Raw genomic sequence first — 67995 nt, 5'->3', positions numbered from 1 at the left:
AAAACAGATAGCAATAGGTCATCTGAGTTTACTCAGGTGACCTAAAAATTAAGAAAACTAGAGGAAATTCGAATTAGCAAATATCCATTTTATTTAGATTATCCATGTCAATTTGGTACTGTCATCTTATAGGCCCTATTTGGTAGCATCTTTTATGCAAAAAGAAAAACATTCAATCTTTTGAAATACAAGTAGGAATCGCATGATTGGAAACAGTAATTTTTTATTCTTAATGTCAAGGAAAAATGTAATGATCTTGACCTGACCTTGCCTCTAACATTAAACGGTCAAATTTAATCTCACTGATATCATCACTTAACGATATTGTCCTCTTGATTCTGTGAAAATTTCATTAATTTTTAAATACAAGAAATGCGAGAAGAATCCTACCTTAAGAGCAGACGCTGCGCTACGCGGGCGAATCCTAGTGGAAGTATGTCCTTAAATCAATTTTGAAGCAGAAATACTTTTTCCTGTCGCTGATAATGTACGGTTTAAATACATGTGTCAAAATGGGGGGGGGGGGCAGGGACCACAAAATTCACAATTTTTGTTCCCCTTCACCCATAGATGCTATATGCCAAATTTGGTTGAAATTGGTTCAGTGGTTTCAAAGAAGTTAAAAATGTTCAAATGTTAACGCACGACGGACGACGACGGACAAAAACAGATAGCAATAGGTCACCTGAGTTTACTCAGGTGACCTAAAAATTAAGAAAACTAGAGGAAATTCGAATTAGCAAATATCCATTTTATTTAGATTATCCATGTCAATTTGGTACTGTCATCTTATAGGCCTTACTTGGTAGCATCTTTTATGCAAAAAGAAAAACATTCAATCTTTTGAAATACAAGAAGGAATCGCATGATTGGAAACAGTAATTTTTTATTCTTAATGTCAAGGAAAAAGGTAATGATCTTGACCTGACCTTGCCTCTAACATTAAACGGTCAAATTTAATCTCACTGATATCATCACTTAACGATATTGTCCTCTTGATTCTGTGAAAATTTCATTAATTTCATTAAATACAAGAAATGCGAGAAGAATCCTACCGTAAGAGCAGACGCTGCGCTACGCGGGCGAATCCTAGTGGAAGTATGTCCTTAAATCAATTTTGAAGCAGAAATACTTTTTCCTGTCGCTGATAATGTACGGTTTAAATACATGTGTCAAAATGACCTCCGTTAGACCATCAAGATAGGCTGTGAAGTTTAGGCGGTCAGTCTAGTAATTTTAATAATTTGCATTCCTTCTGTAGATGTTGAAAGAACGTGATAGCCACCTTGATACATACTCCATCCTGAAACAGCTAATTAATATAATCACACTGTCACAGCAGTTACATCAAGTGAATTTGGTTTAAAGGGCAAAATATACTGGCTAAAAATATGTCCCTCAAATTCAGCACCAATCTGTAAGATATCAAAGTCCTTATTTATAAAATACCTGCATTGAACAAGATGTATGTGTTTGTGAAACACTATGTGCCCGGTGGCAACAAAATTTTTAAAAAGCTATTTTTATATGTGTCACAGTCAAGGTCACAAGGCCATTGACCTTGGTGTCATTTGAAAGTACTCGATTGGTAAAGTATGGATACCAAATATGAAGTCTCTATCTCTCGTGGTTCAAAAGTTATGGCAAAGGTACGAAAAAACTATTTTTAGCATACAGGTAAGTCAAGGTCACAAGGTCATTGAGCTTGGTGTCAATTAGTGAAGTATGCATACCAAATACGAAGTCTCTATCATTCATTTGTCAAAAGTTATGGCAAAGGTTAAAGTTTGCAAACAAACAAACAAACAGACAGACAGACAGGAGGACAAAACAATATACGCCCCGGATCTATCAATACGGGCGCATAACAAACAAGCGGCCAAGGGGCTACAGCGCTCACCTGAGCACATCGGCTAGGAAAAAGCACATATCAGAGCAGAACTAAAAGTTTACTGAAGGGGGTGGGGGCTTGAATCTTAACCCCCAAGGGGATCATGATTTGAACCAACTAGAATCTACATTATCTGAGGATGATTCCATATAAATATTACTAATCATGGCTTTGAAGTACTTGAAAATAAGATTTTAAAAGGTTTCCCTATGTATTCCTATGTAAAACTTTGATCAGCCATATTGGCCCCACCCTACCCCCAGGGGTCATGATTTGAACAAAATTGAATCTACACTAACTGAAGATGATTCCACTTGAGTTTCATCTTTCCTGTCTCAATGGTTCTTGAGGAGAAGATTTTTGAAGATTTTTCATATATATTCCTAAGTAAAACTTTGATCGGCCATTGTGGCTCCACCCTACCTTGGGGATCATGATGTGAACAAACTTTAATCTACACCACCTGAGGATGATTCCACATGAGTTTCACCTTTCCTGCTCCTATAGATCTTGAGAAGAAGATTTTTGAAGATTTCTCCTATATAAATTCGTATCTAAAACTTTGATCGGCTATTTTGGCCCCACCCTACCCTCGAGGGTCATGATTTGAACAAACTTGAATCTACACTACCTGAGGATGATTCCACATGAGTTTCATCTTTCCTGGCCCCGTGGTTCTGGAGAAGAAGATTTTTAAAGATTTTTCCTATATTTTACTATGTATAACTTTAATTAGCCATTTTGGCCCCACCCTACCCCAGGGGTCATGATTTGAACAAACTTGAATTTACACTTTCTGAGGATGATTCCACATGAGTTTCATCCTTCCTGGCCCAGTGGTTCTTGAGAAGAATATTTTTTAAAAAATGGCATTAATTTTTCTCTAATTCATAATTATCTCCCCTTGGAAAAGGGCGTGGACCTTCATCTGAACAAACTTGAATCCCCTTTACCCAAGAATACTTTGTAGCAAGTTTGGTTGAAATTGGCCCAGTGGTTCTTGAGAAGATGATGAAAATGTGAAAAGTTTACGACGACAACAACGAAGACGACAGACGACGGACAAATTTCGATCAGAAAAGCTCACTTGAGCCTTCGGCTCAGGTGAGCTAAAAAGTAGTTAAACTGTAAATACTGTTTAAAATGTATCTTATTTCAACTAAATATTTTTAGGTCACCTGAGTCACTCATGTGACCTATTGCCATCCGTGTTTGTCCGTCGGCGTCCGTCGTTCGTCGTGTGTTAACATTTGAACATTTTCAGCTTCTTCTCTGAAACCGCTGAACCAATTTCAACCAAATTTTGAATACAGCATCTGTATGTGAAGGGAAACAAAAATTATGAATTTCATGGTCCCTGCCCCCCTGGGGCCTGAGGGGTGGGGCCAAAACCACTAAAATTAATGCAATCTTTAAAAATCTTCTTCTTTACTCCTGGACATCAAGCAGTCAAACTGTTAGCATGATTGTAATCAGCAATGAGTCCTCTACCAAAATTGTGAAATTCATGACCCCGGGGTCAGGGGTTCTAGTGCTAGGGCAGGGCTAAATAAGTAGGTAGTGAAAATGCATTATTTCTTTGAAAATCTTCTTCTCTGCTCCTGGGTATTAAATAAACCAACTAAGTACATAGTTATGATGAGCAAGAGTGCCTCTACCAAAATTGTGAATTTTATGGCCCCAGGGTCAGGGGTTCTGGTGTTAGGGCGGGGGCTCTATTGATTATATAGTGAAAATACATGAATTCTTTGAAAATCTTCTTCTCTGCTCCTGGGTATTAAATAAACTAAGTACATAGTTATGATGAGCAGGAGTGCCTCTACCAAAATTGTGAATTTTATGGCCCCAGGGTCAGGGGTTCTTGTTTTAGGGCGGGGCTCTATTGATTATATAGTGAAAATACATGAATTCTTTGAAAATCTTCTTCTCTGCTCCTGGTTAATATGCTAATGATCTAATTACATATTTAAGGTCAGGATATATTTTATTTTCAGTTTTACAAACCCTTCGCTCAAGGTTTTGAATTTTCAGAAAAAAATGAAAAAAAAATTCTTTCTGATGTCAAATTTGAGTCGGGGTCGAGATTTCAAATTTACGAACTCGCACGGTTTTACGATGAAACGGCTGGTAAATAAAGCTAGATCTGAGAAGATAGCTTGGTTTAGTGTAAAATTCATCGATAAGAGTGCCATTCAAAACGTTTCACCCGTTCAAAGGACAAATTAAATGCTGACGACTTTGTTGCACAATGACATGCTGGTGAGATAATTATGTATTCGTTTCAAAAGTATCTGTCTGTAAATTATTTTCCTCCCCCAGGCCCAGGTTTTAAACTGCCCGTGGTAGCTATTGCATATTGCCAGCGACATTGTTTAGGTTTCTGTTATAGCTTACAGTCTAAGCATCATTCTTCAGAAAAGGGTTTCTTATGCATCAGATGTAATGAATAAAACTATGGGAGAAGTTAAGTCCATCTGAGGAAGAAATAAACAATAACCTGAAGAAATAAAAAAGATTCAACTATTAAAAGGCAAGAATATACAAATATATACAGGCATATAGTATCATTTGTAATAGCCAGAAAAATTATTTCACACTTAATTGAAAAAATGTTCACCCTACTCCCCAATACTCTTTGTCTGTTTCATGATAGGAACTATAATTTAGGCATCAAGTAAATTTTAGAACAATGTCTACACATTCATCTAACACATATTAAAAAAATGAAGATATATTGAAAGACTTAATATATTTTGATCAACATCACAAAATTCATATAACTGGCCCAAACTGGCAGATGATGAAATAAGCAATTAAATGTTCTACTTTCCTATTTGTAAGCATTATGTGTCCAGTGGTAAGGAGCCTATTAGGATAGCATAAAAAAAGAATGTACAAATGTTAATAATTGATTTATCAAAGTTTTTTTTAATTCCTTCTCCTTCGGGACATTTTTATTCTCATGTTCATAACTAAACCTAAACATAAAAAAAATGCTGGTCTTATAATGAAGAAAGGGGCCTCTTTCAAAATAGATAATTTCAGGGCTGCTGGGTCAGGGGTACCAGGGGGGGGGGGGGGGGTACTTTGACTAAAAATAAATTAATGCTTTAAAATCTGCCCTTTGATAAGCAATGGTGCCTCTTTCAAAATTTGTGAATTTCATGGCTTTTGGATTAAAACACGAACCAAATACAATCGCTGGAAAGTTGTTACATGATACTCAGGTGACCTTTAAGGCCCGTGGGCCTCTTGTTGTATTTTTGTTCAGTATCTTAAGTAAGTTAATCAATATCAGAAAATCATTTTCTAGTTCACTGACCCTTATATACCCACCAAGTCCAGTTGTTCTAGATCAAATGAAACATAAGAATTATCCCCAATTGTCAATCTTTGGCAGATTGGTTTAGTACGTGGGTGTTGAATATCAATGATGTCATGATTTTTGTTTTCAAATCTGCTGCAGAATTCTATGTTTTACCCCTTGTAGTACGCAGGTTTCTTACTTAATACTCCGCTCCGTCGTTTAAGTTACGTTAAACTTTATATTTCAATGATTTTATATCCCCGCTCCGAAGCTTAAATATTGTTATTGTTTGATATTTGATTTCATTTTTTTCATTTCTGAGTGGACTTTAGAAGAGATGCATTTTCCATGTACCAGTCAATAAATCGAATTATTTTCAGAATATCAATATTACCTTTTTCTCCTAACGATGTAGGTACGAAGAATAAATCTCTAAATGACAAACCTCACCTCGGATCAAGACGAAATTTCATGATATTGTAGTCATAACCTTAAGAACGTTCGATCCCGAGATTTTGAGCATATTTTGGTCAGGTCCTTTATCTATAAAATTCTGCATCATTTTTAAGTTCTAACATTAAATCTGAATTCTACAGTGCAAATTGAACTATATTCAATGAAAAAAACCGCGATTAAATTCTCTTCAAGTAGAATTAAGCTAGGGACTATATTTATTGGCGGAAGGTTTTTTAGTCGAAAATGATCAGTTTTTTTTCCATTTTGAACTATAACAGTACTGTTAATTTTGGATTCATATTTTCCCATCCTGGTTGCACACAAAGCTGTTTTTTGCAGTGAAATGTGTTATACTGGTTCTGAAATATCTATTATTTTTTTTGTTATGAATTCTATCAACAAAGTATGACAAATATAGTATATATATTCTGAAAATCCGGGGGGAAATTGAGCCAATTTTAACGTAACATTTACACTTTTTTAGTAATATCTGAAAAATTACATCATATACCCCAACTTTTGATATTCTTTTCTAAATATTCAAGATAAATTTGACCTATTTGCTTAAAATCAGAAAAATTTTAAGACTTTAAAATAATTTTCTTGCTTATAAAATTAGTGCAGAAAGGTCAAATAATTGATTATGCGAAGGAATTTGAAACTTTTTCTTAATCACAATTTTTGAGTGTCTTTTTTTAAAAACAAACTTAGAGTTCATTTTGTTTCATGCTTTAATTGTATAAAAATATTGAAGGGAAAACGTCAAAAATGTAATTTTTAATTAAGACAAAAAGTTCAGTGCAGAAAGGTCATAGTAAATGTATTGTAGCACCAAAAGAAGCGTATTGACCCCCATTTATTGATTTGAATTTTAATTAAGCTATGTATGCAGAAACTAAAAATACACTTGGCAAAAAAAGTTTAAGACTTTAAATATCAGGATCGAACGTCATTAAAGAAACTTTCTGGAAAGTTTGATTGTGATTGCTCCATGTACCTAGGAATTATGGATTTTACCGGCAAGAATTTCAAATTCGACAGAGGTCAAAATTTCTGCATTAAAAAGAGAGAAACATAATAGACCTAATTTTCTTCACATTTCATTGATGGCATTTTATCCCCCGATAATATTTGATATTTTATTGTCATGTATTCATTTCTCATAATATATGTAGAATTGATTTTAATTTTATTTGAAATAGTATATCATGGAAAAAATTTATCAATTTTCACTCGATAAACAGTATAATAGCTGTTTAAATAAGACAAACAATTACGTAAATAAAATGAATATCGCTTTCTAAATAATGGAACTCGCGAGTCGCGACCTTCTTTTTTTCGTTTCCTTCTTTTTTTTTACTTGCTGCAAGATTAGAAAGTGAAAGTAGGGTTTACGGAGGGGCAGACATTGTTGTTATATAAGGTTGTATAGAGCGGAAAATAGTTTAAGACGGGATTGGTGTATAATAAATATGTTGCATTAATATTTTGACAACCGCTTGGTTGAGGCGTTGGACACTTTGAATGAGTTGAAATAAATAAAATAAATATATTTAATGTGATTGGAATATACATAAAATGTAGAGCGAGCCTCTTTGGCATATTGCAAAGCCGTGGGTGGATCATAAGTGGTGTATCTAGGTGGAAGTTCCGAACACGCAGCATACATCAGTTGCAAAGAAGCATCTGTTGGCTCAAAATAACTGCGATCCTCAGAAAATAAAAACATTTGCGCTAAAGCTGTTTTATTTATATTTTTTCTTCATACGGTTGAATTAATATAGGTAAAATTCAAATAAATTTTACATGCAGAATAGAAGACAAAATACCTGGCAACAAAATGACAAAACCTGTCTAAGGAATTGAAAGCATTTGATAATATGTAGGAGAAATTCTAGATAAAAGGAGTTTTGTTTCTCCCTATAGATATAAATGTAAAGTATTTTTAGCGCTTAGAATTTGTTATCCTTGCCGATATAGTTCATACTTTCCTGATACACGGAGCAATGAATTTCAAATTTTCAAGAAAGTTTCTTTTTGGGTCTTGACTACAGTATATCAAACTTTTGTGTCGATCCGAGGTCTACTATGTAATTTAGAGAAATATTCTACAGTGGGGTCTTTATTGCTTTGAAAGAGAAGAAAAGTGGAAAGGGGTTGGGTTTCAGATCTGTCAAGAAGTATAAACTTGGAAATTATTTTGCTATAGCATATGTTTCGAGGACATGTCGCACGGCATCTGCAGACATTTCAAGGTTCGGCATGGAACGTTATGATCTCAAAGAGACACAAAACGAACACAATATCGATGACGTCATAAAAGTGAGATATCATACCTTCTCAGTTGTCAAGAAACACTGTAGTGAAGATAAAGACAGCAAACATTTGGTAAGAATTTCCATAACTTTTATTCTAAGAAATTTATCATTATTCTGTAAAATGAAATAGAGAACCTGTTTCTTGTCTTCCAAATAATAGAAATCGACATGTTTCATACAATCGTCTGATTAATTTTGACTTGACAATAAATATATACAAAGATTAAGAAAAGGGGGGTTGTTTAAATGATATTGCAAAATAAACATTTCCCCCCTTTTTTCTGCAATGTGAGATTTTATTTTTTTTCTTATTTTAGAAAGCATAGAGGATAAGTTGCAAATACTGAAATTCGACAAGCCTTGGTATGTTATGGTGAAGGACCATGAGATGTGTCAGGTAATTTCAACATGCACGTATATCATTCATTCTAACACAAGAACAGTGCTTACAAACTTTGAAAGCTTTTTGTCGTTTAATGACGAGTAAGTGAAATAGATCACAAATGTTCAATTCAAACTTGGTACAAAGCATCCTTGGCTAAAACGGAGTTTAAATTTTTAAATGCAGAGCCAAGTCTCTTTCCAAGGGGAGATAATCAAGGAAAGAAAAAGGTGGGGTCATTTAACAATCTTCTTAAGAACCACTCGACCAGGAAAGCTTAAATCTATGTGAAAGCCTCACGGGGAAGTGAAAATTTACATTGTTAAAATCATGACCCCTTGGGCAGGCATGAAAGAATCATAATCGATTGTAATCATTGCTGTTTTTCAAGTAATCGACAGTAATCTGTAATCGAAGAATACACTGGGTAATTAAAAATTTTATAAGTGCGCTTTAGCGCATGCAATGAAATTAAAATTTTATGAATAAAATTGAAGTAAGGTATAATGATGTATTCTCCCTGGCTTCCGGTAATCCCAACCTATTTAAAGAAAGAGATCTCGCGAGATCTTCCTTCTGACTTTTGGCTGAGTTGAAAAAAGATAATTTTTTTTTTTTTTTTAATAGGAAATACAATGTAACATTCATAAAACTTTAATTTCATTGCAGTAAATTGATAAATGCACAAATAAAATAAGATTTTTTTTTTTTAATTTTGTTATCAAGGTAGTGAAGGTACAAAGTACTAAGTTGTTCACGGACTCAGGACTCTAGCTACTTCTTGCCGCCAAAGGTTGGAGCTCTACAAAACATATAAAATAAATATATGTTGAATCTCAAATGTAATTCATAAACTGAAATAAACATCAAATGTATAATAATACATACATGTACACATGTACCCTTAAAACAAGACTAAAACATTCAGGTAAGTGTATAAGCCCCTAGGGTGTGGAGGGTGGGGGGGCTTATACCTTACTTCAGTTTTATTCATAAAATTTTAATTTCATTGCATGCGCTAAAGCGCACTTATAGAATTTTTAATTTTATTTCATAAAACTGAAGTAAGGTATAATGATGTATGTTTAAAGCCAAATGTTTTAGTTTTGGTTTGATATTATTTACTTCAATCTTAACACAGAATCTGAGAATCCTGAATCATTTTGGACAGGTTTATTGTAGAAAGTGTAGAAAGTACTTGCTGATTTCCAGTTTGCTTTCTCCATGATTTGTTTGACAGATAACCCAAACTTGTTTGCTTTAGATGTACTAGCTCCTCTAGTAGAATGAGCTTTAAAAATATCTGTATTAATCCCTGAATCTTCTAACACTGTTTTGAGCCATCTAGCAATTGTGCAAGACTTAACAGACTTGTGTGGTTTCAAAAAACTAAGAAAAAATTTACTTTCTCCTTTTCTAATAGGTTCTGTGCTCTCTAAATATTGCAAAATATGTTTTCTGACATCAAGTAGTTCACTTTCAAACTGACTGAATACCAACTTCATAGGCTCTTGACCTACCCTTCTTGTTTTAGTCAGCTGCACAACTTTAAACTCTATTTCCTTTGGGTAAATTTGCATATGATTCAAATCTAAATGGTACAATTCTGATGACCTGCAAGCTGTTGACAAAGCCATGAGACTGACAACTTTCAATGTTAACAATTTTAAGCCTAAATTTTCACAAGGCCCTAATGAAATTAGATATTTTAATACAATATCAACATCCCATGTTTGAGTGCATCTGGGCATAGGCGGTCTGCAATTAAACACCCCCGACATAACCTGCTTGATGAGGTTGCTTTGGCCTACTTTAATACCATTGATTTCTGGGTGGAAAGCTGAAATTGCTGATCTATAACTGTTTACAGACCTGTACTCATAACCTTTTTGGAACAATTCTGACAAGAAATTAGCTATATGTTCCAAAGAGGAGAGAAAGGGATTAATATGTCTGCTGTTACACCAGCTAGCCCAGTGTTTCCAGCAGCTGTTGTAAGCTGATTGAGTTCCCTTTCTCCAAGATGCTGCGAGTAATTCAGAAGTGTTTGTTGATAAACCTTGCACCTCTTTATATCGCCTGAAATTTTCCAGGCCACTAATTTCAGTGTTCCTTTGACTATCAGAGGGTGTGGTTTCCCCCCTGGTGACAGAAGAAGGTCTCTCTGTGGTGGTAGAAGAATTGGGTTTACAATTGACATGTTCAATAACATTGGGTAATAAGGTTGTGTCTGCCATGATGGTGTCACAATGACCAACTCTCCCTTCTCTTTCTGGACTTTGGCTATGCATCTCTGTATCAGACAAAATGGTGGAAATGCATAAGCTTTCATCTCTCCCCATTTCGCTAGGAATGCATCTGTTCCCATAGCAAATGGGTCGGGTTTCCAGCTCATGTATTTCTCCAACTGTGCATTTAGCCTGTCCGCAAACAAATCCATTTCTAGAGGACCCCATTGTAAATTTATCTGTGTAAATATCTTTGGGTTCAGTCTCCAGCTGTTTGTGCTCATTGGCGACACATTCCTGCTTTCCCAATCTGCTTTCTGATTGAGAACTCCAGGAAGGTGTTCCGCTGTTAGAGTTATTTTCTTTTCTAGGCAATACTCCCATAGATCTTTTGCTATCTTTGTTAAAATGGGCGATTTTGTCTCCCCCATCTTGTTCACATAAGTAACCGCAGTTACATTGTCCATCCTCAGATGAATGTGTACATTTACCTTGTTCTTTGTCATTGATCTTACAGCAATATTTGCAGCTTTTAGTTCTAAGGCATTTATGTGGAGTTTTTTCTCTATCGGGCTCCATGGACCCCCCCCCCATTTTTTCTTGTGAAAATGGGCAATTGAACCCCCATCCCATTGTGGATGCATCTGTCTCTATCACAAGATCTGGTTCTTTGGTTATTATTTGTTTCCCATTCCAAACCTCTAACTGTTGGATCCACCAAGAAATTTCTGTTTTGCATTCCTGAGATAGTGTGATTTTGTTCTTGTAACTGTTTTCCTTGACAAGACATTTCGTTTTGTACATTTGTAATTCTCTGACATAAAGTGAGGCTGGAATTACTGCCTCTACTGTTGCATTCAATGATCCAACTAAACTTGCCAATTCTTGGATTGTAATGTGGTTGGATCCTAATACGTTTTGGCATTTCATTTTTATGTTCTGAATTTTGTCCTGAGGTAAATAAACACTCATTTCTACTGAATCCACTTTTAGACCCAAAAACTCTATCATTTGTTTGGGTTCTAGCACTGATTTCTTCCAGTTTATCAACCACCCCAGGTTGTGTAATAACCAGATAAGGGAATCTCTGTCCTTCATCAACCCTTCTTTGGTTTGATTCAGCAGTAGAATGTCGTCCAGGTAGATTACCAGTCGAATCCCCATTCTGCGCAGAAATGCTATGATAGGTTTCATAACTTTTGTGAACAGACGGGGACCGGCTGCCAATCCGAAAGGAAGACTCGTGTACTGAAGGAGTTGTCCTCCCCAACTGAATCTCAGGTATTTTCTGTGAGCTTGGTGTATTGGAATGCAAAAGTATGCATCCTTCAGATCTATTTTGCACATGAAGTCGTTTTTTATCATCATGTTTTTCACTACCTGGAAACCTTCCATTTTGAAATGTTCGTAAGTCACAAATTCGTTTAGTCGTTTTAGATTGAAAATGGGACGTGACCCCCCCCCCCCCCCCATCTTTTTTGGGGCGTACAAACAAAGTGCTTATGAACTGAGCTTGAACTATGTTCTTGGGGTCTACAATCTCCACTGCTCTTTTTTGTAACATCTCTTGAATTTCTGCATCTAGAATTTGAAATTCTTTCTCTGAATAATTTATTTTTTGGGACAGATGTTTGACTGGGTGTTTTTAAGAAATCTATTTTGTACCCTTCTAATTCTGTCAAGACTGAAGTGTCTTTTGTAATCTTTTTCCCAATTTGAAACAAAATGCTTTAGTCTGCCCCCCAGTGGGATTTGATTTTGTACAATCTCTCTTAATTTTAATTTTCTACACCTGGGTGGAGATTGTGATGATCCCTCAGAACTTTTGACATTTGTTCTACTACTATCGGTATGTTTACATGTGACGTCATTGACAAACTTAACATACCTCTGTTTCTTTGTAATGGCGCCTCTGCCGGTGCCTCTTGAGTAGCTCGACCCTCTGGACTTTCTCTGATCACCAGAGGGTCCCTGCCGAAAGGGCTGGTCAACACTCTGTCTTGGTTTCTTGTTGACAGGTCTGGCGATGTCCCTCGACATCTCTCGTGCACGCTTTCTGTCTTTCGACTTCCTGTACAGGGTCGTGTAAAAGTCGTTCCCAAACAAGACCGACTCGTCTTGAAATTTTGTCTCGTTTTCACGCAACATGCTCTTTGCTTTCTTGGTACTTTTGAGAATTTTGGCGAGGAAATTCAGTCTTCGTTCATAAAGACACGCAACATTCACTTGACCAATCATGAGTATAGTTTTTTCCAACAAGTTCACCACTTCCACGATTTCCATACTAGACGTAGTGCCCTCATGAGCTTTGTCCATTTCGTCCCAAATTCTAGATAAGGGTCACATGCACTGAGAAACTCGTATCTGTACAAATTTCAGTGAAGAATCGTGCATTTTCAAGAACTTCATAGACTTGTGATCCGCCACTAAGTCCTCGAGATAATCGTCGACATCCGGCGGATTCAAAAATTGGTTGCCTGGTATAGGCGCGTCCTCTAAAATGCGGGAGCGAATTTTCTCCTCAGATAAATGAAGTTTGAAATACTTCTTGGCATACTTTGCTTTACTTTTATCAAGCATGTATTCCGTCTCATCACTGAGCGGATCAAAACGCTTAGCGTCTAGTTCATCACCAGAATCGGCCTGCGGTTCGTCACGGCTATGCGACTGTGTCAATGGCGACTTGTAAGTGAAATCGTCAATTTCGCCCTCCTCTTCTGATGAACTATCATCTTCATAAGGATCGGACGAATCACTGTCGTCTTCACTGTCGATGCTATAACTTCCCCACTTTTTGGGGTCGCCGTCTTGGCCATACAAGAGTTTTTTATCTGCATGATTTGCAGAATTGCCATCTTGGCCCACATCTGCCCCATCTGGGCTACAAACAGGACTATTCATGTCCAAATCAAAAGGCTGCACCAAAGTAAGTAAAAATACTAAGGTTAAACGCAAAATCCACAAGGATTAAAGTAGATAGGTAAAAGATAAAAAATTTCCCAAACGTCTTCATAACGATCTTTGTCTATAGCTCCCTTTTTCAGTCTTTTCTTAAGGATGCCAGAACTTCCCCACTTTTTGGGGTCGCCATCTTGGCCATACAAGAGTTTTTTATCTGCATGATTTGCAGAATTGCCATCTTGGCCCACATCTGCCCCATCTGGGCTACAAACAGGACTATCCATGTCCAAATCAAAAGGCTGCACCAAAGTAAGTAAAAATACTAAGGTTAAACGCAAAATCCACAAGGATTAAAGTAGATAAAAGATAAAAAATTTCGTCTGCTATATCAACGAAGCCAAACGGAAGAAGGAAGATCTCGCGAGATCTCTTTCTTTAAATAGGCTGGGATTACCGGAAGCCAGGGAGAATACATCATTATACCTTACTTCAGTTTTATGAAATAAAATTCGATTACATGTAATCGTAATTTCATCGATTACAGCTAAAATTCACAATGTAATGGTGATTACTTTTTTGAGAACTTTATACATATATAGATACACGTTATAAATTGGGAGAATCAGTTTCAGTTTGTCACAAAACATATCTAATCAAACAATAAATTGTGTTTATATCTGAACTTTTACAAGTTTTTTTTCTTAAGTTTAATCATTTAGGCGCTCTATAACATTTTCAGTAATCGTGTCAATGCCTGTAGCTCCCCGTTGGGCAAGTTGAGGCGTCTCCATATGAGTGAAATGTTCCCAAGAAGGAAGTTTAACAACACACAAATACAAACTGACAACTAGAGATGTCTGTGAAACAGTTATGTCCCGTCCCCCAAATAATTGGAATTTTAAGGGCATCACTCATAACTGTCAAAAATTGCTCAATCGTATCCAAAACAAAACTTGACCTAAATATTCTTATGAAAAATCTATATACAAAATTCAGATATAACAGGCATGCACAAGATAAGATGTTTTCTCATTCTGCCCCATGATTTTATAGGTCAACTTTGTTCCAAGCTTTTAATGGAATACAATGTAATAGCAGAATATCACAAATGATTCATAAAGTATTCTATAATTGTAAACTGTAAACCATAAAAATTTCATTTGGAGCATGTTTTATATGCCTTCATATATCGTTATTTAGAACGACAGAAATCGCCATTTAAAACGACAGAAAACGCCATTTATAGAATCACATGACGTACAAAAAAATCTATAACAAATATGAACAAGTGGTCCTTCGTAGTCATCTGTGTGTTTTTGAGAAGGGCAGATATCAGAGAAACTAATGCTAATCAAAGTACTCAGAAGTACAGAGAGCCGGGCTCATTGACAGAGTAGAATGGATTTCTTATATGAATCACGTTTATATTCTGATGAAAAAATTATTTTAAAACTATCAATATAAATGATAAGACACTGACAGTGAGTTTTTCAATCCTAATACCACAGTCCGATTTTGTCAGAATCAGAATTAATCTGGTACCGCAGCTGAATGTAAACAAACAGGCCAGTCTGGTTCCCTCTCCTTCTTTACCTCGTATGTGTAGAGAACTACGGTAACACTGATTATCAAAAATCCTTACGCTAATGAACTATGTTCTTTGACTTATGAAGTTTTCAAAGTCATTACTACAAATGTTTATTTTATATAGATAAAACTTCGTTTTATTTTTGTTGCTTTATTTAGCGTTTGTATTATCTCAAAAGCGGTTGAGAGTAAGAACTATATTTTTGAACGTAACTTTAAAATGGCGACTATTGGGATAACATCCTGCCTTGAACAGGATCACATAAGCCGGCAATTGCTCTTTGAGCAATAAGCCCGGCTAAAAACCAACCCTGATTTACCCGCGCTTTTGTCAAATGGCAAGCAATCGCAGTAGGACCACCAGCTAAATCAACATATTTCTCGGCAGGTAGATATTGATACTTGTAGTGTATGTACCCCCCTCCCCCTTTTAATTTTCATGTATTGTATTAGGTTATATGACATTATTTATCCACAATAATAGTGTTTATTCATTCTGAGTCAATGACTATAATATTTTACTGTAATTGTGTGAGCTTGCGAAACTCAAGCCCAACAAATGTCAGTTTTTTCGAAAGGAAGTTTCCTTCTTAGGACATGTCATCAACAAAGATGGAGTGAAAAAAAAACCCAAATAATATTTAAAAAATCCTAAATTGGCCAGTTCAAAGAACACCGACTGAGGTGCGACAAGTCATTGCTATGGCGTCCTATTATAGAAAATTTATTCAAGATTTTGCAAGTATTGTCAGACCCCTAGTAAACTTAACAAAGAAGGGCAGTACCTTTCTGTGGACTGATGAATGTCAAGAGGCTTTTCAATGTATTCAAGATCTTCTAACTGGGCTAGAAATTATGAGTTTCCCAACAATGGATGGAGAGTTTATACTTGATACAGATGCAAGTAACGTCAGTATTTGTGCTGTGTTGAGTCAGATACAAGACAGACAAGAAAAAGTTACAGCCTATGCCAATAGGACCCTAAACAAAAACTGAAACTAATTATTGCGTCACAGGTAAAGAATTACTTGCATTACGATATTTTGTCGTATACTTTAGACAATATCCTTTAGGGAGAAAATTTAAAAGCTCATCAAGCTTTGGTTTGGTTATATAAAATTAAAGAACCCAAGGGTAGAATTGTAAGATAGATTGAAATACTCTGTTGTGATTTTTCCATTGAATACCGATGTGGCTATAAACATGGCAATGCTGATGCGCTTTCCAGATGTCCTGACCCACGAAACTGCCAGTGCGTGAAAGATGCTGGTTCAACAATGAAGTGTGGCCTTTGTAAAAAGTGCATAAAAAGAGACGAAGAAACTCCAGAACGTAAGAGATAGCCAGATACAAAAGACAAAATTATGAATACTGTTCCGAGTAATCACTCGTAATCAAACAAAGTCAGAAGTCACGTCTTGGCAAGATGTTTGTCTTCCAGTTAATATGGCAGAATTACAAAAAGAGGATCCAGACTTGAAACTGATAATGACTCTAAAGAACTGGGCCAAAGACCAGATGCAATCTTTCTAAAAATGCTAGCCCTGCTTTGTAGATACTATTGCAAAATTTGGGACTCTATTCAGCTGAAAGATGGTATTTTGTATAAGAAAATTGTCTCTAACAATGGAGATTTACGGTACTTACAGTTAATATTACCTCATACCTTACAAGACCAGGTACTTCAACAGATGCACAATTCCACTATCTCGAGACATCTAGGACAAAGGAAAACCACTGCAAAAATAAGATTATTTCACTGGTACGATATGCAAACAGATATAAATTTATGGATACAGAAATGTCATGAATGTCTAATGAACAAGATTACAACCAAGCCGCCAAGAGGACCCTTAGGAGATATGAGTGTTGGCGCACCGATGGATGGACTATCAATAGATATGCTTAGTCCCTTACCCAGATACCCAGTACGCCACGAGGAAATAAATATATATTAGTTGTAACAGACTACTTTAGTAAATGAGTGGAAATACCTCCAGTTCACGTCCAGACAGCTCAGACTTGTGTAAATAAAATACTCCATGAAGTAATTGCTCGATTCGGTTGCCCGCAATCTATCCACAGTGATTAAGGCCGTAATTTTGAAAGCAACCTGGTTTGGTTTTATTGTCCCCCGCTTGAAAAGTGGGAGATATTAATTTGGATCTGTCCGTCCGTCTTTCTGTAACGCTTTCGTTTCCACACGATATCTCGAGAATCCTTTGAGCTTTTGCAATGAAATTTTGCATAGTAACTCCCTATGGACTAAAGAAGAACCCTATTGGTTTTGAGGTCAAAAGGTCAAAGGTCAAGGTAATAAATTCGCAAATTCTGTCTTTTATAACACTTTCGTTTCCGTGCGATATCTCAAGAACTCTTTGATCTTTTGCAATGAAATTTTACATAACAACTCCCTGTGGCCGAAGGAAAACCCCTATTGATTTTGAGGTCAAAAGGTCAAAGTTCAAGGTCGTAAATTTATTCTCTCTGTATGAAAAACTATCATTTCCGGGCGATATTTCAATAAGATTTTGAGCTTTTGCAATGTAATTTTATACTTAAACTCCCTAGTACCTCTCTCACCCCTCTCAAAGTGTCCCGCCCCGTTTGTTTTATTAGTATTTATTGTATTACGTCGCTTTTTTTAGCACAGGGGCATGAGGAGAGTTATTACGTATAAAACAGGTTCTTGGTGGACTTTATATTCTTATTACATCTAATAGAACTGTTTAATAAAGGTTAAATTAGATATCATGCATTGTGTAAAATTTTGACAATATCGAACGTGAATATATACATGTATGTGACTTCATCTTTGCATATAATTTTCGCTAGTTTAAAGCGGCTCCGTGGTCTAGTGGTATGTCTCTCGCTTCTCATGTGAGAGGGCCAGGGTTCGCATCCCGGGAGATTTAAGTTTTTTTTTTCGAAATATTTTTTTTGTTACTAAATGATAGTATTCATGTGAAATGAAAAATATTATGAGGTCTGGCTTGTACAAACTCATAAAATCACCATTACAGTGTGATAAATATTCCCTATAAAAAGAATCTTCTATACACATAATAAAGAATAGGCAATCAAACCTTTATATCCATATTGGCATATTTTATTTGCTTCAGTATACATGTATACATTTAATAATTCTACAATTCAGTCAAGGGGATCCGACCCCCCCCCCCCCCGAACTGCGCATGGTTTATCTTTTCCCTAAGCGGGGGACACAAATTCTCTGAATTAGCTTCTTCACCCAGATACCCCTTACAGAAAGTTATGTAGACCATGGACTGGTCCATACACTGTCACTAAAAGGGTTAATGGTGTCATATACCAAATCAAGAAAGCCCTTAAACAGAAACCTAAAACAGAGCATCATAATCTATTGAAACCTTACCGTGGTACACAAAATCCCCCTACCTCTCTGTGATGATTGTGCTTATCCCTTAATAAATCCATTATTTATGTAGTATTTACTTCCAATCATCCACTTCCCAATACCAAAATATCCTAATATTTTTACAAATGCAGAAATATAAGTGTGGAATATGCGACGCAGAATTTGCCCTCCCCAGCCACTGTGAGCGCCATATGACTGCCGACCACTCTGGATTTGGCCATATGTGCTCGAAATGTGGCATGGTTTTTGCCAGGAGGGACGCAAAACATGGATGCCAAAATTATTCCCTGCAAATTGTCAAGAGATCTACTTGCATATTTACCGGGGAGGAAACCTTGGAATTTGAGAATTTTCAGAAAACAAGATCAAAGTTATGCATCCCTTTTATGAAAATCATCGACACTTGCTCAACAAAACAGCCAAAAGAGCCATTCTTACAAATCCTACAATTCCAAGAAAGAAAAGAAGATACACAAAGAGAAACAACAAACAAGCCAAAAACATACCAGCGCTCATTGAGTTGGAGTTGCCAAATCCACAGTCATTCAACGTAGAGAAGAGAGGACCAGGACATGTGTCACCCCCCTCAACAGCCGTTTTAGATCAGACGAAGGATGTTGCCAATACTCAAAAGCCAGTACCCAAACCTGTGGATCCCCTTCCGGAAACCCCTCAAGCTTAGACAAGCAACAAGGAAACTCTGGAAGGAGACCTCCATCTTAGCGAGTCCACAAGATCTAAAAGACAAGAAGACGAGTTGTCCTTATTTACAGATGGTGAAATTACCCCGTAGAACAAGACATTGCACAAACAATCCCTTATACCGAAACTGTGACGCCACAAAATTCTGGACCCAGCATTCCATTAATGAACAAAAAATCAATCAAATTACTTACCTTGGAGGCACAACAAAAGGAGACGGTAATCCTTGACATTGGAGGACAAATCTTTAAAACATCCAAAACCACGTTGCAGTAAGACCCGTCTTCGACTTCAATAGCACTTCTAATCTCTTCGGAAAACTATTCTTCAGACAGAAACCAGCTCTTCTTGCACAGGAACCCAAAACACTGCCATTTTCTTCTGGATTACTTACGGAAGAACTGCAAACTACAAACTTAAACCCTGCCGAAAGACCTTTCAACCCTACAGAAGATTTTGAATAAAGCAAAATTTTTCGAACTAGACGACCTCGTCAAGGTATTGGAAAACCTATTGAAGGATTCTTACTAGTAAGTGAACTATTGATGGATGTCGCGATCGCCGATTCTGCTATTAACTTTGCGCGTACTATGGATCCATTTATTTCTACTTTGAAAACTGTTTATAAACCCGAAATTCAGTGATGAAGGACTATGAATAACCCAGCGATGAAGTGCTTACTGGACATTTCTATATTGCTTGAGCCAGTTGATCCCATTATAATGCTTGAGCCGAAGGTATATGTTTAAACTTTATAATTGAATTATTAATTGAGTTGTTAAATAATATATTTTGTTCATGTCCATTTGTTTTCTTATAATAATGTATTATAATGTTATTCATTATAATTGCAAATAGTATTCACATGTATAAATATGAATTGTTTTTGTATAATTCTCACAACTTATGCATAACATTCGGGACGAATGTGTTTCGGAGGGGGGCTCTGTTACGTTTTTACCTCCCCAGTCATGCTGTAATTGTCCCAATTATTAAATATTGCGTTATTAATACTGTATCTTCTCATTTCTTTATTAATCCGATGTGGGAATATCACCATACTATCAATAATGATATTGTGAAAACATGTTTGTATGTATAATCGTAGGGTTTCCCGAATTTCCTCCATGTAAACATTTGAATCATGAACATAATTATATGTGCAAGACCCGTAATCCCCAGTTCTTACCTTTATTATCTATGGCATCAGTTCCTAAGTCTTTTCATTATATTTCCCTACCATTTTACCCCTATAACACATCCTTTTACGTTTAATCCTAAAGCTAGGCCGAGCGTTCATCTCTTCCAAATATGGCGCTAAACTGAGCGGTACTGCTCAATTCGCGCAAGGATACATTCGGCCCTAGTGATCAAAAGCAATCGCATCATCTCGGGTTTTTCCGTCAGAGGTCGGAAAAACAATCTCGAATGTATTAACATCACCGGATGTTAAAAATTTATACATTTCATGTTTATCCAAACATAGGATAGGCGGAGTTAGTAGTCCCTTCTATGGTATATTTTAGGTAATATCATTACATTGAATAAAGTATAACTCCATATTCCACATGTATTGATTGATTGATTGTATAGTGTTTAACGTCCCTCTCCAGAATGTTTCACTGATATGGAGACGTCACCATTGCCGGTGAAGGGCTGCAAATTTAGGCCTATGCTCGGCACTTACGGCCTTTGAGCAGGGAGGGATCTTTATCGTGCCACACCTGCTGTGACACGGGGCAAAAAAGGTCTCCATGCATTTATTTCCAAGATCGTGAATAAGGAGGGTGGTCATGGCGGCTACCATATACATTCGAGGTCGTTTTTCCGCTAGTCGGAAAGGCCAGAGAAGTTGCGATTGGATCAAAAGGTATAAATACAGTGGATTTAGACCCAATGGTCACTTTTCGTCCCCAGCCCCGTACGAAAGGTCACTTGGCTTTATAACTTTTCGTATAATTATTTACCACTGGATTTTGCTGGAAGTCATGGATAACCCGGACCCAGAAAGAATGGTAAATATGTTTTAAGACTTTTAGACCCAGTTATTTGTAAAAGCTTGAATTTGATGCCAATCCCCGGCAGACCCATACCCAATTGATTTATTGTTAATAAATTTATCCGGGTGACCCGTTAGACCCGGATACCTTTTTATTTTCGAATAACCCATAATTTATTATTGCTTAATTGCCAATTATTTTATTTATTGTTATTTGTTATTCATTGTTTTCATCATAATAAATTTTATAAATTTACAACCTGGCTTTTCATTTAAAGTTAACGGGTAAAATTCAGAAACAGGAGACTCACAATAATTTGTTTTCCTCTTGATGGCAGAACAAACGGCAGCAATACGCCAGCAAACAAAGAAACTGACTGACTATTTTTATAACAGTGGGCCCAAGCGGGGACTCCCTCCCCCCAGCCAGAGGACAAACCGGCCACTCCAATCCGTGTAAGATCTCCTAGAAGGCCTACACTCCAAGGCCAAGGATGGTTCAGACCTCGATTGAACACCAGAGGCAGGACACCACCATTCCGGGAGAACCAGGAGAGACGCCGAGAAAGAAGAGACAGAGCAGAAACCCTATTCAGAAAGTCAAGGTTCAGGTCTGCTTCCCCATTGAAGAAAAGGATGAAATCAAGTTGTCAGGTGTAATAAGAGTTAGGTTAAATGTATAATAATTATGTTAATAGGTGTTAATATGTAAGTCTGGGATGGTGGGTGGATTTTAGAATATTGCATATTTAGCATATATTAATGCTGTCGATGATCTGTAAATTTGATAACATCTAGGTATTTATGATTTTATATGTTTGTGTGTACAGATTTTGTTTAATGATTATTGTCTACACATGTGCCTACACTATTAGGATCCTTTAAATTAAATAGATATTTCATCTGTTAGAGCGCTGCCTATGTCTGAAAACTTGATGTATGAATTATTCTTTCTAGATATTGTGGATTGAAATAATATGTTATTAAATAGAGAATTTGTATGTTCCCTATATACGAGGCGTGATCAAAAAGTTTGCGAACTAATTGAATAACTTCCATCAAAGAAACAATATTTGGTTTAAGTGTTAATTATATTATGAGCTAAACCTCTTTGATTTTAATGCATATATGCACCGCTATGCTCATGCGCGAATCACGTAATATAGGCGGTCACGTGACCCCCTCCGTAGCGATCCGTCCCAAACGCTGAAAGATTTTTATATTTCTTTTCATGTAACTTAATTTTCATAACAAAAACAGTTCATTTATCAGAAATGGTCAAATCTCGGAAAAAAAGGGGGTACAAGAATTTCCTTTCCCAAAAAAAAAAGCATGGCGACCATCAAAACCAAATCATCTGTCTTGGGAGAGACGTTTATTCAAGGTGGATAGAAAATGGATGTCTCCTTTTTATCATATCTAATATGTTTAAAATCTAAAGTAAACGATATCTTAGTCATTTAATAATTATATTATTGTTGAAATATTCAACTATTTTTCAAAGTGTAAATTGGAGGTCTTTGAAAACACATCTCTTTTCAAACTTGCTTTCACTGGGCAACAAAACAAATATCATTTTAACTATCTGCCTTCCCTCACTAAAAGACCAATCCAATCATTGATTAAATTTGTAGGAAGTCGTATATCTTATTAAAGTGTGTACAAATTATTATGCGCTACTTCACAGGGATTTCTAATATATGTATACCATAAATTCTACAGTCTTCTGTTAAACGAGTACGAGTGAGCCAACCATTTTTCGTCACAAGTGACCCACATTGTGACGTCATTTTCACATTGTGACGTCATAATCAAGGAGCAAAACTTTATTCAGCATGTGCTATTTATAGAACTTGTGTATGGCTATGTGTGTACCAAATTTTTTAAATCTGAAATGTGGTTTTGTAGATATAGGGATAGTTCGCGAACTTTTTGATCACCCCTCATCCTTGGTTACTAATTGCCCGTAAAATTAGAAGTACTTCAGCCGGTTGTACCATGACGATTGGCTCGGCAAATTTAGGTGTATTAATGACGATTAATCACCAGGAGTTTAATGTTGTCCTTATGACTTTTTTTTAACATGATATAAACCTTTAAAGAGTGTACTTGATTAGTTTTGTTAGCATGGTTATGCTTGTCTTAAGTTACCATGGGATGCATATGGCTTTTGTTGCTGTGGGTACAGAGGTGATATTTATTTTATTTGGCATGAATCATTTTAGATGTCGCAATATTATATGTCTTGTCCAACTTATGATTTTGAGAAAGTGTGATATGTTGTATATTTTATTTTTGGGGTATTTCATCTTTTGTTGTGTGACTGTTGTATGCGAGATATATTATTTTTTGTTTGTACATAGTATTTGGTGAGAATGGGATGTAATATTGTTGTGTGAGTGTCTTTGTCTTTATATGTGTGTTGTATTCAGTGGCGGATTTAAGGGGGGCGCACCCCCCCTAAAATTGTCAAAGTTAGCATAAAACATAGTTTTTTCGAGAAAATGTTTAAAATGTCTTCTCGGTGGATCTCATTTTTACCCTACAAAACCTCTAGAATCCATGAGCTTCCGGGGGCTTCGCCCCCTATGCCCCCACCAGGGCTTTGCCCTGGACCCAATGGGGGCCTCAAGGCGGCCCCCAGACCCCCTGCCTAAATCTGGCGCCCCCCCCCTAACTTAAATTCCTGGATCCGCCCCTGGTATTGTGAAGGGATGGTGTTCATGGGGACTTGAACGGTTTAAAAGAGGGGGCAGTGTAGTGTATGCGACCACCCCCCCCCCCCTTTTTTTATTTTTATGTATTGTATTAGGTTATATGACATTTATTATTCAGTCCACAATAATAGTGTTTATTCATTATTTCTAGTAGATTTCTACTGATGAGTTCGCATTGGGCGAATTTCAAGCGCTTTAGATAAAAGTTTGAGTTTGTCATTTGAATTTGGATTTCATTTTATCCCTATTCCAAGGAAAAATAATTTTTTGAATATATATATATATATATATATATATATATATATATATATATATATATATATATATATATATATATATATATATGATAGCTATCAGCAGCGAACGTGTGTCAAATGAGGAAGGTGTTGACTAGTATATTCTGCTATGCTTGGGTAAGGGGCAAATTACTGTCCATTTATGAATTATCTACATATGTACCCATGTGTTTTTAACGTATGGCGTTTTACTTCGAATGGTTTCTTGTCTAACTAAATGCAAATTGATTTTTTCCGTTGATTCCGTGTATATAATATACTACTGTACCTTGCTTCGGGTTATTTATCTTCTTATTTTTTTCTATTTTAATACCTTTTCAAAACAACTAGCTCGAAATTCCTCTGATTAATTTTAACTAATGACCTTTGCGAACTTGTGAATGTAAATACCTTCTTCTATCGTTTTTTTTTTAACAAAAATTATATAAATATTACAATATTCCAGAGTATGAATGGTATCAGTTTTATTAACTGCTGCAGATTAAAATATTCATAGGTGATGTCATTTTCTGGTCTGAATGAGTGGATCAGTCTCTGACTCGGGATCGTCATCGGACATTGGCATTCCCCCAAGTCCAAAAAAAGAATTTCACAGTAAAGAAGTGCATTAATATTATATATATATATAATAAATAATATGAGTTAAATTTGAATTCTAGTTAGATTTATTTATTATGTTTTTGTAGCAGTGACACTAGCTTCTGACTCTCACTCTGATAGCAATAGACGACCTAGTCCGAGTTTATTAAGGAGCAAGAAGTTGATAGGTATTTGAATGTTTAAATGTGAATTAAATGTATTTATGCTAGAAATGTATTATATTGTAAATAATATTTATAATGTAATGACAATTCAAGATATAGGGGCATTGTAATATTTGTGTTTATGACTCAAAGTAGCAGCAAGACCTAATCGGTCATTGCACAGTAATAAAATAGAATTAATTTTGTTTTTATTATTTTTCTTTTCATTATAATTTGGCATATACATGTATGTCGCACAAAATTAGAGGCTGAAGGGGCAGTAACTTTTTCAGTTTGCATCTTAGACCCACATCCTTTGCATCATTAGATTGCAATTTGAAAGACCTTTCTGGTGATATATAATATTTGGTATACATTGAAATTTTAAATTTTTGCCTGTTCTACCTACCAAATTTTATTTCTGTAGGTGTTACCTCTGCAAATGAACGGAAACTGTAAACAATTGGATTTCTCAGTCCAAGGAGCATAACTTGGCGAAAATGGCTCGATCGTACCTAGATATTCTCATAAAAAATCTGTATACCAAATTTCATTCCAGTGGGTATACATGTAACCTCTGCGAAAAAAAAATGAACGGAAACTGCAATTAGTTGGAATTTTTCTAAATCCTGGGATCATAACTTTCTCAAAAATGGCTCGATCTTACCCAAAATAGAACTTGACCTAGATATTCTTGTTATTAAACCTGTATCTCAAATTTCATTTCAGTACATGAAACCGCTGGGAAGAAAATGAACGGAAACTTGGTGGACCGACAGCAACAAAGCAATATACCCTCCATTCTTCGAAGGAGAAAATCAGAACCAGCGCCATTCATAATTTAACGAATTCGGTTTTGAATACTTGCACGATGAAGACTAATACCATTGCTAGGAAATTCAAAACCTCTTAGAAATACGAAAATGAGATCAACAATTAGTACTTTCGGCATATTTCTTTTTAAACTTGTGCATCTGATCTGTCAAATCATTAAAGACATACTTGAACGAGAAAGAAATAGGTAAGGTCGGGTCGAGAAAGCCTCAGCTACCACTACTAAAAACGTTAGTACGTGTACCGACGAAAATAATAATAACCTAATTTCAGTGATGTCGTTAATGAAGATCCACTCTAACAGATAGATGAAAACTATGAAAATAAAGAGACAATGCCGAAGAGTTGTTGAATTTTCCGTTCAGTGTGCGATCATTATCATACATCTTTGGATCTTACTGGCTGTGAAAAAGAGCGACATTATGGGCTTGCTAGCTTACTGTATGTAAAATCCTAGAACTGTGACGGGCTGACGATCATTCCAACTGGTAAACGACACGATATAGGTAATAATGGTCAAAGTCCTTTTGAAAACAACACCAAACTCGCTGTTGGTGTGTAATTTTATAGAATGAAAAGGATCATGTTTGCAGAAAAAATTGGTCTGGAAGTTCAAAGTCAATTGAACCAGCAATGGCGGCCAACATCATAAGAAAAATTGAAAGTAAGGGACATAAAATTAGAACTTTGGTTATGGATGATGACACCAGTACTATTTGCTAAATAAGATCAGAAGTAAATCTAGAAATGGAGAAAGTGCAGTGATAAGAACCACACCTTCAAAAACTTTACAAACCATCTGTTTACAATACAGAAAGAAAAATACAAGAGAATCCTGAGTACCAGTTATAAAGCATATATAAATTTTTCATTTGCTGTTTCATCCTACAAAGAAGATCCACGGTCACATCGATCTAACTTGATTACCATACCTCACCATTTATTTAGTGATCATTCTCAGTGCAATTACACATGGTATCGTTATCTACAGAACAGAGATTCATATGTTCCCAGGAATCTCCCTAAGGAAAATACCTCTCAGATAAAGAACTCCATCATGAAGTTTTGTGAAACAATCTAACAAAATTTCTTCATTAGAGAGCACACAAAACAACGAAAATTCCAATCAAATTGTTGCAAAAAAAAAAAAAAAATCAAAAGAACAACTTTTACTCTGGCCCAGAGAGTACCAGTGGCAGAGTTGCTGCAGCTACTTGTGAAACAAATATAGGTTCACATTATGTGACTCAGGTATTCTTTCTATTTTATAACTATCTCGAATACCTATATTCATGTATATATGTTATGTACACTTATTTTTATGACATTTCTTTCCTGTTACTTTATAGGTAAATAATAGGTTTAGTTTGTCGCCTGGGTAATTCACAGTGAAACACGCTGACAGAAAAATGCGGAAAAGTCAGAGCAATGCAGAGAAGTTTTGTACCAAGGAATTCAATTGGAGAGTTGAACTGCATCTGCTGCTTCATCTTCGTTGGAGACAAGAGAAGGGGTGACATACAGAAGTCAGCTTTCTACTACCAGCAGTATTCCAGATAGTGACATAGAAACCATACCATCATTTCCGGAACATCTACGACAAATTCCACTACCTCGTCAATACAGCAGGGTTTACATTGATCTGGAAATAACAAGGCTAACTGAGTCGAGAATATCACATCTTATCCCGCCTCTGATAAAAATCGTGAAATTTCATTGGTCGAGAGCAATACTGCATGGAACGATGTTATGCTGTCTACCCACCTCACATTGCTAATATGCCCCCTCCACGTGACCTATATGAAAAATTTAGCAACCACACATCATCAATATACTGCTTTCACGAGACCCGCGTGGAGCTTCATAACTGACGTCACAATGCGTCTGACTACAACAATGGATGCAGAACATCTTGCTTGGACGCTAAGTGAAAGCGGTTTATCGATACTATAATTTTTAGTCTTTTAAAGAACCATCGGCAGGATAAATTCGTTATGTAGACACTTAGAGGAGTAATCATAGGCGCTTGGGTCAAGGATACTGTATTTTTTCTGTATAATGTATTGTCGAGGAAATTCGAACTATACTCGAAACATTTTTTTCAGTGTGCAGTGTTAATTTTTAGTTTTTTGTAAACCTTTCTGCTTCATATACACTAGAATGTCGCGGAAATTCGATTTTATACACGCTTTAAAAATGACACATCCCACTGTATACTAAAAAGAAACAAGGCTTGCAACTACATTTGCCCCTTTCTGTGCCCCAGACTCGATTTTTTCCTTTTAAAAGTTATATGCACCGCTTACCAACTGAATTACGAACCCCCATCTCTCCAGATAATCCTTATATGATGATAAAAATCCTCAGGCATAAACTTTTCATCAATCATATATTTTTAAATAATTATTTTCTCTCCAATTGCTCCCATTGAAACGTCAGATCACGGAAGATGCATACATATGAAACCAAAACGGGCGTTCCTGATTAATAGAGAGTTCCGAATGACGCAGAGGTTATGTATACGTCAGAGAGTATCGAACGTTACAAATTCTTTTCTTGGCGGCTAATTTCAAAATGAATAAAGAAAACGAATGTCCCACAACTGCATGTTAACATTTTACTATTCAATTACAATATTTTAATTGATAATTCTAATACTATAATTAAATAAACAAGTAACAAAGTGAAATCCATAAATGAACAAAAACAGAACAGAAATCTTATAAGTAAAATAATAAAAAAAATGATATATTTTTATATTAATATTTTTTGGGGGGAGGGGAAGCAAAATCAACATATTTACATTTTAAACAAGTGTTTCCAAGTGAATCAAAAATTTATGTAAAAGGATTTTTTTAACAAATATATTTTAAATTTATATTTAGGCTTTTTCAAAACATTGAAGAAGATGAAAACAATTCCCTTAGCATTAAGGACATTACACAGAAAATGCGAAATGTAAATAACCGTACCATAGGTAAAGAAATAAAAAAAACTGTTTAAAGTGACTGTTAAAAGAAAACGTTCGTGTGCAAACTGGACAGACATTGAAATAATTTATCATGGCATAAAATTTAAAGATCAAAATGCAAAAAAACATCAGTATTCAAGACATCCCCAAAGTTTCTCCCCCCGATTTTTTCCACATTCCATCCAACCCTTGTGACAGCAGCAAAATAACATTTGGTCATTTCCTTGGTGTATCATTAAACAACAGTCAGATTTTTGTAGAAGTTATGTTCGACATATGTGAAAAAACATGGAAAGTGATATCCTGTGGGAAACAAGTGCTCCCCAAAGACTTAGGGTTTCTAAATGATACCTTTGAACTCACAGAAAAGTCAGTCACATCAATTTTTTCTGCCATTAAAACAATGAAAATATGCAGAGGTGTTCCTGAGAGCAATGTGCAACTGAACAGTCCCAATGTGCTAAAAGTAATTCACTCCGGTATTGCATGCAATAACCATATAACATCCTACCATTCAACGACATGCAATACATTTCTTTCAATAAGGCAACATCAGTCTACAAATGTGTGCATTTCTTGTAAAACCTTTCTGAAAAAGACATCTGAACAGGTTGATAAAAATATTGTAGAAAACATACCAACACTGAATCTACAAAGTGAGAAATCCAGTTCTTCTACATGTCCCTCAACAAAAGCCCCTGCCGTTCTGTCTTGACATCACAAACCAGTCACACACTCCTTTCCCAGAAACACAGTCATTGCCATCAGTAAATCTCAGTCATAATGATGAAAATAAGATCGTTGGCCTCCATCATGACAACAACAAAATTCTACTGTCTGAACCTGACCATACTGACTTGCAAACTATTCTGAACTCTATTATACCTGACTGTCCCCCTAAAATGTTAGCATTTTTAAAATCCCAACAAGAAGCATTAAAAACAGCTAAAAATGGTCGTCGTTGGGACAAAAACATTATCAGGGTGTGTTTGAGCTTATGGTGTAGAAGCCCACGTGGCTATAAAGATTTGCGTGAGAGTGGCTTCATGGTCTTGCCCTCCCAGCGCATCCTACAATTACACAAAAATAAGGTTCATCAGAAACCAGGAGTAAACAAAGACCTTATGCATTGGATGTGTGCAGAAGCAGACTCCAAGAATCTACCACCAGAAAGATACGAGGGAGGACTGATACTGGATGAAATGTCCATTCAATCTGACCTCCAGTTTTATTCCAAAGATGGTTTTCACCATTTAATAGGTTTCACAGATCTCGGTGAAGAATCCAGTATAATGAACAGCATTCACTATGGAAAGAAGGAATTGAAACTGGCCACACACGTTTTGCAGTTTTCATATCTTGGTTTCACTGGCTTCAGATTTCCACTCTTTCACTACCCAACTGTGCAGGCTTCAGCTTCTGATTTGTATTTACTGATCTGGAAAATCATACAATCTCTTAACACTTTTGGCTTTAATGTGCAATATATTAGCACTGATGGAGCTGCAACAAATCGAGATTTAGCAAAAATACTGCTTGGTGACTTTACCTCCACCTCTCCTAGTATGCGAATTCAGAATGTGTTTTCTTCTTTGTCTCAGAATATCTTCTTTATAATGGACTACTCACATCTAATGAAAAAAATTAGAAACAATCTAAGTAAAAGTGTTAACAAACCTCAAAGCAAACGTTGTTTGTATCACAAGAGTCATTATATTCTTTGGGAACATTAATATAGTGCTTACATGTGGGACATATCAACTAATCCTTTCCCGGTGCACAGAAAACTTTCAAATGAACACTTCAACCTAACAGGAGAGTCAAAAATGAGAAATCACCTGGCTGAAGAAGTTCTAGATAAGGATATGCTCCATCTGGTCCAGTGTTATGCTATCTCCTTGAAAAGCAGTGACCATCTCAACAGCACCATTGAGCTACTAACTCACACAAGTGTTCTTGTTGAAAACTTTCGAGATACACGTCCCATCACAGACAGGTCAGATCAAAGACTCGTACAAAACAAAACTGCATTAGACTGGTTCCTACAATGGGAAAAAACTATTAAATCTGACACCAGCATAAAAGACAAGGAAAAATGTCTGATATCTCATCAGACAAGAGCTGATATAACATCTCTGCTGATTGGTTTTTATGAATTATGTGAATATAAACTGGAAAAAAAAAATCATGTTCGATTGTGCCAAGCCGAGTAAACTCTGATATAATTGAAAACTTGTTCTCACAACAGAGGGGAATTTTCCAAGGAAACAATACAAACCCCACTTACCTTACATACTGTAGAACCATGAATTCTGTTATACTTGGTCAGCCATCAATTTCAAAGAAGTCTAATGCTGGAGATGTCAAGGCACCAGCTGATCCAATGTCATTTTAAGGTCAAGGTGAGTACACTATATAAATCATGCACCATTACAATTAATGTTGCACCCAAACATAAAGTGTCAAAATGGTTTGATGAATTGGAAAAATTGTTTATACCGGTAGATTTAATTAAGATTTACCTTGTTATATATATATAATTTTATGTGAAATAAAAATAATTCATTGATCAATTATGAGTTAAAGAACCGATAGGCAAAGTATCATACTTACATTTTGCAATGCTGACAATACCATTCATTTGGTGTATTTTCTGGGTCAATATCAACACACTGAAAATGGTACCAATCATCACAACCATCACATGCTATAGCATTTTCTATACATTCATAACTGCATCCTCCACATGGGAATTTAACTTTTTTCTTCTTTGCCTTGGCTTTACCCTTGCCTTTTGACGGTTTTCGTTTACTGCAACCTTTTACCCTTGATGATTTTGTGATTACATCTGGATCTTCATTTTCCTCCAACGGAAAAGAATTTGATGTACTGGGTCCAGGGCATTCAATTGGGAACTCTGCTCAAAATACATTAAAATAATATTAACAATGACTTAAAAGGTTAAAAATTAATTTTAAAAACCAATCTAAGGTACAGTCTAATAAAAAGGTTAATACCAAATATGCATCAGAAATATTATGCACATTTTTTTTTCAGTGACCTTGAACTTTCCCAAATGACTTTGGTTCGAGGTCATGACACACCCTCAGGTAATGAACAATCTTTGTGTGAAGTAGTGAATTATAATGATCCTCCTTATACCCCCCACCCCAAAACAAAGGCATCAAGTTGGAGAGAACATAATTTATAAATGTAACACAAAATAGATCTGCATTGAATTTGAACTTTCAATTAAATATATATAATTGTATGTTCACTACCTGGGCTTGAAATAAACTTGCCAGCTGGATTGCTTTGACATGGATCAACCCCTAAATGGAATAAAATTTATTAAACAAAGGAACTGCAGTGAGACATTCTTTGATTAACTGTATAATTTTTTTAACAGGTACTAGTCCCAATACATGTATAAAACTCATTAATTTGATTAAAAAGAAATATTGCTAATAATTTTTTCTGGATATATCATGCAACAAATATTTATCAGATACCTTGCTTTGAATGTGACCCTTGTGGCTCTTGAATGGTAACAGTAGTTCCTGGTTGGTTCACATTTGCTTCAACTGCCTGTGCTTCAGAAGATCCCAGGCTGACTAGTTCTGTAAGGTCTGGATTATTAGATCCCCTGGGTTCTATAGTTGAAAAAAAAACAGTTCAAGTGTTGCACAGAAAATAAAGTATAGCAGACAATACAAAATATTAGTTCCACTAATTAACTCTGTACTATTATCATTCACAGCCTTGGAAATATAATAAATGTATTTATTATTTAAGTGAATTATTCTTAAAACACTTACTGAGAGCATCTGGATTTTTCATAAAGTCTGCTTCTAGTACTGCCTTCACCAATGCCTGGTTGATTTCTGCTTTCTTCTTGTTGTTAGCAATCTTTACTTCATATGCATTGCAAAGATCTAGTAGCTGTGATTTTGTGCAGGTTTTTTTCCAGAAAATTAGGCTGCCTCAACATTTCACTTTTTATTTTTAGGTGAGAAGCTAACTTATTAACTGAATTGTCATTTGGGACCTCTTTTAAATTAAATGTTTTTTTGTTTTTATCTTCCCTATTTTTCAGTTTCTGTCTTAATGCTTTTGATTTTTCCACAGAGAGTGCTCTCAAGAAATCCTTCCTAAATTGATTCATTGAAACTTTGATAAACAGACTCATGATTTCCTTGTACAAATACACCAGTGTTTTGCAAGTCTTGCAATGGTCACAAAAAACACATTCATTGTCATGATCACTGTCTTCCTCCTTTAAGTTTCTGAACAAGTCTGAAAAGGAGCTTTTTGAGTGGAAATCATCAAGTAACAAATTTTTCACAACTTCAAAAAATTTTGATTTGGTGTCAACAAGTTTTTCATATGTAAATAATTGCCGGGATTTCAATTCTAATTGTTGAAAAAAGTTAAACGTTTGATCACTAATATTACACAGGCTTCCAGACATATTCTGTTTTCTTTTTGTTTCAAGCAGGCTTTCTGGATCAGAAGTGTTGTCAATTAAATCTGCTTCTGTTGAACACAGAGAGTTAAGGAGGATCTTCTGACGTTCACACTCCTCCATCACTTCTTCCTTTCCAGGGGCAAAGGCTGATCGCTTGACTACACGAGAGTTTCTGTATTTCAACTTTGCGAGTACATATCCTCCAATATAACGGATTTTCCCCCTTCCAGGTCCACTTAATGTTTTATCTTCAGAAATTTTTTCCAGCAGAGATGGAATTTCTTTTTCGTCTCTCTTAGCTACTTCCCTTAAGACATCTCGCTGTACTTTAAACATAGATGTTGTCATAAACCTATACAGAAGAGCTTTATGATGAAACTTGTTACAAACATTTTGTGTGTCATTTCTGAATTGATCAGAGGAAATATATGTGTTGAAATGAGTATAAAATTTTCTAAAATCAGATTGGGTAAACTTGCACTTATCCGTGGGAAAAACACTACTGCCAATATTCTCAACTTCTGTTTTATGCTTGTGAAAACCTTCAATAAATGGACTAGGTGTCAGGAGGATTTCATGCTGCACTTCAGCTGCATCATTACAAAGAGGTGTATCTTGAAATTCTTCCATAATGAAGGAAAGGACTTCCATTAATTCCTCTGTCTTGTTAGCACTCTTTTCCTGAACTTCGATTTCTTTGACAATGTCATACTCAAAGTCTGACAAGTCTGATTCATCACCTTGACAGCCATCACCTTCAATATTATCATCATCACCATTATCATCATCCTTGTCATCTCCTTCATCATCATGATCATCATTTTCATCTTTTCCATCTTGTCTTTTCTTCTTATTGCAACAGGTACAGTCATGTCTAATTTCTCCATAACGACACTGGACGTAAAAATGTTGAACCGCTGCTGGATGTGCACGACACAAAGTAGGCTTGAAATTTTTAACACATAATCCATCAGTGGTTTGTGCTCTACCAATTGCAACACCAATTTGACCAGGATATACTGCATTACTGCAATCGACCACTAAATTCTGAATTGTCATACCTTGAGACTTGTGTATAGTAAATGCATAGGCCAAATTAAGTGGAAACTGCCTTCTTGATGCAATGGATGATTTTGAGACAGGGTCAAATTTACTGAATGTAAACTTTGAAATTTTAACTGTCCGAGATTCACCAAACAAACAAAATGTTACATGGATGAATTCATCCTCAATAAGTTTCACAGTTCCTATCTTCCCATTCACAAGGTGGTCCGTTAAGTTTATTAGAAGCATAACAGGGCATCCAATTTTCACTCCAAAATATTTAGGCGCAAAGAATTGGTCACACAATTTACTCTCCCCACTGTCCTCTGACTTAAATGTGTGAAGGTCACCGACAACAGAATGTAATTTTTTTTGGTTAAAGAGCATGACATCAATATTTCTTGCAAAAAGATGAACAGCACTTAGAGTTCTTTCTGCAGACAAAGGTCTGGATAAAGAGTTGAGGAACGCTACTGTATGCGGTGAAGGAAGGCCTTGTTCCATTTCATTAATGACATTTATTAGATCCGTTTCATCTTGTCTGTGTATAATTTTCAGATTAATTACATGAGGGAAGGCATCTTTAAACCAATGGGCTAAAAAACACGGATGTCCAAAGTCACCATATATTTCATTTCGCACGGGTTGTAACTGATAAAAACCCCCAACTAGCACAACTTGTAGGCCACCAAAAAATAGGTCCACATTTCTTAAACCTCTGCAAACAAACTCAATCTGTTGTAAAATTTTCTGTGATATCATGGAGACTTCATCGATATAAAGACAATCAGTTTCTTTAATGTTTTTTTTTTGGCAACTTCAAATCTTTCATCTGTTTGCAAAAGATGTAACAGGTCTTCATTTTGGTGACGCCCATCTTCCAGGCCACACCATTTGTGAATGGTGCATGATTTGGTGACTTCCCCATATAATGAAGCACCTAAAAAACACATTTTGTTGTTTTTAATTACTGTCACCAAAAAAAAACATGTTACTTAACCAACAATTACATTTTTCTTGTAAAATATTACCTCCTACGCCTAACCATTTTTTTCATCATTACATAATTATATTTAAATAGTAGTAATAAACAAACATTTTTTCATTACGGCCTTTATATTGAGAAAGTATTTTGAGGGTTATACTGCATGTGACAGCATTTAATCAAAATTTTCATATTTAATGTTATATTTCAAGGAAATTTATTCCTGATAACAATTTCAAGTCTAGAGTTTAATGTGTTCATTTTACTTATATGTGCATGGACACAGATTTGAATTAAATATTTTCTGTATAATATTACGACTTATATGCATTTCACACACACAGACACACACACAAATCTTATCTTATTTAAAAGTTATTAAAACTTGAAATTTTTTGGCGGGTTTGATTGACACATCCTTGCACTTTCAAAAATTTTAACTTTATTCTTAATACTTAGGAAAAGTGTGAAAGTGAAAGGATATGTCAATCAAACCCGCCAAAAAAATTCAAGTTTTAATAACTTTTGAATGAAATAAGACTTTATTTTATTTTTGTGTAAAATGCAATGAGAATATGTAGATCTATATGTCATAATATCTGATTATACAGAAAATATTAACATCAAATCTGTGTCCATATTGCACCTTTAACAGCAGATGGGAATATTGGGATAAATAAACCATTTGAAAATGTGCATTTGGTTGTTATATCCCAAAAGGGATACAAATTTATAATGCAAAAATTGAAGAATAAACAACGTGTTAAGGAGCAATAACCATATAGTATATCTTGTAATGACAAATATGCAAGGTGTTTTATGTCTCTTTTCTCACCTAATCCTGTAGAGGCCGTCACACAGAATCTTGAATTTAATTTCTTAATGATATTTTTCACAACAAAACTTTTCCCCGTTCCTGCTTGTCCAGTTAATAGCAGATTATGGCCATTGATGACAGTTTCGAGAGCGCATTGTTGATCTTCATCCATTTTCCCGCGATATGTTCGATACTCTCTGGCGTATACATAGCATCTGCGTCATTCGGAACTCTCGATTAATCCGGAACGCCCGTTTTGGTTTCATATGTATGCAACTTCCGTGATTAGAAGTTTAAACGGGAGCAATTGGAGAGAAAATAATTATTTAAAAATATAAGATGGATGAAAAGTTTATGCCTGAGGATTTTAATCATCATATAAGAATTTGCTGGAGAGATGGGGGTTCGTAATTCAGCTGGTAAATGGTGCATATAACTTTTAACAGGAAAAAATCGAGTCTGGGGCACGGAAAGGGGCAAATGAAGTTGCAAGCCTTGTTTCTTTTTAGTATACAGTGGGATGTGTCATTTTTAAAGCGTGTATAAAATCGAATTTCCGCGACATTCTAGTGTAATGAAGCAGAAAGGTTTACAAAAAACTAAAAATTAACACTGCACACTGAAAAAAAATGTTACGAGTATAGTTCGAATTTCCTCGACAATACATTATATAGAAAAAATACAGTATCCTTGACCCAAGCGCCTATGGGGGTAATACGGAAATATGTGGGGTCCTTGAAAGAATACATATTGGGCTCGGCTTACGCCTCGCCTAATATGGATTTTTTCAAGGACCCCACACATTTCCGTATTACCCCTCTAAGTGTCTACATAACTAATAATATTTTTTGAAAAACTGGTCACATGATGGTTCAACCTGATATCACAGATATGTAATCGCAATTTTTCAGGATTATCAGCCTACATTATTCAACTGGCAGCATGGTATGGAGAAACTGAATTAGACCAGTATGTTCTTCCAACAACCAACATCAATCCAATGGCATCAAAGACAACAGGACTGACTTATGATGGTACATTGCTGTAGAAGAATGGTGTTGCCTTATCAGCTATTTCTATAGAGATGTGTCTGGCATTGTTCTTTGATTGGCTGAAGAATTCTGCTATGAAACATCCAGTGTTGTTCGCTCATAATGCCAAGAAGTTTGACAGCCTTAAATTTGGAAGATCAGTACTGAGTAGTGGGAAAGAAAAACAAGGAAAAATTATTTGAGGGTTTTGCGACACCAATTCTGAAAGAACATGCATCTGGATCCCATCTGAACTTTTCATTGGAGACTTTGGTAAAGGATATTCTTGGGTGCACTTTTAGTGCACATGATGCAGTTGAAGACTTTAGATACTTCAGAAAGTTGTTGAGCATCATAATATTGACTCATTTTACGTTCAGTATAGTTTAATAGTTTCACTGTGAAGTACATTATTGTTATCATAAAGCAGTTGGAAACATCAAAACAGAATCTACATTGTACTAACTCTCATGCCATTAGTTGAGAATCACATCATTTCAGAAAGCATGTGTAAAAAGATATCTTTTTCAGGACTAGTTTTGAAACATCTTCAACTGGCATATCAAAGAAGAGGCTATGATAGGATATGTAGCTTATTTACAGAGACTTTTCATGGCAAGTCAAGATTAACTAAACGCACACCTATTATTACTGCTGTTTCAAAATTCATTGAAGAGAGATAACTCTTGATCCTGAAAATTAATGTCGGTTTGATTTTTGTCTTTAGCTGTTATATTTGACTAGATGCAATGCTATTTATTTTTATGCTTCTTTCACTTCAATGGATATTTTTTTTTATACAGGAAACAAGTCAAAATATCAAATACAATATGCAGAAACAGAGACAATTCTCTTTGTTTTCTTTTATTTACTGTATATGAAATGATCAATTATCTAAGAAGATCACCTGGATACACTGGTAAATAATTATAAATTTTTTACATAATAACAAGTACTAAAGAAAAGCTGGTGAAAAATACATAATTTTATTTTAAACCTAAGGGACGGAGTACCTTAATTACCAACTTCAAAGAAAGAAAGGAAGACCAAAGAAGATGCAATTCAGAAATAAAAAGAAGATAACATAATAACTTCTCAAAAATTACAGGAAAAAATAATGAACGAGAAATAGCAATTATACAAAGAGAGAAAATCCAGCTTTAAATGACTGTTTAAGATCCATAAATATTTGGAACATGACATCTACCCAGGTCTAGGGTTTCTGATCCACTCCGATCCACAGAAATGTGGAGGGAATGGATCAGAAACCCTTGACTTGGGAAGATGGGAACATGAATAGAAACTCGAAAAGCAAAAAGAAAAGAATTGAAATTTTAAAGCAATAGGTTTGAAGTTTTCAAGCAGAAAGAAGTAAAAATCCAAAAAGAGGAAAAAGTTGTGTAATGTAATAGTTTTAAAACATATGTAGAGAATATTAAAAAGAGAAATGGTTTTTCTGTTATTGGAAAAAGAGAATGAGGAAGAAAATTCTCATGACTTTGTACATATAGAAAATAAAATCAGATTTCCAAGATATATCAAAAGGAAAGCCTTTCAATTTTTAATTAAGAATTATATTTTTAAGAAATCATTATGTTTGCATTGTACATTTTGCTCCACTTTTTGAAGATGTTTTTAAATTTGTTTGTTATTAATGTAAAAAAAAAAATACCTAGCAAAAGTACGGCAGCTGTTTTAACTAGTGAAATGGGTGTTGTTGCAAGAAATCAGCTGAATGTGTACAAATACACTTATGCAGAGGGATGCAACAATAAAAACGGGAAACACTTTATGGTGTTAAAATTAACACAGGAGAAAAGATTTTTACTGCAGTTGTGTGAGAGTTTTGTAATGGAAAGAGTAAAAAATATGTCAATGGTACAAAGAGATTTTAAATGATTTATCTTCTTGCAAAATGGTGCTACAAATATCTTAAATTCAGTTTTCTGAAAGACAGATGTGCAACTGGACAGAAAGTTAGGGACATTTTAAGCAAAGATATATTCCATACTGCTCATTCTTTTTAAATATTGCATTCATCCTCTTTTACAGTTTTCTGAAGTGTGCTTTGTAGAGGCTTTTTATATTGAGGAGTTAGATGAAAAAAATTTAATGTGTATTCTAATTCCTTGAAAGAATCTTTTATTGTTTATCTTTTAAGGATTTTTTTCAAGTCTTTTGTACAAAGATGGTGCTGGACCTAGATCAAAACATTTTAGATATTTTTTATGAAATACCATGGAATAGAAAAGCATCCAATTATTAATTTTAGAGGAAACTGGCTTAGTGTTTCATTCATAATACTGCAAATACTTTTTTCATTAAAAAGTTTGTACTCTTTTTTACAGAATTTCATTGTTCTGTCACTGCAAAATAAGATTATTTTCTGTCTTTTGAGAGCTTTGAGAATTTTATGCAAATTGATTACGGAACCTTACTTTGTAAAGGCTTCAGAAGTTGGGAATATTTTAAATAAGGGATCTGTATGTCATAGACTTTTATTTGTTTCGAATTTGTTTTATGGCGATCCGTCGCCGGCGTGACGCATTGGTAGGAGCGTCTGCTTTAGAGTCGTGACGTAAGGAGTTGACCGCGGGTTCGAATCCCATTGTTGGATGTGGAGACAGGCCCTTCGGATGAGTCTGTATAAACCGGTCCCATGTCGCAGTAGGTGTTGGCACGAAAAAGATCCCTCCCTGCTCAATGGCCCTCAAAGCCGCGTATAGGAAAAATTTTCATCTCTCCACCGGCAAGTGGTGGCGTCTCCATAAAAGAGAAAAATTCTCGAGAGGGACGTTAAACAATATATAAACAAACAAACAAGCATCACTGGCTTTAAAAAAAAATTGACCACAGATTTAAATGTTGCAGACTTTTTGATTGTTTTTGATCTTACTGCTGTATTTTTAAAAATATTTTCCGTGGTGTTTTAAAAACAAAAGTGAGAAAAAATTTACTGGCTTTCTGTCTCGTGGTTAATATTTTAATGTTAATACTCCAGATATTTTAAAAGAATTTTCTTCATGCGTTACAAATAATATTTATTAAGAGAGACCTGAGACAGTAAGATTTTAGTTTAAAATCAGGACCAACTAGTAATATAATTACTGTTGAAAGTATGATGCCAACGAATGGTTAGAGGAGAAGATGAAAGCGAAAGAAAATTAATTATTGAAAATACTCGCAGAGAAAACAGAAAGTTTATGAACTTACAGAAGGAAAGAAAAAAAGACAATTTTATTTTAGAACGTGTACCAAGTTTAAAGAAGGGAAAACAAAGACGAAGAGGTGCCGACAGAGGGAATGGATAAAGCTTTAGAAGATATGAGAAGTCAAGGAATGTAGCAAAGCAATGATGAGATAGAAAAAGAAGTTAAAAACAATGGAGAAACTATCTGCTCTAAAAAGATAAAATATATATGAGAAAGTATGAAAAATTAGTTAAGAGCACAAACATTTATGCCAGTATTCTAGCAAAGGCAAACAGTTTGATGTTACTCCACTGAAAGTTTATTTACTTTAAATTCCGAACATATATAAGAAAAACAAGTGTAACTGTATTTCCCCAAAAAATTGTTGGGAAAGACATTGTACATACATGGACAAATAGTGATAGGGAGAAGGACAGGTTTAAGGTTATAGGATGGAGTTCTTTAAGTAATTAGATGAAATTTATTTCCAGTTTCCATTTAATATGTTTCAGTCACATTACCTCCCAGATATACTTTGTATAAAGAGTGGAGGCTTTAAGTACATTAATTATATTTCATTATCTTCATCACAATTTCTCAGTAAAGGAAACTGTGCGTATCATTTTTTACCAGCATATCACATGCTAGCAACCTCTAGACGTAGTGAAACATGCTTATTATCGGCCGCAACAGCGGCCGATCTATTTGTGGTTGTGTTAGAAAGTGCACATGGGGAACTGAGACGTTATTTTTTATTAGTTCAGTAAAATAATTCTTTAATGATAACAAGTAAAAATCACGAGTAAAATATTTTAAAAACTTGCTTTTAACTTGGTATTAATTGTTGTTATTATGTTTCAATTCCATTATCATTTCTCGTCAGATAATTGATATTTTATAGTTATATGAAAATAGCTTACAATAGATACTCCCCAGCCTGGGAGTGTGTAAGATATGAAAGGAATCGTCATGATTTTCCGGATAATAATGACGTGGTATAGCACTGTGAATAAAAATTGAAAAACTTTTATCCACTAAATTGTTTTGAATATGCTCTTCAGCTTTAAATGACAAAAAGATATTTTTCTACATTTTGCATTGCGGCGTACAGCATAGCCTACTCTGCAGAAACCATGAGCATTATTACGTGATCAAGATCCATGGCATTAGAACGTGGTTCATCTTGAGAGGCCTATATATCTTCCATTTTGACGACAATAAAATATCATTCATCAATGATTTTTTTTACATCGGTGAATCTTTTTATGAGCAAATTCGCTATTTAAAATGTCCATTTATTGAATTCCTTCAAATTATTTATTTTGCTTTGAAGACAGCCTGAAATAAAAATGATTCAACTATTTCACCTTTGAATATCATGACGTGCTTTCCTTGCATGGACACTTTTTAAATTATGAAAGGGATATTTAAATGCTAAATTTTGTTTGCGGCCGATTTGATGCTTTGCATCAATTAACTTGTTTAGAACACATTGTAATGAATTGATGCTAAAAGCAGAGTGACATAAAAATCATTTTATTATTTTGATTACAAAAATATTTCTGCAACTACAACTTATTTGCTAATATTTTTTTCTATTTTGGGACAAAATCTTAAAGAAACAACCTATCACAACAGAGAGGGGTACGTAAGACATCATTTTACTAGAAAGAAATTCAAATACAATTACGGAAAGTACGAAAACTTAATATTTATAACATTTATCCCATCCTGATTGAAATTAAATGGATCTCGACCAGAATGTTATAAAGTGGGCATATATTACAATTTCACAAGATTGATTGTAAAATTATGTACAAACAATATGATTGTCTTAAAATATTCTTAACAGCAGTGACAATTCTTCTTTGCAAACTATGTAATAATACTTTTCTAATTTCTAAAACTTAAGAAAAAAAATGTTTAAAATAATCCACAACCAACACCAGTTTTTCAATGCAAAACCGTAAGATTAAAAGGGATATCTTAAAGATCCATCAAGTAAAATTTATACTGATTTGATATTACAGAGTACTAATCAAATTGCACACGTTGTTATACCAATAAGCCAAACTATATATATTCATCGACTCCATTACTATATACTCCGATCCATTTAATATAAAATTAAAAAAAAAAAATATCGTTTATTCGAACATTTTTTTTTTTTATTATTTTTTTTCTATTGTTGCCAGCTACATGTATCTCCTTGGCTCAGACTAGATCACATGATCAAGTATAAAGTGTTATGGGCTGGATGTTTCTATTTTTAAACTTCTTAAAATGCTGTTTCTAGAATTGGAAACGTTCTTCTGTTAAGTAGCAATAGTGCTGACATCACAATAGTCTTATAAACTGGATGTTTCTAAGAACAGATACTGCAGATGCCATTCTTAAGAAATTAGGTATCATTTTAAAACATCTATCGGTATATAAATACGGTTGGTCACGATATTTAAATTCCATAAAGGGCTTTATGATGAATTTAATCTCGTACCAACCGTATTTATAGCCCGATATTTGTTTTAAAATTTTACCTTATTACTTATATTTACATTTGTGAATTGTTCATATTTTAATTTGCCTGATTGTGACTTTTAACGTGTAAAATGCATTATTTTTTAACCCAACGGTATGTATGTAATCCACTGAACGCGCGTCGACCCTTTATGACATCACCGAGAAATTACGTCGAACGTTTATCCATAGGCACATCTATGACCTCTTGACCCCGTACCTGCATTTATACAGTTATTGATACGCATTGCTTTCAGTAGTGTTATACAAAGGAAAACATTTGCAAATGTAAATATATTACTTTGACGTCAGAATGCAAATGACATAACACTGCCTTGTATGAGAAAGTATCGATTGATTGATTGTATTATACAGTAATGGAATGGGTACGAGGGAAATCGCAAATTTATGGTTCCCCAAGGGAGGAAATTATTTCCGAGGCGGCAAAACTGCCGAGGGAAATAGTTTCCTGCCGAGAGGAACCATGCATTCGTATTTCCCGAGTTCCCATTCCATAACTGTTTTATTATACCAAAACAATCATAGGCGAAATCTTTATTCTTTTTACCAGATATACCCAACATCCAAAAAAGAAAAAATAAGAAAAAAAAGCACAATGGAGGCATAATCACAATTGCATGCAGTTTAAATTTATTTAAACAAAATTTTTTTCACACAAAGTGAATGGGATCAGGCAGCAGCTTGCAAAGCCTATTTTAGCCCTCTAACTCTGTATGCGGTTTAAATAATTGTATAACTAATGCATCGTGTCCGAGAACATTAAAAATTATTTTTAAAAAGTATTTTCAAGGACATTTCGAAAAAATATCGTTGTCTTCATTTTGTTAGAATTCAAGTATGATTTTGACATTGCATGTCGAAATGTTTTGACGTCGTAGTTACTAGTACATTGCTAATTACATTACGTGACCCGAGATTCCTTGAACGCTCCGCCCACTGAACAATTTGACTGGTCAAAATAACGAATCAATATTCAGGAGGGAGTAGTCCCATGGAATACATGTAGCTCTGATTTTTCAGAGAAAAGTCCTCATATGAGGGAAATAGGCTGCTTTACTTTATTGAATTTATATCGAGTAATAATAGTCGAGGTATAATAAAATGTTTAACGTCCTTCTCGAGAATTTTCACTCAAATGAAGACACCCCCACTTGCCGGTGGCGAGCTGCAAATTTTGGCACTCGGGGCCATTGAGCAGTGAGGGATCTCCTACTGCGACACGGGACCTCGGTTTATACGGTCTCATCCGAAGGACCGGTTTACACCGCGACTCTAGAGCAGACGTTCTAACCACTGCTCCACGCAGGGGACAACAGAGTATTAGAACCAACAGAGTATTAGAACATGTATTTTAAGACATTCTTATTACCTTTTGATTTGGTACAATCCGTGGACTCCGTGCTGGGTCGATATGCCTTCACCTAACGAAAACTCCTTACTAACTTAAAACGTTCATATCCATACATGTTCATGGATGCGCATTATTTTACAAAGGCAGATATTAATCTACGTTATCATGGCTACATGAATGTATTGTAAGGTCATTTAAACAATTAAAAAGCTAAATAAATCTGGAAAAGGGATTGTACAAGGAGGATTAAACAAAAACTATGAATTGAATAGATTTAGGGGACGACCATTTGATTCTGAGGGGGGGGGGGGGCTGGCAGATTTTGGAAATAAATAATCTGTCCCTGAAAATGTTGAAAATAAATAATCTGACCTTGACTTCTGATAATTAAATATTGTAAAAATACCTTTTTTATTTACGTGTAACTTAATCTCAAAAGTTTTCAATTCAAAAATTTTTTTGGCTCGCCATTTTAGAACCAAATTGTATTTAAAATCAGATTACCAGACTGGATACTAGTACTTAAGTCAGTTTATCAACATGACAATGTGCACTCAGTAGGTGTAACGAATAACTTTAAATACAAACCAATTCTTATACACCACAAAAGATAAATCTTCTTGTCGAATAATTATACTTTCCAGATAAATTAATACAAAATATACACTGGCGGATTTAAGGGGGACGTACATGTGAACAACCCCAGGCCCTCCCTTAAAATTTCAACGTATGATACGAATAAAAATAATAATGCCATACCTTGGGACAACAGTAATATTTTTGTGCCTAGTTTTACTCTTAAAATACACAAAAACCCAAGAGCTTCAGGGGGCTTTGCCCCCTGGGCCCTTTTCATTCAAAGTATGATATGACTTAATAATGTCATACTTTGGTACACATCTAACCAATTCCTACAAAAGTTTTACTCTTATACATATTGAAAACCCAAGAGCTTCAGGTGGCTTTGCTCCCTGAACTTACTTCATTAAAAGAACGGTATGACCAGTATTAATTATGTCATACTTTGGTTCATAATAACCAATACCACTATAGTAGTGCCTGGTGTTACTCTTAAAATACACGAAACCCCAAGAGCTTTGGGGGTGGGGGTTGTACTCCCTTGGCCTCCACCAGGGCTTCGCTCAGGACCCAATGGGGCCCTTACGGCGGCCCCAGACCTCTTGCCTAAACAAAGTTATACCTGTCCCCTCCCCAAATCCTGTATCGGAATATGGAATATAAATGATAAAGTCTTTTAGAATCAATTGATCAAGGTACGGTAAGACATAGAAGAAAATAAATAATCTGTCCTTGATAATCTTTAAAATAAATAATCTGTCCTCGACAGGCATGAAAATAAATAATCCGTCTCAAAAAATTTGCCAGCCCCCCCCCCCCCCCTCAGGATCAAATGGTCGTCCCCTTAGGATTTTTCATACTTTAAAAAATAGTAGCTTTTGATATGTCAGTGATAGTAAATTTGTATGCGACAGCTTCGACATTGATGCTGTTCATAAAATTTCATAAAAGGAGCCTGAATCCTTACAAGAGACCCATTAATGTACTTGGTTACATTGGGAAAACCTGCCAACCGGTAGAAGCCTGTTGTGATGCAAGACAACAATTTTAAAAACTTGTCTATCTTGCAAGCACTACTTCGGCAACTCTCTTATGCCTAGGTCACATTTCCCGGCCGGAAGCCGTACACCGGTGGTAATCGGTGGTACATGTAATCCGTGGTGTTAACGATGCCCAAACATTGGTCCACATCGGCCGAGTAATCCTTGAAGTATCAGTCACAATATCCAGCTATGGGGTATACGATGGACAACCAATGCGTTTTATGATAAAAATGGCATGGTTGCCGGTCGGACTTACAAAGGCCAAGCGATGCATTGCTTATCATAAAACGATGTTCCAGGATAATCGGCCGATGTATATTACATCGCTCATTTATTGGTGAACATCGTTTGTACATAGGTCGACTACGGGCCAATGTTTGGTCGAAGATCGACCGATGATCGGCCGTTATCTGTTGAACACCACTCAACCCCCCTGATGACCTCAGATTCAACGGATATTGGACGATACTCGACCATACATTGGTCGATCCTTGAAAGATGTGTTAATGATGGGTTGCCGATGAGGAGCGATGTGACGAATCGTTGGAGACATCGTTGAATTTTAACTTCGAATTATTTTCTACCGATGACCCCACCGATTCGCAAAATGGCCTCAGTCATGGTCCGATCACTAGTGGTGTCCGGCCGGCAACCACGCCATTTTCATCAAGAAACGCATCGGTTTCTTATCGTATACCCCATCGCTGGGTAATGTGACTGATACTTTACATGTAACGGCATGGGATAGCGTGCTTTTTTCAGACTTCTTGAAACTTTGTTTATTTTTAAGATTCTTATTTAATCTGCGTTTTCAATTTAATACATGCGATATATAACCATGAAATTTTCCATACACTGTTATTTTTTAACTTTTAAAAGACATTTATTTAGATTGTCCCCGATAACATGCAAAAAATACCACTTCTTAAGAAGGTAGCGCAAGAATAAATATGACTAGATGCAGGATGCTTAGAGCGCTGTTCCAATTAGTGGCTCTTTCAAAATCATTTTGGCGATCCCCCGTATGAAATTTATGTATGCCATATTGACAAGATCGGTACTTGCTTCCTCTGATTGTTGTCACCCGCGTGGTACAGTGGTGAGAGTGTTTGCTCTAGAGTCGCGGGTTCGAATCCCTCTGAGGGACGTCCTTCGGATGAGACCGTGTAAACCGAGGTCCCATGTTGCAGTAGGTGCTGGCACGAAAAAGATCCCTCACTGCTCAATGGCCCTGAGTGCCAAGTATAGGACAAAATTTGTAGCTCTCCATCAGCAACTGGTGGCGTCTTCATATGAGTAAAAATTCTCGAGAGGGACCTTCAACAATATACAATCTTCCTCTTATTGCGTTGTCCTAGTTATATGCGTGTGAATATAATCAGTTTCAACTTTTTAATCCCCCCACCGTAAGTGAATTCAATTTAACACAAACCTAACACCTTGAAACACAAACACACCTTTGAACAACACTTGATATAACTTGTAAGCTACCTGTATCTTTAACACATTAGTTAATGCACAGATAACCTTCATACTCACAATATCAAGATGTGATTTTGGAAGGCCACACACTCTTGACACAGGTCGCTATTTAAAAGTTGGGCTTGTGGTTACACATGGCGTTATGGGTAAATATAAACTAATCAATGAGAATATAATTTTCATATACATCGTTTTCAAATGGCCCAACTCCAGAACATATCTTTTGTGATTGTAATGAGGACGTTCTTCCAAAAATTAATTCCCAATGTACCATTTTAAGGAACTAGTTCAGATCATACAATATTGGCACTTAAAATTTTAAAGGCTAGTTATATTTGTTTACAAATCTTACCTGCAATAAAAGCTATTTTCTGATTGGTCCAGACCTAGACCAGGAACAAATGAAATAGAAGCTTTCTAGCCCATATTTTAAATACTGACTTATGTAAAGGGTTTCTGTGGAGTTCCAAAATCACAAAACTTTGACGTAGTGAGGATGAACCACCTTTCGAATAACCGGGCCAAGAAAAAACGGGAGATTTCGGTAGACCATGACCCATGTGGTAGACAGACAAAAGAGTTAGAAAGGTCCATAAAAATAGTAATCACGTGTAAAGTTTGCTCTTTAGCAATTTCTTCCAGTCGTCTTGAAGTCGCAGCAATGTAGTTTGGCATACGTAACCTTTCCTAAATATATTGAACATAGTTAAAAATTCCATCATAATAGTCAGAAAGTTATACATTCAGAATCTGACAGAGTTGGAAAAAATACCAACAGATCTATGATAAGTATTTGATAGAGAATCTTCTTTTTTGTCAAGAGGGGTGTTCTAAGCCTGTTTGGCATATCAACAGTTAACATCATTCTGACCAACTAAATTTGATGTTATGATTTGGATAAACTTTATCCAATCCCGCTGCGATAAGAGTTTACTTTGTTTGGAAAGCAAAATTGTTACTCTACAACGTGTAACAACCTAGCATGTGAAGAACGTTATCTTATTTTGCACAAACAGGACAGATGCATGGATATTTTTGATTATTTTAAAGGACCTGGGTTCTTCTAACGATGGTCGTCCGGAAGAGAATAAGCAGACCGAAACTTCAATTCACCTGCCCCTTTATCGTAATATTTTAGATATATGGATTCCTGTTATCAGGCTTGTTCAATTAGTTTTCCTCAAGGTGACAAACGAACATTGCACCCTCCCCGCATGGTAGTCCTGGAGAGACTCTTTGAAATATAAATGTAAGTATACTTTGCTTATATTATTTACACTGCGAAAAAAAAGTGTGACGCTCTTTAAAGCATTCTCTTGGGGGAGAGGGCTTGACCATTGAAAGCATTCATTGGAACTTTAGGGATGTAAGCAAGAATTACATTCAACCTAAAACGTCGTTTATTTTGGTAACAAACCTATGCATGGTTATATTTGATACTATTAATATCATTTCACTAAAAGCATGTCTAAAGTCGACGGGCTTTATCTGAAAAAAGGATCTTTTAGAAGACGAACGGGTGCATTTTTTGCTAACTTTAAATACCAATGATATTTAATCGTTTATTTAAATGTTTTTCTTATTACTAAAATACATTATTTTTCTTGAACAAAATATTTTTTTAAAATTAATGTTTGATTATATTAATATACTTTATTTGAAAAATCCGGAATTTTTTTTAATTGTCATTGTATAACTGTAGTCAGATTTGAATTCGTGGAACCATGCAACAAACACACAACATACAATTCATTTTTCAGAGATTCTGATTACACGTACTTGTATAATTAAGTTGCATGACTAAAAAGTTAAAAGTTTTTCCTCCTTGAGTGTGTATACGTAGATGTCGTCATTCATCCATAAACTTGTTCTGTTTTTACATTTTCGACCTCAGAAATCCCAAGATTAATTTAAGGGGACGAAGGATGTATGATCACATGACATTTTACACGTTAATTACGTCATAATCTCTGATAAAATATGTACAAAACGAGATTGAAACCACAGTATAGTTGTATAATTTTTATGACTGTTTGTTTGCGTTCACCATTTAGTATGAAAATATCTGAAAACATTTAAAATTTCTTGCAAATATTATCAAATTACGGAATAGATTAATCCCACTCGGATGACTCGTACCTCGCACATAACCTCGGACGTCAACGGTGATCTACCATCTTGCTGATTCAGTCATGTGATCTTATATTTGAATTTCTATCAAATGTCATACATTTGAAATCGAAGTTATTTTGTGGCATACTCAACAGTTTTTTCTTGCTTTCAAAGCCTATTAACATGAGATTGTAACCAAAACCTGTTTACGATAATGAATTGCACAAATTAAGAAACATCTTCGAAGAACGTTATGCAGAGCGAAATATGAAATGAGTGATAAGGCAGTTTCTGGCGGAGAAATGTAAGGATCTGATGCGTATTCCTCCACTAATCGAGGTTTGAATGGAGCACAGGAGTTCGCATACCTATCAATTTTGCCGAAATTTTCGGTAAAGAAAAAAGATACGTAATACCTATAATAATAACACAAGGAGTGCAACCGTTTTCCGCGACGCCATGACGTGACGTCACGGGCGGTCCATTTACCCAAAAGGAACAAAAAAAACCAATCATACACAATTAACTAGAGATAACGATATTACGTTTAGATACGAGTACAAGTACTTGTACCTCCCCGTTTTAAATTTTCTTGAATGTCTACTAACTTGTCTCTGGTTTCTTTTCGCATATGATCTCAATCATCTAGATGAGCATTTCAGGCACTTTTGTTCCTTTTTGGGTAAATGGACGCGCCCGTGACGTCACGTCATGGCGTCGCGGACAACGGATATTTGAGCGAAGTTGTGGAGAAATGTCACCGCTGCTGCTGTAAAACATGCGTTTGAAATCACATGCATTAAGAGCCATTAAGAATGGTCCCTTCCAAAGAGATTGGTTTGTGTTTTATAATTTTCGTTTGAAGATTAATTGCGCGTCAGCCTTGATATTAAGCGAGGGGTTCCCAGGTGACCTAAAATGCGTTGCACTCCTTGTGTTATTATTATAGGTATAATGTTTTTTTTTAATTTACTAAAAATTTCGGTAAAATTGATAGGTACGCGAACTCCTGTGGAGTTTACTGTTTTTAGTAAAAACAGCTATAAGAAAGAGACAAACGAAGGTGACATTAATCCTCAAAGATCACCTCTTAAACATGCCTTTAATTGCAATGCCTCTGTTGTCTTTAAACATGGTATCTTTTGCTATCTTTTTGAAGAGAATTTACATCTGCTATAGCCGAGACAATCTATAGCTGATACAGACCCTGAAATTGTAATTTTAACTTGTTATCAGTTGTCAAATTTATCTCTACTTGATTAATACTTGTTATGTTTACTTATTGATAAACTTTGTTGATGGTCAAGCGATTTCGGACAGAAAGGTCAGTGGTCAGCAAAGAAATTTTAACGTCAGGATTTCCAATAAGTAAGATGAGATATGAACAAAACAAATGGACAAATTTTATTGATATATAGTAAATACATACCATGATTAATGATTTTTAGCCGGGCTTATTGCTCAAAGAGCAATTGCCGGCTTATGTGATCCTGTTCAAGGCAGGATGTTAACCAAATAGTCGCCATTTTAAAGTTACGTGCAAAAATATAGTTCTTACTCTCAACCGCTTTTGAGATAATACAAACGCTAAATATAGCAACAAAAATAAAACGAAGTTTTATCTATATAAAATAAACATTTGTAGTAATGACTTTGAAAACGTCATAAGTCAAAGAACATAGTTCATTAGCGTAAGGATTTTTGATAATCAGTGTTACCGTAGTTCTCTACACATACGAGGTAAAGCAGGAGAGGGAACCAGGCCTGTTTATTTACATTCAGCTGCGGTACCAGATTAATTCTGATTTGACAAAATCGGACCGTGGTATTAGGATTGAAAAACTCACTGTCAGTGTCTTATCATTTATATTCATAGTTTTAAAATAATTTTTTCATCAGAATATAAACGTGATTCATGTAAGAAATCCATTCTACTCTGTAAATGAGCCCGGCTCTCTGTACTTCTGAGTACTTTGATTTTCTTTGACATGCACATCGTTTTAGGGTTATTTTTAATATTTCAAAACCATACTTCAAAGTCAAAAAGACACAGATACATCAAAATGAAGGTCTTAACGATAAATTTCTGTTTCTATATATCTGGAGTACGAACAGTCAGAACGTATGTTTACATCTTGGGTTTGACGCAGCACGGCGAAAGAGAATGGAGCCAGGGCCTCTCTTTGCAGGAATAAAAACGGTTGAATAATAAACTTGTACAATGGTGTACTCGTATGACCCCCTCTATTTGTTTGATTGTTGTTTAAAGTCCTTCTCGAGAATATTTCATTCATATTCAGACGCCGGCCACCATTTGCCGATGGATAGCTGCAAATTTTGTCCTTTACTCGGCACTCTTGGTCATTAAGCAGTGAGAGATCTTTTCCGTATCAACACCTACTGCGACACGGGACGTCGGTTTATACGGTCTCATCCGAAGGACCAGCCTACACGTTCCACAGTGGGATTCAAACCTGCGACGTAGGGATTGGTTACTTTCGTTGGGACTCTAGAGCAGACGCTCTAACTACTGCGCCACGCGGGCGACGATCCCCCTCTTGATAAAACGATTTAAAAAACTAGAGCAAGTAATTAAGACAAAAGCAACTGTTATCTTAATTCCGATAAGTTGGTATTTTAACCTCTAGACAAACCTTTGCTACTTAGCAGTTGCTAGCTTGAATAAATAATCTTGTCGACCATTCCGTCATATGTATTAAACAGATTCGTTAGACTATAAGAATGTCTGATTTTTATTAAGATCCAGGCTAATTTTTTGCATCCATTAAGACCAGATATTTCTACTTTACAATCGTCAAAAATCTTATATCTTTTTTTTATTCTTGTGCAATACTTATCGTCCAATGGTATGGTATATAATGTGCACAAAGGCATTCATGGTCTGTGTTTGTATTAATAGAACTTGTATCGTTTAATACACATGCATTTTTGTCCTGATTTTAGGTCACGCGAGGCAATCTTGAATCACTGAACATGAATTGTACAGTTGTTCAGGTACACAAATTGCATGAACTTTGAATTTGCATAAGTAAAATATTTTTGAAAAATTGCTTTAGACTAAGTATTAATTGTTGTTATTTCAGTTTCATTATTTCTCATCAAATGATTGATAATTTATTATTATTATATAGAAAGAGTTATAATAAATACTCCCCAACCTGGGAGTGTACAAGATATGAAAGCAATTCCTCGTGATTTTCCGGATAATAATGACGCGGAAAAAGTGCATAGTGAATAAAAACTGAACAGTTGATTAAATAGTACAAATTCTTTAGAATAAACTACAGCTGCGAATGGAACACAAGGATAATTTTTCCACATTTTGCACCGCAACAGAAACCAATGGTATTATCACGTGACCAAGATCCAGGGTATCAGAGGGTTCATCTTATGAGGCCTACATCTTCATTTTTATAACAATAAGTTCTTATCATTTACCATCGAATTTATTACATCGATAAAGCCATTTTATGTGCAAATGCACTAAAATTTCTATTTACTCATTATTTTAATTTTTTTTTTTTTTTTGCTTTGAAGTTAAAAAAAGATCATATTTCAGCTTTGAATATCTTGTACTTTTCTTGCGTGGATGTTTTTAAAATTGTAAAAGTACTTTTTGAAATGCTAAATTTTGTTTGCGGCCGACTTGATGCGTTGCGTCAATTTTACTTGTCTAAAAAATGTATATAAAAATTATGAATAGAATAGAAATACAAAAATATAATAATAAGATTTTTTTCTCTGGTAAGTTACCTTTCAGAACTATTATTTAGAAAATGTCAGATTGGGTGCTGGACAAAGTAATCCAAAGTGTTGCTTTGCTCTGCAGCCAACTAAACGATGATATGTAATTGATTTGTAGTTAATAGAATAGAGATCAAAAACGCAAGGCAAGGAAAGTGCAGAATTCTACATTTTACATGTTAAGTGCACAAATGAGCTAAGAAAAGATAACTTTTAAAAATTACATAACATAAAAGTGCATAAAATATCAGGTTATTTCATTCGCTGTAAAGAAACATTACTTGTGATCAAACGAAATTATATATTCTAATAATAATATGCACTTAAACTTTTTATGTGGTTGAATACAATATTTTATGACTCAGATATGGGTTTAAAGAAATATAAATTTAATAAAAAACATATAACTTTTATTATTTGTAATTTTATAATCATAATGGGATCCGGAAAGAGCAAGGCTTTATTAATTTCCTTGCAAATCTTGCAAATGGAATTTTTAATGTCAAACGTAGAAGGTGTATATAAAACACACTTTTTCCCAAATTCACTATTTTCAGACAAAAAACTTCCAACATGAACAATTTAAGAGAAATATATGGTAGCAAGGATGAACTAAATAACATCTGGGGATCCGGTTACTTGAAACTTAGCAATGGGAAAGAACTCCTCACTGTGGGAACTCAGTTTCCCAATCCAGAATCTGAGGACGGTTTAAGTGAAGAAAGTGAAGAGGAATGGGAAAAGAAGAACCTGAGATATGGCTGGGGAAAATTTAAACCCGAGTAAGTGCATTTCATCAACTTCTTTATTTTAAGAAGAATGTATTTGGAAAATACGTACAGGTTATATGAAGTTTAACTCGTATTCTTGGGAATCCCATGTACAGTAAGAGTTGTAGCTTTATTGTTCTGATGAATGTTACAAATTTTTTTTTATACTTTTTGATAAAAAAAAAGGAACTTTCTATTGTGATGAGATCAAAGCACACAAGGCTTTGTACTAAATAACCAGAAATGCTTGTACAAATATATTTGCATTGTATTTGTAAAAGTTGATCAATTTATTGCTAATATCAATTTTTATGTATGGTTACTTTATATTACATAAATGTTGTTAAGGTGAAATCTCACTTAAGAATGTTTAATAAAATATACCTATTTTCCTGTTCCTCTAGTTGTCTTCAAGTCTTCAACTCCATCCGGTGGTACGTGTTCTTTACATGTGTGTTCAGTTTGTTTCAAGGCTACCTCGTCAATGGAGTAATCAACGCCATCATCTCTACCCTAGAAAAAAGATTCGAACTTCCTAGCTCCAAAGCTGGACTCATAGTTAGCTCTAACGACTTTATAGCATTTTTCTTGGTACTGTTTATCAGTTTTTATGGTGGGGAGAGAAATAAACCCCGTCTTATAGGAATTGGTATAATTACGCTGGGAATAGGGTCATTCATATTTTCATTACCACATTTCCTGGCGGGAACCTATAGAATATCTGAAGGTAAGGAACGTCAAGTATTTTTTTTTTTAATTTATTGTGTGATACTTATTGATACAAAAAAAAAACTTCAAAGGGATTATCCTTGATCGAGGTTCAGTTTTATGTTACGTTAAAATAGTGTATATTAGTGTTCAAGGAGGTTTAGTTTAAATAAATCTGTAGAGTATTGACAGATTTCTCTTAAGAGAAATTTATATTCTCGATAACATTGATAAAAATATGTAAAGATTAAAAGATATAAATTTTATTTGAGGATCATTTTGTTAATATATTAGATCATTTGACTTGAAACAAGAGGACAATATTTCCATCATATCTATGTGTACCATTTTTAAATATACACATTTTTTGCAGATTTAAATGCTTTTGAGAATGTTTGCAATATAAATGGCACTTTGTCTGGTTCTTCGTGTTCAACGAGAACGGCCGCCAGTGTCAGTAGATACCTTTATGTGTTCATGCTAGCTAACGCCCTTCACGGCGCTGGATCCACTCCAATGTTTACTCTGGGAACAACTTACATTGACTCAAATACTAAAGCAAAGAATACTTCATTTTATTTAGGTATATTTTTGAAAAAAAATTCTATTAAATAATCAAACATGTACAATTATGAAAATTTTGAAAAGCTAAATAAACTTTAAGTAATTATCCGTGAACTTTAAGATTTTCTTTAATTTACTTACAGGGTTGATTTACGCAGCGGCCTCCATAGGGGTTGCAGCTGGTTATATGCTTGGTGCACAAACACTTTCTATTTACACAGACTTTGACAAAGTGGATCCCGAAAAGTAATGTTGTCCAGTGATGCTGTACAAAAATTAAGATAAATCTGAATTTACTTGAAGTTATATGTATTAAATTTATGAATATACTATAATAGTATATATAATTATCTTTGAAGGTTGGAATTGACCCCAGCTGATCCACGTTGGGTGGGGGCATGGTGGATAAATTTTCTTATTGTAGGAAGTGTCATTTTTCTGATTACTATTCCAGTTCTTGGATTTCCCAAACGACTGCCAGGTAGAAAAACCTTCAAAAGAGTCCTTCTCATGAATCTAACATGTCGAACAAAGTATTCATCTTCAAATAACTTACTTTTGATTGTCAATAAAATATACTTTATCTGCGTTGAAAACAAGTTTTCAACCATTTTATATGTAGTACCCCTAGATATAAAGAACCCAAGACATCGATACATATAAAATGTACAAGTATACATTCAAACTTAATTTCCCTGTTGATTACATTTCCTATCCATTGAAACTAAACTTGATAGTAAACGTGAAGGTTTTTTAGTTGTATTTAGAAATTGATCTGGGCTTTCCTGCATGTTTTCTATCTATCAATAAAGATTTTATGTTACCTGCGGTTAATTAATTAAATTCCGTTTATTTACAGGAAGTAAGAAACTGATGGAGGAGAGAGAGGAGGAAGCCCATATATCTGCTAAGACGGAACAGGAGGACCAGAAAGAAAGACCTGGGTGGAGGGACTTCCCTCGTATGATAGCAGCTCTGGTACACTGTTTAATTTATATACAGCGAGAAATTAATGATTAAATAAATCCTTAGCATAACGAATAAAAATATACTTAGAACTTATACTTTGGGGAAAATTGACTGTGATAAACGTAAATTTTATTGCTCTTGCAAAATGATTTTCTTTAGCATCCACACATTTATTCAGGGTATATCTATACTCAGTATATATAGTATGCAGACTGCTTGAGAGTACATAAACAAATGTTATTCGTTGATGTTTAATTGAGTACCTCCATCAATTGAAAAAAAACATCACAGAACATTAAATATTATGTAATTTTGACTGATTTTTCTGCCCATTCTTGGCATTGTGCAATAGTGGTGTTTTGAGCTTTACATAACTTACCAATATGACTGGTGCTAAACGTAGATGTTGATTTTTATTTCGGGATTCGCTCTGAGAATTCTCGACGAGCATACTTTTTCACTCAATGATTGATTTCATGGGAAGGGGTACTTGTCCTTAACATATTACTGCGGCATCTGAAAATGCTTCCTCTCCATGCCAGGTGTCCCGTGTCGATGCCGTGGGACCCCTGGTCAATTTCATTCGTTATTTCCTAATTCGAAGCACCTAGCCAAAAGCTTATATGTATTAATAGTTCAGTTGTACGGTGGTATATTTAGGACACGCAATTATTTTTTTTTTAAATAACAGAAAAAAATTATCTTGTGAAAACGACATAATTATCTTGTGAAAACGAGAAATTATCTTGTGAAAACGACTCATTATCTTGTGAAAACGAGATATTATCTTGTGAAAACGAGATAAAATCTTGTGAAAACGACTTATTATCTTGTGAAAACGAGATATTATCTTGTGAAAACGACTTATTATCTTGTGAAAATGAGATACTGTAAACCAACTTTTATTCGCGACAACTATATTTCGCGATTTACTAAAGGTAAACTCGTTCGCGACGATTAATTTTCGCGATCAAGTCTTTTTTTTGATATATTTCAATAGATTAAGAGTCTTCAAGGACCGGTTCGCGGCGAGAAATATTCGCGATGACGAAGCACTCGCGAACTTCGCGAAATTTTCTCGCACGCGAATAAAAGTTGGTTTACAGTATTATCTTGTGAAAACGAGATATTATCTTGTGAAAACGAGATAATATCTTGTGAAAACGACATATTATCTTGTGAAAACGAGATAATATCTTGTGAAAACGAGAAATTATCTTGTGAAAACGAGCTATTATCTTGTGAAAACGAGATATTATCTTGTGAAAACGAGATAATATCTTGTGAAAACGAGATATTATCTTGTGAAAACGAGATAATATCTTGTGAAAACGAGAAATTATCTTGTGAAAACGAGATATTATCTTGTGAAAACGAGATATTATCTTGTGAAAACGACATAATTATCTTGTGAAAACGACATAATTATCTTGTGAAAACGACTTATTATCTTGTGAAAACGACTTATTATCTTGTGAAAACGAGATATTATCTTGTGAAAACGACTTATTATCTTGTGAAAACGAGAAATTATCTTGTGAAATCGAGATATTATCTTGTGAAAACGAGATATTATCTTGTGAAAACGACTTATTATCTTGTGAAAACGACATAATATAATAAGTCGTTTTCACAAGATAATATGTCGTTTTCACAAGATAATATGTCGTTTTCACAAGATAATATCTCGTTTTCACGAGATAATATCTCGTTTTCACAAGATATTATCTCGTTTTCACAAGATAATATCTCGTTTTCACAAGATAATAAGTCGTTTTCACAAGATAATTATGTCGTTTTCACAAGATGATATCTCGTTTTCACAAGATAATATCTCGTTTTCACAAGATAATTATGTCGTTTTCACAAGATAATTCCACAAGATAATATCTCGTTTTCACAAGATAATTTCTCGTTTTCACAAGATAATATCTCGTTTTCACAAGATAATTATCTCGTTTTCACAAGATAATTTTTTTCTGGTATTTAAAAAAAATAATTGCGTGTCCTAAATATACTAGCTGCAATAATGTAGCCCTCTCCGATTTTTTTATCTGATATTTTCTGGAGAGGGCTACAATTCCATCGCATCTCCGTAATGGTGCAAATATATTTTTTTGATACGGGTGATTGGAGGCAAAATAAATTATTTTTACATTAAACTTACTTCTTATAAGACGGAATTTTTATTCACTGTCAACAACATAGCCTGTTAAACTCGAAAACCATGTAAAATAAATCTGTGTCTTTCCCAGCAGCCATGACAGTTCACGCGTGACGTAGTGAGACTTTCGCTTGAAATTTGGAACAACCAAATAAAGCAAATGTCGATGTTTATAAACGATTGTGCTATAATATATTACAAAAACATCGATAAATAAGACCATTTCAAGTGTTATTTTTGCGCAAACAGCGATACGTATGCTTAAAATAAGGGAATTCCTAGTAGATCCGCTCCTATAGAACCTAAATTCTCATTGGCTGTCCCAAAATACAATCCATCAAGGTCAGTAAACATGGCGGATAAATTCAAGTTAAGCTGTTGACACACACGTAAAATAACCGATATATGGATCGCTGTGAATATTTTTGGATCGATTTATGTTTTGCATAATTACATATTTGGATTCCAGGTAAGAGATGATAATAAAATAGCCGTTTACTGATAATTTGAGCCGAAATCCGTGCGGGAGTGATCCACTGCCGCATCTGCGCCATTATAGAGATCCTAAGGAGTTGTAGCCCTCTCCCAAAAAAAAAAAATCGGAGAGGGCTACATTATTGCAGCTATAAATATACCACCGTACAGTTGACACCTCAAATGTATGTATTTTTCAAGATGTTTATAATAGAATGATTGAGACATAAGAAAACAATTGAGATTTGTAATTTTTTCTGAAAGAACGTCGCTTTAGTCAGCCTAAAAACTGGTAGAATGAAATTGGCCAGGGGTCCAAAGGCAAAGTGTTGATTCAGGATGCCTGGCATTGCGAGGATGCTGAATATGTTTTAATGGTTTGATTCAACAGTTAATGAATCCCACGTTTCTGTTCCTTGCCCTCGCAACGTGCACTGAAGGAATGATTGTGAGTGGTATTGCTGCCTTTGGTGCCAAGTTCTTCCAGGAAAAATTCAATCTACCCGCTGCTTTCGCTGGATTGTTGATGGGTATGCATTATTTTTCAAAGAACTTAAGTTGTATACAGCATAGATTAAATTTTGTGTTTTCTTTTAGAGAATGATTCATTCTGTCCTTTGAACCCTAATAAAAAATTCGGGTGCATATAGTTTTTGTCCTGTCCGTCTGTCTGTGTATTTGTCCGCAAAAACTTTAAGCATGTCCAAAACTTGTCAAAGGTAAGGACTATAGTTTTCATATTTCACAGATGTATTCTTTGTAATTTTGACCCTTTGACCTTGGTATTTGAGTTGGACCAAGTTTTGAAGAAAAACATATAACTTCTTGAACGGATGGTGTTTGGTCGTTATATTTATTGAGACAATGTCTTTCTTTGGGTAATAACATTTTTGTCTCTTGACCTTGGAGTTGCATTTGAGAAACTTAAATCATCGTCATTATCTGTCATACTGGGGCATCAGTGTTTCAAAAACACGTCTTTTAAAGATTTTGTCGAGTACCACTGTTTCCGTTTCATACTGAGTTGCACAACTTACACTGAGAAGAAGGATATAATATTAAGCCCTTTTATGTTATATTTAAGGTATTGTTACGGTCCCTGGGGCAGGAGGAGGAATGTTTCTTGGAGGACTCCTAGTGAAGAAGCTGAAACTGAAAGTTTTGGGCATCATCAGAATGGACCTTATCGTGGCTATCATCGCCCTTGTCATCGGTTGTTTGTTCTTTATTCAGTGCCCCAAAATGGAAATGGCTGGTGTCACATCTAATTACATCACCAAAGGGTGTGTATTTCATTAAGTGTTTACTTGTACTAACATATAGCGTTTAAAATATTTTTGTCGTGTTTTTCAAAGTCAGTTTTATGAATTAATCTTACACCTAAATCTCCCAATGTACTTTTTATAGTGTTGGGGGAGGGATGCTTTTGCTATAGTCATTTGAGGCTTCTTTTTCTAAGAGACTTTGGAGGTAGTTCCAGTAACCTGACAAGTTCTTGTAACGCCGAGTGCCAATGTTCCACAATGACATACGAGCCTGTGTGCGGTATGGATAGCCTAGTTTACTTTTCCCCGTGTCATGCTGGCTGTAAAAACGACTACAAATGGATGGATAGTCCTATGGGCAAGTTTAAGGTTCGTTTTCTTGTCTGCTGTCGGGATCTATTTCATAAAAAAATATTGAACGTTATTTGAACTGCACTGCTTGACTTCTAGGCTTACATGAATTGTTCCTGTGTCCAAGCCAGTTTTGCCTACCAGTTTATGGTAAATAACAAGTCCATGGCTGTGGAGACCACCACAACAGCTCCTGTTTCTACCTCCACTATGATGTCCAATCAGACCAATGTTACAGCCATGCCCAACGCCTTTCAGGGGATCTGTCCAGGGGACTGCAAGCTGGTGTGGGTGGTGGTCCCTCTGCTGTTTATAGGAATGTTAATGACCTTCACCACAGTATCCCCAACACAGACTGCTACTCTCAGGTGAAGCTGAATTTTATACTGTATTTCAACCGGGACAATTTTTATTAATTTTTTTATTTGCAAAAGAGTCACTGATATTTGTTGTCAAGTTGATCTGAAATATTACCCTGCAGGAAAAAATGACTCTGTATAAATGTCGATTTTACGTTTTATAATTTGATATTTTCTTAATAGTTAATGTAAAATTGAATAGAAGTGTAGGGTCGTTTTAGTTTTACAATATGATTGTTTCCAAATAAGGGGAATGAACAAAATCTCGAGATTTGAAATTCTTTTTTGTGTATTTATATATATTTTTTAGTTGGAGACTTCAATATTTTGGATAAAATTGTCATTTCTACTCTCATTTTTTTCTCATTTTAGATGTGTGTCTGTAAAACAGAAAACACTTGCTATAGGAGTCCAGTGGCTTGTACTTAGACTACTAGGTACGTAATTTACATTCTTAACATATGACCCGGTTTGTAGTTTTATATATATTATTCTAAAGCCAAGACAGGATTTTTCAGCAGAGTAATAATTTTCCAAAATGTTTGATTCCTCACACTCACACAACAATGAAAATCACAACTTTAAGTCATTACAAGTTTATCTTTTATAAAAGATAGGTGAGCTAGTGCCGTAGCAATTTTTAAACACACAAAGGAAGGTCCGTGATCAAGTGATTTATTTTGCTAAATTCTTTAATTTTTATCGAGGCTGGAGTGTGATAAAGTCATAATTGTTTTGTGAAGTGTATTTTATAGACACACAGATAACTGGAGAAATGAATGGGGGGGGGGGGGGGGTTGAAGTTATTGTGTTGGCGCAACGGAACATTTAGAACCTTTACTGGAGAGGGGGGAGACTCTAATATGGGGAAGATGCCGATTGAGGCATTATATGAGCTGGTTTAAGAATAGAATTTTGTGGCAATGTAGCAAAGAAAAAAAGAAATTACAAGGGAGTTAAAAGGAATATAGAAATAACTAAAGTTTATGTTGTATAAAGAAATCCAGAGACTTCCGAATGTGAAGTTCTGAAGTAGCTTGGTCCTTTGGGTCATCTTTGTCAAGAACTGCTACTGAGGTTTTAAAAAGCCATGCACATTAGAATTTTGTTAAACTAGTTTATTTTACTGTTTTTTAAAAGGAAGCTGAAATCTATTAAAAATTCCTGAAAGGCAACGGGTTGAATAACTTTTTATTATTCGTAACAGAAGTACGTCATCAATTGAGACAAATTAGGTTCGATATCTCTAGACTGATAATCTGTTTAATTTTGTAAAATGGGAAAAAAATTATGAAAAAAATTTCACATTCATCTCACTTTACATTAAGTTGGAAACACTGAACAAATTACAAAAAAAACTTCCAATATTAATGCAATGTATTTGAATTGTGATGCTACAGTGTTTCGTGTATAAAGATTTATGAAAATCAGTGTGTCAAATATCAAAGTATACTTATTGTATTTTATTCTTACACCATTGCTGTTTTGATAATAAAGGAACAACACCTGGTCCGTTGATTCTGGGGTCTATCATAGACAGTGCATGTCAAGTGTGGCAAAATGTCTGCGGAGATACCGGAAGTTGTTGGAATTACGAAAAGACGGACATGGGCGTGAAGATGTTTATCTGGTGGTGTTTGACGAAGTCACTTAGTGCAGTGTTTTATTTTTGTGCTCAGTACTTTTACAAACCACCAGACATCCCAAATGATGATGAAGTCGAGGAAAAGAGTCCAATAAACCCTATTGATTTTGTGGACGCTAAAGAAAGCGTCATATAGACCTCGACAAAAAATTGTAAATATATATCCCCTATTGGAATGCTTCAGTTTTGTGTAGATCGAATTAACAACAATGAAGCATTAATTTAATGCGTCTGGAAAAAATACAGATATTTAATTTTTGATTATGAATTAACTATTACCAGTACTTATTCATAAAAGTATTTTATGTATATTTTTTATATCGTTATGGGATGTTAGGCCTATTTACATTTTTGTAGACAGGTAAGTACAGTGTATATTTTAATAGCTACATGTATTGAACATGTACTTATAATATTAAATGAACACATTTTTATATGGATTTTTTTTTTCATTTATACTTGATGTATGTGTATCAATCAAAATAATAACCAGAAAGTTCTGATGAGACTGTAGCTCTACTGGTTTGTACGTGTAACAAAGGAAAAGTAGCACTTGGATTTGAAACTTTGCAACAAGCAGTAATAAATAGAATTATGTATCTTAGTGTAGTCTACTTGTGTGCCAAATTTTATTGAAATCAGTCCAAAATTGTAGGATGGGTAGCGTTTTAAAGGAATTTCACAGAAAATTCTATTTTTAGTAACCATGGCAACACCGTTCATCGAAATCAAAAACCGATGCACTATTTTATGTATCTTAGTGTAGTCTACTTATGTGCCAAGTTATATTAAAATCAGACTAAAACTAGGAGGAGTAGCGTGTTGAAAAAAAAGACAGACGGACGGACGACGGACACCTTACTATCGCATAAGCTCTTCTGGTCTCTGACCAGTAGAGCTTAAAAACAATAAAGACCAGAACGTTTCTTAGTAAAGTCTATCTACATGCCACATTATATTATAATCAAACTAAAACTGTATTTGTAGTAGCATTTTGAAATTATTTTACAGAAATTTCTAATTTTAGTTACCACGGCAACACGGTTCATCAAAATCAAAAAGCGATGCACAGATTGATGTATCTTAATATAGTCTACTTGTGTACCAAGTTATATTGAAATCAGACCAAAAGTAGCATTTTGAAAGCATTTCATAAAAAATTCTATTTTCAGTAACCACGGCAACATTGTCATCGAAATAAAAAATCGATGCATAGAATTATGTATCTTAGTGTAGTCTACTTGTGTGCCAGTTATATATTGAAATCCGACCAAAACTGTAGAAAGAGTAGCATTTTGAAAGTATTTCACAGAAATTTCTATTTTTCCGGCAACACGGAATTATATATCTTAGTATAGTCTACTTGTGTGCCACTGTAAGAGGAGTAGCATTTTGAAAAATTGTTTACAGACAGACAGACGCATTACTATCGCATCTCTTCTGTTCTCTGACCAGTAGAGCTAAAAATTATAATCGGAAGTAAATTGTAATGCAGTTAATCTTGTACAAGCAGGATTTTGTGTATATATGCGTATATAATAGTATGTAATCCGAAATGTTGCAATTTTAAATTATTTGGGTAACTCCAACTTGAACCTTGTCCATACATGTAACTTTGAATTGGAGGGGCTATGGCTTGTGTATTCCTTGTGACACGACCTCTCTTTTGGTACCAAGAAAGTCCTCGTTACCTTAACGGTGGTGTTTGATCCAAGTTTACCAAAAATTTGCATTCTTTTACCATAAAAATAACTTTTGAATAATTGGTGCAAGGCTTTCATACTTCACATGTGTATTCACTGTGACTAGACCTTTCATTGGGTATAAAAATTTTGACCTTTCAACTTAGGATTCTGCCCAATTAAAAAAAAATTGAACCCAGACCATAACTTTTGAACCATTAGTACTATCGCTTTCATATTTTACACAGATATACTTCTTTTGACAAGACTTTTAATTGGGTATAAAGATATTAGACCTTTTGACCTTGGAGTTTGTCCCACTTTTTAAAAAATGTTAACCTTGACCAAAAGGATTATACCTTAAGTACTATGCTTTCATATTTTAGTGTTCCTTTGTATACCAATAATTTTGACCTACAACTGAAAAAATTAACCTTCACCATAGCTTTTGAACTGGTAATAGAGATGCTTTCATATTTCTCACGTGTATTTCTTGTGAAAAGATCTTCCATAGGTTGCCCAACAGTTATATAATTATAACCGTTTAACCTAGGAGTTTTATTTTCATTAAAGAAATTTCAACCCTCGCCATATAAGCTGCCATACGGGGGCATTAGTGCTTCACAAACACATGTATGTTTTATGTATGCATTCAATGAAGTACATTCTAGTATTGAAAAATCAAACAACAACAAACCTGATAAAATTTAGACGTTTATTGTCATTCATTGTGGTTTATTTTAGAGCTTTTGTAAAATGTATTACTAACTTTTACACGCAATACTTATACATATCATAAAGTCATAAAGAAAGCTGCAATCCAAGAATGTTTATATGATTTCTTCCCATTACATGATGTATTATGAATTTTTGACATCAATGTTTTGTTCGAATTTTGATACATCATATCTTGATATCTATAGCTTAAGGCCTAAAATTTTGTTTAAAAAACCTTTGTTGGCCTGTGTAAAATACTAAGACATACATGTAAATATGCATGGAAACAGCCGAACCATGCTGCATTCGAACTGATTTTTGTGGTTAGTGACCTGATTTATCATACAATATTTTTTCTCTTTTTTGGCATACAATGTTGAAGAGGTTTGGATGGAAAACTGAGCAAACTAAAGAAGTATGAGCAAAAAATAGTGCTTGACCTAGATTTGCACTATTTCTTGGAGTTAAGACAAAGCCTGTGTTCATCAGGGTGTTGCTAAAACGCGGAACGGAAAACGGAACGGAAAGCGGAACGGAACGGAAAATTTTTGTCAAACAAATAACCTAGATTCGATATAAATCAGATAAAAGAGCAATATTCTTGTTGTAAAAATCATTTCTGATTAAAATTTATTGTAAACTATTATATATTCATGAGTCATACACACCCTCCGTGGAAAAAATGGTACTGAAAGAAATTCGACCCCCCCCCCCCCCCACACACACACACACACGAAATACGATTTTCGTGTTCGGGCAAAGGTCATATCCCCCTTTTTTGGGTTGTCAAATTTGTTGTATGGTTGGAAAATTTTTACTGACCCCCTCCCCCTCAATTTGTTTCCAATGTCAATGTCTGTGAACTAGTTATGATAATCAGATTATGCACGCAGTGTCGAATTCGCGAATCATGAAAGGGGGAGTGGCAGTTTCGGGTCTGTGAAGGGGCCCACAGTCACATTAAAATTTGATTTATTAAAACTTATGTATATTTTGGACACAAAAAGGGGGGCATACATATTACAACTTCTCAGACCTTTCCGATGAGCGGGAAAACACTCATTTTTTACGGGGTCATTCATATACACCTAACCTACCCCCAAACATACACACATACGTACCTCAAACAAACAAAATTTCACTTCATCGAATGCTAAGATTCCGCATTATATCTACAACATGAAAGTTTTCCAATTTTGTCTATCCATAATTTAAATATATAGAAATCGACTCTATTTTGAATAAAATTTTTTACAACCAGTGTGTATGAGATGTTTATTCGAGCTTGCCGTAAAGGTTTGTCCCAAACGTAATCTTAATAATTTTTTTTTTTACATTTTATTTCTCTTTTCATGGTCCATCTAGATATCAAATATTTGAACCCCCCCCAGTCATAACCTTTTTACTATATTCAAGTTGACATCCTCACACTTTTTGTGAATGTAATTATTGTAGTAAGTTAGTGTAAAAAAATAGCACCACTGAAAGATGCTGGACTGGAGTTTGAACTTATTCCCCCTCCCGAATCAAACAATTGTTTCTTTTCGTGTTTTTGCCTGTCAAATACTTTTTCAAGTTCGTTTATCCCCCCTTTCAAATTCGATTCTAGGTGACTGCTATGTTAGCGATTTTCGTTAAAAAAAGACTGGGCATGACAAAATCAATTTGTATTTAATAGTGGGGGATTAAATATGCACAAGATATATTGTCTAAATGATAAATTTTGTATTTTAAGTGATTTAATCCAAAATAAAATATTACGTTTTCCGTTCCGTTCCGCTTTCCGTTCCGTTTTCCGTTCCGCGTTTTAGCAACACCCGTGTTCATCAGATGTAGACACGTAAATATTTTGTATAAAAAAGAGAGATGCATATACACTGTATTTGTGAAATATTATTGAACTCTTGCGGGTTTACCGTTTAAAAATTACAATAAATGAGTCCTCGGGTTTATTGACGATAATTTCTGCTATTAAGGCAGTAGGATCGCTAATTTTCTTCAGCTCCCAACTACCAATGGATACCCATTCAAACTTTCTGTATAGAATATCGTATCCTTTAACAGGTTGAAGAGGCGGATCCTATTTAACTCTTAGCACTGTGGTGTTATTTTCTCCCTTTACTCGATCGACAGTAACATTTGGTGGTTCTATAGTCTCTGTGGTTGCAACATGAAGAGGACTTAATTATAACAAGAGGCCCATGGGCCTTATAGGTTACCCGAGTATCATGTAACAACTTTCCAACAATTGAATTTGGTTTGTGTTTTAAACCAGAGGCCATGAAATTCACAATTTTGAAAGAAACGTCATTGCTTATTACAAATATATACTTAGCATGCTTACTCTAGTTACTTAATACCAAGAGGTAGTTCAGAGTAACAAAGAGAAATGCACTTCCACTTTATAACCAGTTATGTACCCCCACCCCACAGGAACCACTGACCCTGGGCCACAAATTTCAAAATTTTGACAATTTTTTCATAAATTTTATTTCATCATAAATGGTTGATTAATACCAAAGAGCAGATTTCAAAGCATTAGCTTATTTTCAGACTATGTACCCCCCTCCCCCCGATACCCTTGACCCAGGGGGCATGAAAATAACCATTTTGCTAGATGCACCTTTCTTCTTCATAAATATATATACTTAAATCAATGGCATAATACCCAGGAGCAAAGGAAAAGATTTTCAAAGAATGTATTTTCACTATATAATTAAAAGAGCCCCCCACCCATACAAAATGACAAAACCCCTGACCCAGGGGCCATAAAATTCACAATTTTGGAGGAGGCACTCTTGCTCATCATAACTGTGTACATAGTTAGTTTATTTAATACCCAGGAGCAGAGAAGAAGATTTTCAAAGAATTTATGTATTTTCACATAATAGAGCCCCGCCCTAACACCAGAACCCCTGACCCTGGGACCATAAAATTCACAAGACGCATTCTTGCTTATCATAACTATGTACTTAGTTAGTTGAAGATTTTCAAAGAATTTATGTATTTTCACTATAATAATAGAGCCCCGCCCTAACACCAGAACCCCTGACCCTGGGGCCATAAAATTCATAAGACGCATTCTTGCTTATCATAACTATGTACTTTGTTAGTTTATTTAATACCCAGGAGCAGAGAAAAAAATAAATGTATTTTCACTATTAATAGTAATCAATAGAACCCCGTCCTAAC

General features: G+C 35.0%; 3 protein-coding genes and 1 pseudogene across 4 annotated transcripts; 1 reads left to right on the top strand and 3 right to left on the bottom strand.

Moving 5' to 3' along the window:
- Positions 1 to 8971: 8971 nt before the first annotated feature.
- Positions 8972 to 13516, bottom strand: LOC134269859 (uncharacterized; annotated as a pseudogene).
- Positions 13517 to 30278: 16762 nt separating this feature from the next.
- Positions 30279 to 33534, bottom strand: LOC134269858 (uncharacterized). 2 transcript variants are annotated; one of them, XM_062752050.1, is made up of 5 exons: positions 32548 to 33534; positions 32242 to 32382; positions 32011 to 32061; positions 30568 to 31646; positions 30279 to 30360 (listed from the first exon to the last, which is right to left on the bottom strand). In XM_062752050.1, exons 1-4 carry the CDS (start codon positions 32567 to 32569, stop codon positions 31339 to 31341), a joined length of 522 nt encoding a protein of 173 aa, XP_062608034.1. In that variant the 5' UTR covers positions 32570 to 33534; the 3' UTR covers positions 30279 to 30360; positions 30568 to 31338. The 2 variants fall into 2 exon arrangements, with proteins under 2 accessions (XP_062608034.1, XP_062608033.1); XM_062752049.1 differs by lacking the exons at positions 30279 to 30360; positions 30568 to 31646; positions 32011 to 32061 and having other exon boundaries at positions 32189 to 32382.
- A 7-nt stretch (positions 33535 to 33541) lies between these two features.
- LOC134269864 (ATP-dependent DNA helicase PIF1-like) lies at positions 33542 to 36215 on the bottom strand. The gene is made up of 3 exons (XM_062752052.1): positions 36062 to 36215; positions 33701 to 34837; positions 33542 to 33549 (listed from the first exon to the last, which is right to left on the bottom strand). The coding sequence occupies exons 1-3, from the start codon at positions 36213 to 36215 to the stop codon at positions 33542 to 33544; spliced, it is 1299 nt and encodes a 432-aa protein (XP_062608036.1).
- Positions 36216 to 53708: 17493 nt separating this feature from the next.
- LOC134269863 (solute carrier organic anion transporter family member 4A1-like) lies at positions 53709 to 60772 on the top strand. Its single transcript, XM_062752051.1, has 10 exons — positions 53709 to 53917; positions 54310 to 54632; positions 54987 to 55196; positions 55321 to 55423; positions 55537 to 55658; positions 56037 to 56155; positions 59176 to 59314; positions 59869 to 60067; positions 60244 to 60418; positions 60500 to 60772. Exons 1-10 carry the CDS (start codon positions 53709 to 53711, stop codon positions 60770 to 60772), a joined length of 1872 nt encoding a protein of 623 aa, XP_062608035.1.
- Positions 60773 to 67995: the final 7223 nt, after the last annotated feature.

The sequence above is a fragment of the Saccostrea cucullata genome, unplaced genomic scaffold (assembly GCF_032062105.1).
Source record: "Saccostrea cucullata isolate Sc308-1 unplaced genomic scaffold, CSIRO_AGI_Scuc_v1 ctg3413, whole genome shotgun sequence".
Taxonomy (NCBI): Eukaryota; Metazoa; Mollusca; class Bivalvia; order Ostreida; family Ostreidae; genus Saccostrea; species Saccostrea cuccullata.
The sequence above is the reverse complement of the archived record's forward strand: the minus strand, read 5'-3'. Positions and strand labels throughout refer to the sequence as shown.

Excerpts from the sequence above, each read along its gene's own strand:
- LOC134269858 (XM_062752049.1), bottom strand. The coding sequence starts at position 33,533 with ATGTTTAAAGTACAGCGAGATGTCTTAAGGGAAGTAGCTAAGAGAGAC.
- LOC134269864 (XM_062752052.1), bottom strand. The coding sequence starts at position 36,215 with ATGGATGAAGATCAACAATGCGCTCTCGAAACTGTCATCAATGGCCAT. Across the intron at positions 34,838-36,061 it reads GACGGCCTCTACAGGATTAG|CCCATTGGTTTAAAGATGCC; the intron begins GTGAGAAAAGAG and ends CGTGTTTTTTAG.
- LOC134269863 (XM_062752051.1), top strand. The coding sequence starts at position 53,709 with ATGAACAATTTAAGAGAAATATATGGTAGCAAGGATGAACTAAATAAC. Across the intron at positions 55,424-55,536 it reads GACAAAGTGGATCCCGAAAA|GTTGGAATTGACCCCAGCTG; the intron begins GTAATGTTGTCC and ends TTATCTTTGAAG. Across the intron at positions 59,315-59,868 it reads TTTCGCTGGATTGTTGATGG|GTATTGTTACGGTCCCTGGG; the intron begins GTATGCATTATT and ends GTTATATTTAAG.